This window comes from Aulonocara sp. 'chitande type north' Nkhata Bay, linkage group LG3 (genome assembly GCF_057382095.1).
Source record: "Aulonocara sp. 'chitande type north' Nkhata Bay isolate Kocher_YH1m ecotype deep benthic linkage group LG3, A_spYH_male_GT1.1, whole genome shotgun sequence".
Classification (NCBI taxonomy): domain Eukaryota; kingdom Metazoa; phylum Chordata; class Actinopteri; order Cichliformes; family Cichlidae; genus Aulonocara; species Aulonocara sp. 'chitande type north' Nkhata Bay.
Window position 1 is genome coordinate 69,393,535 of NC_141346.1, and position 72,089 is coordinate 69,465,623.

At 42.4% G+C, this 72,089-nt stretch overlaps 2 protein-coding genes across 2 annotated transcripts; one reads left to right on the plus strand and one right to left on the minus strand.

Annotated features, from left to right (window-relative positions):
- Positions 1 to 16,460: 16,460 nt before the first annotated feature.
- On the minus strand, positions 16,461 to 40,604 carry LOC147336851 (uncharacterized). Its single transcript, XM_086286231.1, has 4 exons — positions 40,561 to 40,604; positions 28,449 to 28,554; positions 16,794 to 17,719; positions 16,461 to 16,467 (listed from the first exon to the last, which is right to left on the minus strand). The coding sequence occupies exons 2-4, from the start codon at positions 28,464 to 28,466 to the stop codon at positions 16,461 to 16,463; spliced, it is 951 nt and encodes a 316-aa protein (XP_086142357.1). The 5' UTR covers positions 28,467 to 28,554; positions 40,561 to 40,604.
- Positions 40,605 to 50,519: 9,915 nt separating this feature from the next.
- LOC147336852 (uncharacterized) lies at positions 50,520 to 66,784 on the plus strand. Its single transcript, XM_086285660.1, has 4 exons — positions 50,520 to 50,660; positions 59,785 to 59,890; positions 64,543 to 65,139; positions 65,461 to 66,784. The coding sequence occupies exons 2-4, from the start codon at positions 59,873 to 59,875 to the stop codon at positions 66,091 to 66,093; spliced, it is 1,248 nt and encodes a 415-aa protein (XP_086141786.1). The 5' UTR covers positions 50,520 to 50,660; positions 59,785 to 59,872; the 3' UTR covers positions 66,094 to 66,784.
- Positions 66,785 to 72,089: the final 5,305 nt, after the last annotated feature.

A 72,089-nucleotide genomic window follows, 5' to 3' on the forward strand; every position in this document is an offset into this window, starting at 1 on the left:
CACTTCATTCTGAGTCAGTGCATGTAGATGTGTGTGTTTGTGTGGGTGTTTGTGTTCATCACTTTCCTGTTCTGGTGTTCTGGGTAAACCACGGCCTGAAGCATGCCCTGGGGTCCTGCCCCCCCTCCTTTTCAGTTTGTTTGCGACCATTGCTGCTGCTGCTGCTCAAAATTCAGTCCGTCCTGGTTCTGACCCCAATTGGGGCAGTCCTTTCTCCAGTGTCGATGTTCACCGCAGGTGAAACCTGCATCTTCTTCTGTGTTTTTGTCCATTCTGAGGTGCCTTCTGTCCTCAGTTACTCCTCTTGTCTCGGTCACGCCCTTTTTCGCCACCCGATCATCCGTGTTGGTCCATCACTGTCCTGCACAGTGTGAATGCAAAGTTATCAAGGTCAGCATTCTTTCGCTCGGCCTTACTTTTCATTCGGGCTTGGCGGGCGTCTCGTCACAGCTCTGTCAGCTGACGCAGTCTGGGAATTTTCCCCCGTGTAGTGAAACGGGCCTTAGGTTTAGTGCTCTCCGTCTCGGCTGCATGAGATCACATTCCTGCAGGTCTGTTGACATTCTCAGGTCGTTGTTGTGGGTCCAGCTGTTGCAGCATTTGGTCAGTGTCACGTATGGGGGAGAGCAGGAGTCCAGTCAGCCTCGGCTTTCAGGGCCGGCAAAGCAGCCTGTAATTAAATATGTATAGAAAAACAAAAACAAAACAAAAACAAACAAAAAACAAAAACAAACGAACAGGAAAATGTTGTTGTGTTGGCTGTGTTATTCAGAGGGGAGGCAATGGGGCCAGGCCCTGTGTCAGCCTTCTCTCCCCCTTTTTTTTTTGTTTTTTGTCTCCCGATATAATCAACTCCTAACCCACCAAGTTGACAGGACAACACCGGTATATGTTAAAATTCTTAAGATCATGTTTAAAAGCCCAAAAAAGGAATTTTCTTTCATTCAGTAATCACTTTTGTTAATCAATCAACAGAAAACATGTCACAATTTGAATCTTTTAACCACTAAATTTGTTGTGTCTTGCCTGGTTGGTTAGACCAGTGTTCCTTTTTTTTTTTTAGTTAAATTGTTGTCCTACAACCCAGAGGGTTTCTTTGTCAGTAATGTATAAACTTCATCATTTAAGTATGTTCATTTTTCTTTAACCTTGCTGGAAAATCTTTACGTGTTCATGAGTGTAAGCTGTTTCTTCATTGCGTGTATGTGCATTTGTATAAAAGCAGGTTAATTTTATTTTTTCTCAAACTAGGCGTTACCTTAAAAGGAGCCTTTCTTTCAGATTTCTCTGCTTGTGTGTGTTTTTGTTTCACCTTTTTGTTGTGATGCTCCGGACGCCTTCCCAACCTCCACAAGTCCGTTGGCCCCAATTTTATGTGTTAAAACTTCTCTTAATTTCTCCTCTAATTCTCTCCTCGCTGCTGTCTGTTTCACAGCTGCTGATTCGTGCTGGGTGTGGTTCCCATTACCTATAATTTTGCTTCGGCCGCTGTGCTTGTGGGGGCAGTTGGTCCAGGTCCGCAGCTTCCTGTATTAACACACTAAGAGATTTATTTTAATTTCATTTTCATCACTTTTAAACCGATAAGCAGGCAACACGCCTACCTTGACAGCGTAAACTGTACGCCAGTCTCCCAACACATTCCTCTCTCTACTCCTCTATAATTCTCCACTGCACACCTCTTACTATCTCTCCTTTTTATTTTTATTACACCACAGAGTAATACACCCAATTATGCCCGTCTATCTCTATGTGGCTCCAAATTCCCTCTTTATTTTAATTTCACACTCGTCAGGGGACAGGCACACAACAATTTCAACCACTGAAACGAGGAATTCAACCTTTTTATTTTTCTTTACTAATCTAGACTCAACGTTTGTTCGCAAAATGTGTCTTGTTCTAGTCCGGAAATAAATGTGAACCCGTGATTACACGGCCGTTCCAGTGTTATATCCGTAGCTATGCGGGGGCCCTCACCTCCCCAAGTCACCACCTCGGCACCCGGACAACGCCGGTCCTGGCCACACGTCCACGGACAGGAGGGTCGCCACTCCTAGGGCAAAGTTCCACAGGTACACTAGGCATCAACCTTTGATCCTAAAATGTGTATTTGCTCTAATGTCCTCCTAATCAAACACATCAACCGTCACTGTCACTGTGTTCACGCTTCACACTCCACACAAAAACACACTCAGAGCGCGCCTCACTCACACTCTCACTCAGTGCGCGCTTCACCCACCAGACAGCACCCAGAGCGCGCCTCGCAGCTTCACACACACTCTCTCACCCAGAGCGCGCTTTGACACTCACACACAACACTTTTCCTCAGCGGGAATTTTACACAGAAACCTCTGAGCTCAACTATTAGATCTTCTTAAAGCACACTGCACCATAGACCAAAATACCCCTTTCTCTGCGATTATGACCGCCACCACGGGGCAAAGTCGCATCATAAAAGTGATGCTTGCATCCCCGAAGTTATACCTGACATCATAAACCAGGTGTTGCTATGTACTTAAATTTTTACTTTGTATTATGACCGCAGCCCTTTATACTCGACTGACGCCACAAACCACCGTCAAAACCTCTATCAAATGTACTAAAACTAGCACCAACCACTACTGCACTTCACGGCCGCACCACCGGAACACGCCGTATCATAAACCAAACCTACGGACGTGTTTCGCTCTCGCGTTGCCAGCGTCCAACTGCACCGTGAAGCCAGCATCTGCTTGTCCTTAAATCAACTTCTATTTCATAGCCGGCAAAAGCCAGGACATCACTGACACCATAAACAAAATAAACAAACCTCGACTTCAATGTACTGAACTAATGGCCGCGTCTTCAGAATAAATTCTAATGTATTATTGCTACAGAAGCCAGTATTAGACAAAATTAAATGTGGAAGGTAAAGTGGCTGCAACTAGTCCAACGTAGTATGTTATTAGTATCTCGGTAGAAGCAGATTACTGCAACTAGACCAACGTAGTATGTTATTAGTATCTCGGTAGAAGCAGTTTATTTAACACACTGGAATTCAGCCTCAACTTATGTTGTTAGTATCTTGCGCCAAAAACCAGACACCGACAAATTTACTGTGAAAATACATGTGACTCAGCGAACAGATTAATTTGGAAAGCCCAATATGCACATTTGGTATTTATAATACAACAGGCTGTGCTTACCTTTTTATTTTTGGACCGGTCCTCTGTTCACCTTGCCTCACGATCTCACCAAAGGTCAAATCTACACCTCCTCAGCACACCAAAGATCCGGGTCACACGGCACCAAGTTGTTGAAAACACGCAGTTCTTTGAATCTTTGGGCTGAAGGAAGGACAATACTCGGTGTATCAATGCTCAATCAACAATCATTTATTTCCATACAATTCAACAGTCAGAGCATTACAACGTCCGGACGGGAGAGATGCTACCAGAGGGTCAGGCACATGTCTCAAAATGGTGACGGGTTGCTCAGCTTTTTATAGTCTCTAGTGGCCCCCAGCTAGTCGTAAAAGCCAAAACATCACATTTTTTCTCTGTTACAGCGCCTAAGTTATGACCTCGGCAGTTGTTTCTCTGCTTTCTGTAAGGTGGGGGTGTGGAATGTGGTCTGTCTATCTCCCCTGTCTTTAGACACAGAGTCTCCTGGTTACAACCTTCTTTTCATGATTCAACAATTAAGCATGTCAAGAAAACAGTGTAACACATTCCCAGCAGATCAAGGGTACAGAGTGATGCACATTTATCTAATGAACTAATATGTGAATATGTTCTGTTAACTCAAAAGTATAATGAGAACTAAACTACATACAGATCACACACTCTATTTTAAAGGGTATAATATGATCTACAGCAGTATTCTAATTCAACTACTTTGATTACATATATAAGGTAACATATAATAACAGAATAATATCACAATACTGAAGAGGAAGAAGTTTACAAGGAATCATTTAGAAGAGTTTCAAACATCAACTGATTGAATCCATGAATCTGAAAACGTGTTTGTGAGTGAAAGAGACAGACATGTACAGACTGAACTATCTGTTCAACAGTCAGAGTGTTTCTGTAACAGGAGACACTCTTTACACTCCACTCAGCACAGGGACACTGAGGCACCAGGAGACCAGAGTCTAAACCCAGGATAAAGAGTTTGAGTGAATGTGGTGTTGAAGGTGTGGAGGTGGATCAGAGTGTCAGAGGAGACTCTGTAGAAGGACAGAGTGCCAGCAGGACAGTCCACATACACTGCTGCTCTGTTAGAGACAGAGGAGGAGGAGGAGGAGGAGGAGATGGATGTTAGTCTGTTATTGTGCCAGACAGAATCAGGACCATCATCAGAGCAGATCAGACTCCAGGACTGATCATTGTTTCCAAACACACAGTCATCACTGCTTCCTTTCCTTCTGATGCTTCTGTAACTCACTGATATATAAACGCTTCCTCTCCACTCGACCTCCCAGTAACAGCGACCAGTCAGACCATTTCTACACAGCAGGTGAGGATAAAAACCATCAAATCTGTCTGGATGATCAGGATATGACTGAACCTCCTCCACACAATGTGCCTCAATGTTATTGATATTATTATTATCATTAATATATAATAATAAAACCTTTATAATAAAACCACTAAAAACCTTTTTTCTAGCGCAACTTGTAAGCGAACTTGACTTTCAAAATAAAAGCACAAAGCACCAAAACGTTGACTACAAAAAACAAACAGTAATGTACAGCTTAAACAATTTACAATCATGACATAGATCTTGACAAGATAAAGAAATAATCCAAATTATGTACAATGTCATCATGCCAACAGTTACAACATCGATGGAGGATCTGTGTAAGCGCTGAGGATCGTCCTGATGGACAGAACAGAAGGAGAGTGAGACAAGTGAAGATATACTAAACAACACTGTGACATGAACTGAGCCACACACAGTTTGATTCACAGGTGATTGACACATTATTTGACCACAAGTGTCTGTGAAGGTTCTCAGTCATCCAGGTCATCGTAGTCAAAGGAGCCTCTTTGCTGACTTTAAAGTTAGCAAAGAGGCACAGAAAAGAAGATCAGACACCAGCGAGGGAGGATAAGAAGGACAGACGCAACAACATTGCCATCCCCTATGTAGCCGGTGTATCAGAAAAACTCAGGAGAGTTTTCTCCAAGCATGACATCCCGGTGCATTTCAGACCCAGCAACACACTCAGACACAAACTGGTTCACCCGAAAGACAAAACACCAAAACACAGACTTAACAATGTGGTGTATGCTGTACAGTGCAGCGAGGAATGCCCAGACCTCTACATTGGAGAGACCAAACAGCCACTTCACAAGCGCATGGCACAACACAGAAGAGCCACCTCCACAGGACAAGACTCAGCAGTCCATCTGCATCTTAAGGATAAAGGACACTCTTTCGAGGATGCCAATGTTCACATTTTGGACAGAGAGGACAGATGGTTTGAAAGAGGAGTGAAAGAAGCATCTATGTCCACTGTGAGCAACCATCTTTGAACAGAGGCGGGGTTTACGACACCAACTCGCTGCCATCTATAATCCAGTTTTGAGATCCCTTCCCAGACGCCTTAATGCCCACTCACATCCTGGGCCATCTGACCTCAGGAATTCGCATGACAAGGTGGGGCCAGGTTTCACAATGAACTCACCCGAAACTCTGGCTGATTGGGACCCACACCCAGTTTCACACTTTGGCTCAGGCGATTAGAGGATCATCAGGGGGTCCTTTTGTCCCTCTGTGGGGGGTCACTCCACTAGGTTTATATCTGGGACTCTCCACCATTTGACCTTAGAACTGAAGAAGCTTCTCGGATGAGAGGTGAAACGTCTTCAAGTAACTTAAAGAAGTCCAGACGCTTTTCTTTGCAAGCTCCTTTGACATTTGACCACGAGCAATCTTTTCTGGTTTGACGCCGTCTTTGTAGCCAGAAACAAGCTCTCTCCTCGGCTTCCTCCACTAAACGCTTCCCCCACGCCAGTCTCCTCCGTCACTATAAAGGGGAGAGTCATGAGCTCCATCACCCTCACCTGTGCCGTCCAACGTCCCGCCACCAGCCTCCACTGCAGCAGGCCAGAGACCACACCCCTGCCACAATAAGTAAAAGTATATCCTTGCTGTACCCTTAATGCTAAATGTGCTAAATTAACCGCTGCCTTTGCCCCTTTGGGATTATTCTTATGTCACTGGGATGTTGACCTTTGACCTTCACATTAGAGAGATGGGCAGACATAATTAGTGTATGAATTTTAAAGTAACAGGTAATAAAGAGAGTGTAGCAAATGTAGTCAGGTTTATTACTCTGTATCACACATGAGTGCCCGAGGGAGGCGGGGCTGACTGGGGAGACACAGGAAACAGAGAGACAGGGCTGACTCGACATGAAACGATGAAACGTGGGACACGGGAACAGAAACTAAACACAGGCTGAAATGAACACTGAGGGAGGGAGAACTAAGATTACTGAGAGCCTGATAAATAAGAAGAACAAAAAGCAAGAAAAACAAGAGTCAAAGAAAACCAAAAACACAAAGCATTGGGCCAGGACCCACTGCTGTGACATTTATATGTGATAAAAACATTAAAAACTGCTCATATGTTGAAATCTTTCTACGTATACTTTAGGTTCAGCTCTCCAGCCTGGCATTTGGTTAAGCATGATTCAAACATTTGATTTTGTTTAACTGGTTTTAATTATAGTTACTTTTTGTGAACATTTGTTGCAGCATTTAAAAATACATCATTTATTTTCAAACTTTTATTTGATTTAGAGCATCATATTTGACCAACGTAAATGTTTTAATTTCATATAAAATAACTGAAATAGTGAACTAAATATCTGAAATCTTTCCTTCCTTAAAAGTTATAATCCTACTTAAGTTATAGTGCAAACGCTTAAGCAACAAATATACTTGATGCTAATTAATTAATATTTCCCTTTGATGTTGCAACTATGCGGTCACTTCTGTCTTTAAACAAAATAATATTTTCCAGTTACAGAAATCATAAAATCCAAACTACACTGAAAAAAATATGTTGTTGGATTTACTTAATTCAATGGTGGACATTTGTTGCACACAGATGTTTTGCTTTGGCAGCAACTTAAACAATTGAGTTAAATTAACACAATTTATTCATGTTCAATAAGCCTGTGCAATTTGTGTTGATAAAATGTGACTTAAACATGTTTTGATGAAGTAATTTGAGCTCTTGGAATATTTTAATCCTTCACAATTTTCTCACTTTATCCCAACACCATTCAATAACTTTTACCCAATACTACTTGGTCACTTAAATACTACATGTTATCTTCAAATTACATTTTGCTATTATATTCTAGTATCAAATACACAATTTTCAAATGGAGGCCTTATAACAGATTATATTGTTCTCTTCCAAGATGGTTGCTGGCATCCACCAGTAACCTTTCAAAACAAAATGTCTAATTTCACTGCATTGACAGTAGGTAAAGAATTAAACTGACATTACTCCTCCACTGAATCTACATAAATCAACAGTTAAATAATGTCAGTTCTTCCGTGTTCTCTGGAATCAATCACAGCAAAGAAATTAGACTGTTTCTTTTGAAAAATGTTGGGAAAGAACAAATCAAGATCAAAAATCAAGATTCAGTTAAACAACAATTATAACTAAACAATTTGAGATAATGTTAGTTTCCATTAACATTAAATTAGGTTACTGAATTGGCAAACACCTTCCTATTAACATTACCCATTTTACCCCAATAAGGGGTACAATAATTAAAGAAATTAGCACTTGCAGGTCAAAACCTTTATTCAAGAGACGCAAAAATAACATTGATACAGTGATATGTCAAAAATTACAGCACCGATCATACTGTGACATGTTGGTTCAAAACACCACACTTAGAAATATTCAACGTTCTTTACTTCAACTGAATGAAACTGAAAACACCATTTCACTCGACCCATATGGGATATTTAGACTGTATAACTGTTCACGCTACATCTCTTCACTAGTAAAAGAAAGAAAAAATACAAAGAGAAATTTAAAAATGCTGCCAAAATGCTGCACAGAGCAAAAGGAAAAACAAACAACAACAAAAAATGGCCCTGTCCTCATGGCAGTTGCAGTGTATATAAAAATGAACCCTGCGATCTGTTCCTGGAATTGAGCTTCAAAAATGCAGCAGAACAAGTGTGAGATTTAAATGTCTTCTCACCTAGAGCTGGTCACCTTGCATGCATAACAGTGAGCTTTCCTTGCAGGAGCAGTTTTGTCTTAGTTGTGAGCTTTTCTTGTACCAGACTCTGCGCCCCAATTTTAGTGTCAGACCACACCTTCAGAGTATTCCATCAGAACCAACCACGACGCAAGAGGAACACTGATGACGTGCAACCCCATGACCCAATCTGGGGCAGTGATGTACCAGCGGAGTTCAAGTTGTGGACCACCAGACAGAAGGTCCTGCACTCACTGTTCCCATGGGTCGGAACTGGAAAAAACACGTTAAGAATTGAGACTCTTGACTACCGATTTGGACTTTTCCTGAACAGCTCAACAAAGATAAATAAGGCTCAGAATGAGGAAATCGACGCGATCAGAATAGTGGTCATGCAACACAGGGTCGCCCTGGACATGATTCTCGCTGAGAGAGGAGGCCTCTGTGTCTTATTCAACACCACTTGTTGCACCTATATCCCGGACAACGTGCACTCCTTGACCATGACCACCGCCCTAGACAAGTTGCGACAACTGAGTAATGTGCAGCAACAAGACTATGTCACGAACAATGAGGACTGGCTGACCTGGCTGCTGAGTGGCAGCTGGAAGACCCTCGTGATAAAAGGACTCGTACTGATAGGAGTTCTGCTTCTATTATTGTGCTTGTTTTCTACATGTATCCTACCATGCATAAGATCCATGATTGACAAAATGGTACAGGCCACAGTAATTACCTATGTTGGACTGCCACTAGAAGATGAACCGGATGAAGAAGATTTAGTATAGAAACACACACACACATACTGAATGATGCTACAATTGAAAATGTTATAAGCAAGTGATTGTTGGCTGATAATAAAGTATGATTAAGTGAAAAATATTAACATCAGGAGGGGATGTTAAAGAAGAAACGCTTTAATGAGTTTTATGTTGCATTAAAGTATATGTTCATATTTTACTCTTAATAGGAAAAGAACAAAATGTACTACTCGCTCTGTTTATAGAAAGAGGAAGTTCACCCTATGACATTTATACGAACTTAGACACACACACACACACACACACACATATATGCAAAATTAGAGGAAACTGCTATGCTTGTTTCACCCTGCTATAAATAATAAACGACTACTGCAGCTCGGTGTGAGTCCTCTCTGAGCCCTCACCCGTGCAGCACGTTAACCGTCTCCAAGTGTCTCAGTGTTGTTTATTCACCTGTTTGATAACTGTAAATCTCTGACAACAGTTTATTTATACCATCTTCACGTGAACACATTCAAGAACATCACAGATGAAGAAACATTAAAAACTTCCACACTACATAAAGCAAGAAAAATAGTTTTTCTTTCAGGTGGTTTCAGAAAAACAGAAACATCAAACATCTCCAAGACTCTCTTTGAAAGAACTAAAAACCTTTGTTCTCATGGTCCAATCATGAGTGAACTCCCCGATGAAGCCTTGTGTGCTAAAACATGTCAGAGTTTTAAAGGTTAAACATGAGTTTCCAAAACGTTTTGCTGGAGAACAATGAACTATTTGACTGAGTTTCAATCATTTACAGACGAGCAAAACCAGGACAGAGAAAAAAGGACAAAACTGACTCAGTAAAACAACAGAAAAGAAGATCCCATGTAGATCTGTATTATGTAGAAGTTCAGCCCAGCAACCAGTTCAGTTCAACACAAGTTTAAATGATTCTATCTGAACTCTGTGGAGCCTGATCTCAAGCTTTTTGAGTCTGACACAGAAACCAGAGGATCTTTCTGTGTCTTCAGATTCACTGTGATCCAGTGATGGGAGTGATTTCAGCCCTGAGTGATCGCGCTGATGTTTGCACAGAGCAGACAATGAGGTGAATGTTTGGGCACATTGGTAACAGTGAAACAGTTTATTAGTAACGTGGGATCGTTTGTGTGCAGAGTATGATCTGAGATTCCGGAAGCTCTTGTCACACTGGTCACAGCTGTAGTTTCCTTCCATGTGTGCACGTTCATGAGTGTTACGACTACCTGACTGTGAGAAGCTTCTCTCACAGTGTCTGCACTTGTGTGGTTTCTCTCCTGTGTGGACTCCTTTGTGTGATTTAAGCTTCCATGCAGTGGTGAAGGATGACCCACACTGATCACAGAGGTGCTTTTTAACCCCACTGTGAATCAGTTCATGTTGTTTTAACTCACTTGATGTGGTGAAGCTTCTCCCACATTCTTTGCAGTATTTCAGTTTGTCTCCAGTGTGTCTACGTTGATGTACTTTTAGGGTCTTTTGCCGACTGAAAGTTTTTCCACAGAGGTCACAATGAAAGTCTTTCCCACCACCACAGTGATGACAGGGTTGAGAACTGGATCCATCTGTGTCGCTCTGCTTCTAAACAAAGACACAAAGACAGTGTAAGTCAGTCCTTCAACATTTGTATCCTGAACGTCGCCTGAAATAAAGAGCATCTCTGCAGACGTCCAACTACATTTGACTGTTTCAGTTAACACACTCAGTTTACTGGGCTGCAATAACTACAATACTACCACCATAATACTACAGTAATACTAAAATCATAACTGAAAGGAAAATCTGAATAATCACTGTCAGGGGTTAAGACATTTGTTCACAAGTAAGAGAAATAAGACACTGCAGACCGACTCAGAGAGTATTAAGACATGCGCATGGGTGTGTGCCTCTCAGCAAAATCACACACACTCAGCGCAGGCTGGTTGCTTTATTTATAAGGCAAAATGGGTTACATAGTACTTCCTCTTTTAACCGAAAGGGAAAAGGCCAGACATTACCTAAGCTTATCTGACCTCTGCACACAAACTAAGAATAAAAACATAGAAGTATATGACACTTATCTGACATCACACACACTGGGTTAAAGAATACATACTTGTCAAACATCTCAGACACTAAAGTAAGGAATGCATTATGTTCTCTTTAACAATAAACTTGGTTATGTGAAAATATATGAACACTCGATTATAAGGCACACTTGATTATACTTGATTTCATAAAAATCCTCTCACATTTCCCTCCTGTTGTTAATATATTTCACAGGTTTTAATCAATGCATAGTCACTTGTTAGTCACATTTTCAACTTGCATGTCATTCAGTGAAGTATTTAAACAACAGTTCTGTAAAGACTAGAATAGGGATTTTCCACTCTTTCCTCCATATTCAGCATATCATATTGGCGATAGGGATCCTCCATATTCCTCTGAACCAAGACATAGTTTCCTAACAAACGCTTGAACATGTTTGACATTATGCTTCTCAGACATGGGATAATACAAGCAGTGAAAAGGCAAAATAGTAACATCTCATTGAAAAGGGCCAACAGGCCTTTAATCAGTAAGGATTTCCAGGAGCCACTCAGCAACCAGTCCCACCAGCCTTGCTTAACGGCTACGTAGTCCTGCTGCTGAGCGTCTCTCAATTGTTTCAGAACATTCAAAGCATTTGTCATGTTTAATGAGTGTATGTTGTCAGGTATGTAGGTGCAACAGGTGGTGTTGAACAACACGCAGAGACCTCCTTTCTCTGCAAGAATAATGTCCAAAGCTACTCGATGTTGCATGACAGTGATGCGGATTGCATAAATTTCTTCATTCTGTGCTTTGTCAATGCGGGTGGAAGCATTCAAAAACAGTCCAAAACGATAGTCTAAAGTCTCTATTTGTAGTGCGTGCTTTCCTACTCCGATCCAGGGAAACAAAGCGTGCATTACCTTCTGGCCGTTGGTCCAGAGTTGTAACTTACAAGTACCTAAGCACAACAGCTTTGGGGCTGGGGCTGGTGCTGGTGCTGGGGCTGGTGCTTCTTCTGGATTCATCAGGTTGTTTTCCTCAGTCATCTTGTTGAGTTTTTATTCAGGCGTCCCTGGTGTTGTTATTGGTTCTTCTCTTTGGTGGGATAGGTCACTCTTTTACTATGTGTCTGTTCTTCAGGATGACCTGGTACACCTAAACTTCTGGTGAGTAGACTGCCAGCGAAGTGGAGTGGCGGGATATACCCAATCAGCCCTTCCTCCACCGGCAGATCACCTGGAAGCTAGGGGAACCGGCGTCTTATTGTGGTGCAAACACTTTCTTCACGTGGCTTTGATGGATCCACGAAGGTCGTTCGGCTATCTTACAAGCTGTCGGTGTAGTAAGCAATACCTGGAAGGGCCCCTCCCACCTCGGAGCACTCCAGTTTTTTCGCTGGAGGACTTTAATCAGAATCCAATCACCGGGGTTCAACCTGCAAGAGACTGGAGATAGTATCACTTCTTTATTCTCAAACAGTTTTGTCATCCATTCTGCCATCGTTGTTTCTGCAGGAAGCAGGGTGCTGGGGTTTAGCTGATTACACTTCTCTATAGTAATGTGTGAGTGTGAGAGCAGAATACCTACATAAGAGAGTTGTCTCCGAAAGCTTGAGTCAAAACTGCCTTCATGTACCCTGCTACTCCATCGACATGGAGAATAAAAGGTTTTTCATAGTCTGGTAATGCTAAGACGGTACATGTTTGCAATGCTATTTTTAAATCAGTGAAGGCTTTTTCTGCTTCTAGGGTCCACTGTATTTTGTCTTTTAATGCTAGGTCTTTTCCATAAATTAGGTTCTGTAGTGGCTGGGCCAGCAGTGCATACTCTGGGATCCAGCACCTACAGAAATTGCACAGACCTAAATAACTCATCATTTGTTGCTTAGTTATTTGGTTTTGGTGCATTTTGGACTGCTGTCTTTCTGCTCTCTAGTAAGGTGCGGCCTCGGCCTGTTAGTTGATGTCCTAAGTAGATGACTTTATCACTCCACAATGGTAACTTGTGTTGTGATACTTTGTGGCCTTGTTCTGCCAAATGTTGCAGAACCGTCATTGTGTTTTCTCTACAATCATCTTGTGTATGGCCTGTAATCAATATGTCATCTACATACAGCAGAAATTTTCCTGGAGCAGGAAGAGAGCAAAATGACATTGATTTCTTTAGAACTTCTGCATACAGTGTTGGGCTATTTTGAAATCCTTTGGTGTTACTTGGTTCAAGATGGTATGTGGATTAGCAACCACTGGAGGTATTTGCTCTGTTACCTCGTTTATTGCTCTTAGATCATGAACTAGGCGATATTTTCCAGTATTGGCCTTTTTTACTGGAAAAATTGGTGTATTACACGTGGCTTTATTAGTTTTCACGAGAATACCTGCTTTCTGCATGTCTGCTATTACTGGCCTAATTCCTTCCTTTGCTTCTGCACTCAAAGGTTATTGTGGTTTCACAGGCCTTCTGGCCCTGATGCTGACATAACTATCAGAGTGTCATTAGAGAATCTCATTTTCACTTGAGGCATTTTTAGATACCTTCTAGTTTTCCAAAGAATTCACACATCTTACATATTTCAAACTTTGAAGTTTTTTGTTTTGTGTATATATATATTTTTTCCTAAACTTTGCATTGTTCATAGCTCACAGTTCTAAAACTGGGTATTTGTAAATCATATGCATTTGTAAATCATATGCCTAATCACTATGTGTCACCGTAATCCACAAGTATTGGCACAAATTTGTTTCCAAACCAACAAAATAATCAAAAAAACAAAAACATACATGAGTCAGGATACAAAAAGACAAAGAAAAATGTTGCCAGAAACAAAGCAGAAGTGTGAGGGGAAACTGAGCTCACAGACAGCTGCATGTGTTCGCTTTTAATAGCATGCAGCCTCTGCTCTAAAAAAAACCAATAAATAAAAAATAAAAGAAAATGTGTAACATGCTCATCAACTTAGCGGTGTCCACACATTTAATTCAGCTTCATAATCCTGCAGGTTTAGTTATTATCTTACAGGGTTTGGCTTATTAGTTGTTATTATAGATGTGCTCTGTATCTCAGTAATATTTATCTAGGATAAATGACAGGTTTTCAAGCAGGTTAAGTGCCTCTATGCACCTAATTGGTTTAGATATTGCCTTTATTTTCTTCATCTCATATTTCATTATACTGAGTTTGAGCAAACCTTAAGCTTGATGCAGACTACTTCATAACAATTGTCCATCTCACATCATACTGGCTAGGATACTTCTTGTTATTATTAATATTATATTTTTATTAATTATTATCATCTTTTTCTGTCTATATAATAACAATAGTATATTACAATATTTTATTAGTGTATATCACTATACTACTACTGAGCCAACTTAATAGTTAGGATCATCTTACTCAGCAAACAGATAATTTATAGTTCATCCAATCTGTACAAAATTTGCTTTTTCTCTGAACAGGTTTGTGCCTAGTTTTAGACTGGTCTTCTGTTTGCCTCATCTCAGATCCAACCTTCAGATTATTATATTTTATTTTGTATCCATCAGGGACTGTGAGTGAGCTGCAGTCTCACCCACCCTCCAGGATGGAAACATTTATCTTTTCACACACTTTCCTTGGCTGAACAATGACACAGCCTTAATCTACCTTATGCATCTCTCTTTTTTTTATAGAAAAGGTCTTCATATGAATGATTTCCTTTTATTTATTTCATACAATCTGGGCATGATGGGTCATAAATGCACTGATTTTTGCAGCCACGGCCACTATCTCTATGTGACATAAAAGGGGATCGGTTAGATGCTGTTTTGTCACATGTCCTGAGGCTGATTTCACAATTATAGTGTTTTTTGAGAATGTTACATTTGGGACTTCTACAGTTAAAACAGTTTTACAAGCTCCTGTGTCCCAAAACATTTTTTAACGGCACACCTTTCACATATATTACAACTGTTGGCTTGTCTTCTGAACCTAACAGTAGTTGTTCTACATTGTAAACCTCTGCTTCATCTGTTTCACTTCCTTCCTCTCGTGCTAGTCATTCATCACTTTCCTGTTCCTGAATTACACTCCTGCAGTCTCGAGCAAAGTGCCCGTTTTTTTCCACAATTACAGCATTTAATCTCTCTTTTGTCCCTTCTTTGTCCTGCTTTTTACTTTTTTCCTCATATAGCTCTTTTTGCAAAGCGGCTTTTAAAGCATTTATTGAATCAGGGGTGCATTTGCCTTGCCAAGCTGGACAATATATTTTATGTGGATTTCTCCACCTTTTTGCACTGATTACTCCTGCATTTGAACAGTTGTTTTTTTTTTTTTTTAACCACTCTTCATCTGCTGTTAATTTTACTTTAGCTTTAGAATTACCCATTTTGAACTAATTACGTCAGAACTGTGACACCTTCTCTGGCACAAAGGAGGGGGCAGGTGATCAATAACAGGCTTCTACTCACCCACTAGTTGAGAGAGCGGTTATTGATTTTACGTGATGACGCACAACCTTAGATTCCCACTCCAACCAGTTCGTGAGCGTACACAGGAAAACAGCTTTGAGGAGTAGTTCGACCGCTTATTGGGTCGTAAATGACAACTTACTCCTCTTAGTTAACACAATTAGAGCGCGCTTTTATAATTTTTACTGAGATTTTCCGTATTTTCGTTGTGCAACCTTCTACCTGTTCCGTTGCAGCCACTCCCAGAGCGACCGGAACTCGTTCCGTTCAGCTGCTACCCAGAGCAACCGGAACTTTTAATAGCGATTTCTAGAATCTCGCTCTTGCCTGTCGTCTTTAAGTCCCTCTTGGACTAAGATCTGTCGGCGCTAACCAGGTTTACACACTATTTTAAAGGAAAATCTCAATATCAACGTATTTTAGCGCTTGATGGAATGCAGTGTTTCATATTCACCTTACTGTGGCGCTGCGTTTTGAATTCGGTTCATCTGGTCCTGGCGCCGTGGGGCCTGTATAAGACGCTGACCGGAGATCGAATGGTCCCGGTTTTTCTCCTTTACTGTGCACAGGTTTTTTCCAGCGCAGGCAACACGACGTCAGGATCCGATGAAAACCGTCTGTGGACAACTAGACGTTAAAAATAACAGTCAGTTCTCCGGCTCGGAGGACCAATTAAATGTCAGGGGTTAAGACATTTGTTCACAAGTAAGAGAAATAAGACACTGCAGACCGACTCAGAGAGTATTAAGACATGCGCATGGGTGTGTGCCTCTCAGCAAAATCACACACACTCAGCGCAGGCTGGTTGCTTTATTTATAAGGCAAAATGGGTTACATAGTACTTCCTCTTTTAACCGAAAGGGAAAAGGCCAGACATTACCTAAGCTTATCTGACCTCTGCACACAAACTAAGAATAAAAACATAGAAGTATATGACACTTATCTGACATCACACACACTGGGTTAAAGAATACATACTTGTCAAACATCTCAGACACTAAAGTAAGGAATGCATTATGTTCTCTTTAACAATAAACTTGGTTATGTGAAAATATATGAACACTCGATTATAAGGCACACTTGATTATACTTGATTTCATAAAAATCCTCTCACAATCACTCAGAGCTGCTTTTCCATGCAGTAGAATTGCTAACATGCTAACACAGTTTAATGAGCAGAGTTGTTCCAAACAGTCAGGCTAAAATGACAAGATAACAATATAAATACATACCTCACAGTAGCTGCACTTGTAGAGTCTCTTTCTGGTGTGGATCTGTTGGTGTTGTCTCAGGTGATGTGGAGTTTTAAAAGTCTTCTCACACAGGTCACATTGATAAGGTCTCTCCTCAGTGTGGGTAAACATGTGTCGTTGTAAGTCTGTGTGAGTTATAAACTCTTTGCCACACTGTTCACAGCAGTACACATCATGTCTGGTGTGAATGCGTAGGTGTGTATTTCGGTTCCCTCTCTGGCTGAAAGTTTTTCCACAGATGTCACAGCTGTATGCCTTAATTCCAGAGTGGGTAACTAGATGACTCTGTAAGCTGCTACTGCGAGTAAAAGCTCTGCCACACTGATCACAGCTGTACGCTTTAACTCCACTGTGGATGAGTTGGTGTCTTTTTAGAGAATCCTTCCAGGAAAAAGACTTTCCACACAAGTCACAGCTGAACGGTCTCTCTCCAGTGTGGATGACCTGATGCTGTTTTAGTGAAGCCTTCAGAGTAAACTCCATCCCACACTCGTCACAGCTGTATGGCTTAATTCCAGAGTGGGTAACTAGATGACTCTGTAAGTTGCTACTGCGAGTAAAAGCTCTGCCACACTGATCACAGCTGTACGCTTTAACTCCACTGTGGATGAGTTGGTGTTGTTTTAGGGAATGCATCCAGGAAAAAGACTTTCCACACAAGTCACAGCTGAACGGTCTCTCTCCAGTGTGGATGACCTGATGCTGTTTTAGTGAAGCCTTCAGAGTAAAACCCTTCCCACACTGATCACAGCTGTACGCTTTAACTCCACTGTGGATGAGTTGGTGTTGTTTTAGGGAATGCATCCAGGAAAAAGACTTTCCACACAAGTCACAGCTGAACGGTCTCTCTCCAGTGTGGATGACCTGATGCTGTTTTAGTGAAGCCCTCACAGTAAAACCCTTCCCACACTCGTCACAGGTGTGTTTTTTCTCTCCCTTTCTTCTGTGAGGTTTGTCGGCCTCCTGAGAGCGCTGACTTCTGGCTCCATGTTGGTCCTGCAGTGACAGAGATACAAACAGAGGCAGTGAGTGAAATGCAGTCGTGGAACAAACTCAACCTTCAAACTCCATTAACACTAGTTTTAAACCTGAAGGTGGAGCGTGGCACCAAACACCTTAAAGGTCTCTTATCCCCACCTGCTGGTAGTTCTAACACATTACATCCAACCTGCTGTTAAAGATAATTCATGACTGTTCAACACTAAAATCATGCCCATCCCTCCTGATTGTACACACACACACACACACACACACACACACACACACACACACACACACACACACACACTATTTTATAATTTAGATCATTTTGTTGTTTCCTATTACATATTTCTATAATTTGTATAGATTTATACAGAATTATTCAGTGATAATAAATCCTATGTTTGTTTATTCTAAAGGAACCCCGTTAGCTTCCACAACAGATTTTGCTCGTCTTCCGTCAAATACTCACATAAAATATTACACAATAAAGTGGATTCAAGATATCCACATAATTTCACTCTTACATACACAGTGAGGTTTCACAATTGTTCAAATATAAGCAATCAATAATAATAATAATAATATCAATAACATTGAGGCACATTACACAAATGTCAAAAACAAATCGTGTCTTACAATATTTACAACAACTAAAAGCTCTGTAAATCAGCTTTTAAGTGTTCATTGAAGTTTTGAATAATTCTCTAATTTTTTAAGGCAACTTATTCCACTTAAAAGTTGCTCTAAATGCAACAGTTTTACAAAACGTTACTTTTAACTCGAGCATTTACTAAATTGCAGCTTGTTGAAAACTGTGTAATATGATGATGTATTTCATCTGGATACTGCAGCTGAGCAGAATAAATGTGGTGTGTTTAACAGAATTGCTTTCTTTAGAACTACAAGTAAGCCATAGAATATTTTAGCCTGTACAGGAAGCCAAGAAAGGTTATTATGCATTTTATCAATATTAGTATAGTATGAACATCTTCACACTAATCTGGACGCCTTATTCTGGACTAACTGAAGTCTGTTAAGATCTGTCTTATTAGCTGCTGACCAAATGATTGAACAATACTCCAGATGAGACATTACTAGTGCATTAATGACATCTTTCATAATGAAGAAGTGATACACAAAGAGCATTTCATAGCCATAGCTATGCCTTGTCGGCAGAGTTATGTGACATTAGTGATGTTTGTACTTTCAGCGTTAACTTGGTTTTAAAGCCTTTAAAATATACGCCGTTCAATAGTCGACCTTAATCTGACAGAGAATGTGACGATTTTGTGGATAATTAAAGTCGGTCATATATCCACAAACACAACAAGCTGAAAGTCAGTGATGCTGCTCGGTTTGCAGTCCTGAACATCACGGCACAAGCAGGATTCACTGCACTGTTAATGTTAGCTGTGTTATATTGCTGCCTCTGTTCGGACAGACTGAGGGAGCCACTGCTGCACATCATCTGTGAGGCTTTGCAGCCCTGATGATCCACCAGGACAAACTCAGCAGTGTGTGAGGAAGAGGAGGAGGAAGAGCCAGCAGCAGCTGACAGATGGAGAGAATAGACAGACTGTTCCCTTTTTGTGAAGGACTGCTAGGAAAGTTTAACATAACTGTCTGTGCTGAATCAGTCTTATTAGGTAATGTTCAAATAATGTGATCATCCCAGTGTTTTCAGTGTGGGAGAAAGTACTCAGGGCCTTCAAGTTACACACTATGAAAGGCAGCAACAAGTTTAATGTTCAGAAACCTAAAGTCTGTATCAGCAGCAGAATGGAGCTAAAAATAAATGTTGGTTTCAGTTCTATGAAGCTTTGAGTATTTTGGATCAGCAGCTGCTGTGTTTGTTGCATCATATTGCTGTAACTGTTTATATGCTTTATATATTCTGAGCTAAGTTGATCTATAGTGTTAAATCATATTCTATAAGGATGTTATGTGTTTGTAGACTTTCTGCCCAGTTTGACCCATTTAGCAGAAGTCAGCCTGTTTAAGGCTCTGATATCTATTCTGTATGACTTAAAGCAGTTATGACATGGTCTGATTTTCTCACCCAATAAAGGAATATTTCATATATCAGTCTACTCTTCATTCTATCAGACACAGTTATCACAGCTCGTACATTTGATTTTTACACATATATGTAAGCACTGAGCCACATTTAGTACCAACATACTGAAGGAACAATATTTGTCTCTTATATATGATACATCTGTATACACACTGTCACAGATACTTGTCTGTGAGTGAAGTGATTAATATGATAACTATAATATTGGCCATATTATATTTACATTACCACAGTGAGATGACTTTAGTCTCATGAACAACATCAGCTAATTGTTATTTACAGCTAATCTTAAACGACTGTTCAGCACAGAAATGAAGCCCAACAATCATGTTTCACAGTCCTGTGGTCTCAGCCTCAGATACTCATCAAATCACACAGAGCTCATGTAGAAACAAATGAACTAAATATGTTCTCCTTCATTTCTGTCAAACAAAGCTGTATGAAACGTTTCCAGCTGTTTAGTATCATGGTTGCTAGGCAACCTGGGCAGCGCGACGGAGGCTAGACGTCCCATTTCACGAGCCTACGAGCCTCGCACTTCGGCCTTAGCGGTCTTTGATTACGCGGCCCTTGAGGACTTTAAAGCTGCAGAACCTGAATCGGGATACAGCCATGATGATCTCCAGCCTCGTGCTCGCCAACATTCTCACCTGAGTTAAGAAGACGATCACTGAAATGGTCTCAGCAGGTCCTTTGATGACAGCAATGAAATGCAGCGGTAAGGCTTTTTGGGGATTAAGTTCGTTTTCATGGCAAAGAAGGACGATGCAGTTCATCTGATCACTCCTCATAACATTCTGGAGTGCAGGCAAAATGCTATTATAAAAACTTAAGCAGCAACTTCTCCAGGTTCCAATATTTATGCAATTCTCAAACCTTTTGGCCACGACTGTATAACCTCTTCTGAAGTTTAGTGGATATTATACATGGTTATGCTCAGGATGTGTCGGCCAGTTTCCACTGGAAACGCCTTTTGGTTAAACTGTCAGCGAGGAATTTGCATTTGCACTGTTACATTTTTATATAACTTTAATGCACATAAACAACAGCTGCTTGTTTCAGTGAAAATACATTGATGGGTTTTTAATAAAGTTGTGCAGCTGTAAAGTATTTTGTCTGGTGTCAATTCTATCGTCAGCTACATCGTTATGGCAAATGTTCAAATGTATACAGGGAGTGCAGAATTATTAGGCAAATTAGTATTTTGTCCACATCATCCTCTTCATGCATGTTGTCTTACTCCAAGCTGTATAGGCTCGAAAGCCTACTACCAATTAAGCATATTAGGTGATGTGCATCTCTGTAATGAGAAGGGGTGTGGTCTAATGACATCAACACCCTATATCAGGTGTGCAGAATTATTAGGCAACGGGTCAAAAGAAGGACTTGACAGGCTCAGAAAAGTCAAAAATAGTGAGATATCTTGCAGAGGGATGCAGCAGTCTCAAAATTGCAAAGCTTCTGAAGCGTGATCATCGAACAATCAAGCGTTTCATTCAGAATAGTCAACAGGGTCGCAAGAAGCGTGTGGAAAAACCAAGGCGCAAAATAACTGCCCATGAACTGAGAAAAGTCAAGCGTGCAGCTGCCAAGATGCCACTTGCCACCAGTTTGGCCATATTTCAGAGCTGCAACATCACTGGAGTGCCCAAAAGCACAAGGTGTGCAATACTCAGAGCCAAGGTAAGAAAGGCTGAAAGACGACCACCACTGAACAAGACACACAAGATGACGGCGCGTGAACAACGCGAGGCTCAGTGTCTCTCCAGAATCTGCTATTTAGCGGTTTTTTATCTACTTTTAACCGGATTATTCGTCCAGAATTGCTGTGCATTGCTGACCTACAGCAGACAGGAGCTTCTGGACATCTGGACTCACAACTCCAACAGTTTTATCGCCGATCTCCGACTCATCCCAGAGATCTCCAGAACACCGGAGGCTGCCCACTCTCCCCGGCCGGGGAGAGTGGGCATATTCTGATAATTTATGATATTATAATTCTGATAATTTATCAGTACTGACTTCATCAGAATTGTGAGCATCACAGCAGATGCCTTTGTGTGAAAGTAACTGAGAATAAAACACAGAAAAACATGAAGGAGATTTTCCTGGTCTGGCTTTTTATAGCAGATAACCTTAAAAATATTCTACAATGTTCTGCATATAAAGTTTAAATTTCTTCAGTATTGAACAACAGAAAAAACAGGCTTTCTTGTTCGAGGTCATTTAAGTGAAAAAAAGAAAAGAAAAAGACAGCAACCACAGCGCTGTAAACAACGGTAGACTGGTAGGTAATAAGCGAATGAATAATACAGAAAACAGAGATTGGAGACGGGAAACTGTTCTTGAAGTACAGAGAGAGATAGAGAGAGCTAGCTGTGCATGAAGTGCGATTTTAATAGTCGTGGAAGCAAAACAGCAAAATTCAGCTCGGTGAATTTTGGTTGGAGAGACAAAACCTGCAGCTCAGAATCAGCGCAAAAAGACGTAAACACAGCGCGGACCGGACGCATCAGGATCGCTAAGCACCGACAGCGTGTCCGTCTACGGGCCGTCGGGTGAGAAAGCCGAGAAAGACAAAGTTAATTCTGATGCGTCGGGTCTGTGCTGTGTTTACGTCTTTGTGTGGAATCCGTGTACCTGCTCTCATTTGCTGTTTGGTTGTTGTTGAACTGGTTTTGTGAGCTTTAATCTGAGAATCTGGCGTTTCTGGCAAAACACAGTTATATTTAAAAGTCGATTCAGGATTTAATGAATCGATATCGCTTTATTCAAGCTACTCACCTCCCACTTCCACCTGCACTTTCAACTGGACCACAGCCAATCAGAGAGGTCCCGCCCCTGACTATCTCTGATTGGTTTAGTCCACGATAGGGGCAAAATGTGTGTCTGTTGTTGACCACAGGGAAGGTTGCAGATTTTTTTTTTTTTTTTTTTGCTACCCGAACAGTTGGTCGCACAGGTGCAACCAAATTTTTTTTTTTAGTCGCACCACTGAAAAATTGGTCGCACTCTAGAGCCCTGGAGCGTGTTCTGGGGAGCTTGCAGGAGTGCTCACAGACATATTCAACCTGTCCTTGGCCCACGCTGTGGTACCGGCCTGCTTCAAATCCACCTCCATTGTCCCGATACCCAAAAACTCCAACCCATCTTGCCTCAATGACTACCCCGCTTTCTCCATCGCACTGCACTCTGTCCTCTCACACCTGGACAACAACAACACCTACGCCAGAATGCTGTTTATAGACTTCAGTTCAGCATTCAATACAATCCACCCCTCACAACTCATCAGGAAACTGACAGACCTGGGCATCAGTTCCCTCATCTGCAAATGGTTACTGGACTTCCTGACCAATCGCCCCCAATATGTCCGGCTGGATAACCACTGCTCATCAACCATCACAATGAACACCGGTGTACCACAAGGCTGTGTGATGAGCCCTTTCCTCTACTCCCTCTTCACCCACGACTGCAGACCTGCTGATGGTTCCAACACCATCATTAAGTTTGCAGATGACACCACGGTGATTGGCCTCATCAGTGACAACGATGAGGCCGCCTACAGGGAGGAGGTGGATCGTCTGGCTGAGTGGTGCGACACAAACAACCTGCTGCTTAACACCGAGAAGACCAAGGAGCTCATCGTGGACTACAGGAGGAATGCTGACCCACATCCACCCATCCACATTAAGGGGATGGCTGTGGAGCGTGTGAGCAGCTTCAAGTTCCTGGGAGTCCACATCTCCGAGGATCTCACCTGGTCGACCAACTGCTCCAAGCTGGTCAAGAAGGCTCACCAGCGCCTCTTCTTCTTGAGGACTCTGAGGAAGAACCACCTGTCCTCAGACATCCTGGTGAACTTCTATCGTTGCACCATCGAGAGCATCCTGACCAACTGTATAACAGTCTGGTACGGGAACTGCTCTGCCTTGGACCGGAAGGCGTTGCAGAGGGTCGTGAAAACTGCCCAGCGCATCGCCGGAGCACCACTTCCTGCCATAAAAGACAGCTACAGGAAGCGTCTGAAAAGGGCTGGGAAAATCATCAAAGACCCCAGTCACCCATCACATGGACTCTTCACCCTCCTGCCCTCTGGGAGGCGCTGCAGGAGCCTCCGGACTAAGACCACCAGGTACCGGAACAGCTTCTTCCCCACAGCTGTCAGACTCCTGAACTCTGCCTCCTGACATCTGACCCACGTTAACTTATGGACTCAACATACACACACCCACAATGGACAACTGTACCCTATTACAATCACCTTGTTGTTGAATTGTGCTATACAAATACATTTGCCTTGCCTTGCCTTGCCTATTTCAGGAAGCCGGTTTAGAAAACTCAGAGTGAAAAATGATACTCAGGGTTGAGTAACCCCGAAATGTCCAACTCGGAATATTCGGTTTCAGAAAAGCTGATAACAAGTAGTTCAGTCAACGCGGAGTTGCTTTAACCCCAAGTTAAGCACACGCACGAGGATACATAAAGCCCTGATTAGTGGAGCACAGATTAAGCGAGTCACCATGGAGACGGAGGGAAAGAAGGTGCGGTCAATGTATTTTACAGCGCTTGAGGCCGAAATTCTGATGGCAGCATATGCCGATAACATGCAAATTTTGCAGAAAAAAAGTAACACAGCCTCAGCTGCAAAAGAAAGGGAGCATGCATGGCAAAACATAGCCGACAGAGTCAATGCGTGAGTGTTAATTTAAACATTGATCTAGGGATTTCCACCCATTTAACACATTATTTTATTATATTTCATTTTTTATTTTATACATTTTATTTTGTGACGTGATGTGAGCGCAGGTGCAACCCAACAGGCCCCAAACGTTCCTGGCAGCAAGTAAAAATCAAATATAAAAATATAGTCCAAACAGGTAAGGTGTAATTGTATTATGAGCCATAGTGCTTGGTCTGTTTGTCCCATGTAAATCAATTGCAGTTAGAGGCTACATTAATTTTCTTTCTGTAAGCACTTATTGAAATTATCTGAGCACATTACAAGTAAATATTTGCTTACTCTGTATGCTCAAATGTGACCCGTTATGGCCAACAGAAAAAAAGCGGAGGCCCGAAAAACAGGTGGGGGTCCTCCACCACCACCACTCACAGAACCTGGCCACTTGGCTTCCACATTTGTGATAATGTTGGCAGCATCACATATGATCTTCACAGTGCAGAGAACACAAATTAGCATCCATTACTATAATGAAATAATTTGTTAGTTTGAAATGCTACAGGGAACTATGTACCTGCACATTAATGCTGTGGAAAGACTTCCTGTTCACATAGTCTCCTTCATTTACTGAAGGAGCAATGATTGGAATGTGAGTGCCATCTGTACAGCCAATCACGCCTGGGAACCGTGAAAATAAATGTAAAATTTAAGTAGTACTCCAAGTATCACCACATCATAAATTAAGTTTTGTTCATCCTGCTACCTCCAATTTTGTGGAATCCCTCTTTGATGAATCTTGTGGGTCTGTGACCGGGGAACACCACAAACGAGTGCAGGAGACGTTTCAGTGCAACTGTAACATTCCTGACTGCCCGACAGACGGTAGCCTTGGAAACGTGCTCAGCGTCACCAATATTATACAGAAAGCTCCCGTTTGCAAAAAACCGAAGTGCAATACAAATAATATCAAAGTCAAAAGTCAAAGTCAACTTTATTTGTCGATTCTTCCACATGTACAGGACATACGGAGAATAGAAATTGCGTTACTCTTCAATCCCTAGATAAATAGCAAATGAACATTTAAATATATTTAAATATAAAAGTGATTTAAAAAATGCAAGTAAAATAATTAAAAAGTAAAAATTTAAATAAATACAATTTTACATATAACAAGAAAGCTATACAATATACAATATAATGGGTAAGTGACATTGAGTGTAAACCAGGCAGAGTAGTGCAAATAGGCAAATAGTGCAAATGGAGATTTAGTAGTGTACGGTAAGAGAAAGTGTAACAACAAAGTCTTATGAGGTAATGGCAGTCCAATGCTCCACAAAGTGACTGGTAACTGGTGCAGGCCAGTGAGTGAGTCAGAGAGTGTGTGTGTTTGTGTGTGTGTGACAGAGTTCAGTGAGACCGTGGAGGAGAGAGGGGAGAGGGGGCAGAATCGGGAGGGAGTTAAGCTTCCTGACAGCCTGATGGATGAAGCTGTCCTTCAGCCTGCTGGTCCTGGCCTGGAGACTCCGCAGTCTCCTCCCCGACGGCAGCAGCTTGAAGAAGCTTTGCATTGGGTGTGTGGGATCAGCCGCTATGCAAAGGGCTTTTTTAGTGAGACGGGTGCTGTAAATGTCCTGGAGGGAGGGGAGAGAGACACCAATGATCCTCTCTGCAGCTCTCACTATGCGTTGGAGGGTTCTATGACAGGACGCATTGCAGGCTCCAAACCACACAGTGATGCAGCTCGACAGGATGCTCTCGATGGTGCCTCTGTAGAAAGTGTACATGATGGGGGCTGGTGCTCCTGCTCTTCTTAGTTTGCGGAGAAAGAAGAGACGCTGCTGTGATTTCTTGGCCAGTGCTGTGGTGTTGTACGTCCAGGAGAGATCCTCTGTGATGTGCACACCCAAGAACTTGGTGCTGCTCACTCTCTCCACAGACGCTCCGTCAATGGTCAGAGGAGCATGTTGGGTGTGCATTCTCCTGAAGTCCACAACAATCTCCTTCGTCTTCTCCACATTCAGAGAGAGATTGTTGTCAGCACACCACGTGGCCAGGCGTCTCACCTCACTTCTGTAGTCGGTCTCATCCCTGTTGCTAATGAGACCCACCACCGTTGTGTCGTCCGCAAACTTGATGAAGAGGTTGGAGCTATATGATGGAGTGCAGTCATGGGTCAGCAGAGTGAAGAGGAGGGGGCTCAGCACACATCCCTGCGGGATGTGTGCAGAACTGAGAGAATGTCCGCGATGTGTCACATGAGCAATATTAGGCCTGAGGATGTTATTCAAATAAATTATAGATTGTGCTGAAAAACGGTAACGTTCACACAGAAAATCATCAGGAAATGATAAAATGTCCAAACGCGCTCTAATCATTCTCTCCGGGCGGAGAGCTCTGCGGAGAATTTGGGCATCAACATCTACTGGCTCTTCAAGGAAGGAGCACGCCATGTCTGACGCTTCCTACAGTCAGGTTTCCGACAAAGAGGCGGAGAAAGTCAGGGTTAGTTGAAGTAAACCTGCTAGGGAGCAGGTTAGCTTCACGGAGAGTGTCGTCATAGTAACTCACTCAGGCTTTATCTGAACTCGCTTTGTGAAACTGAAAACCCAGAGTTTTCGTTCACTCAGGGTATACTTACTCAGAGTTTGCACTAAACCAGCTTCCTGAAATAGGGCCCTGGACCCTCAAACACACAATAATAACATGGAGTGAACCACCACTCACAACCACTGGCACTTTATATAGCCTCTGTAGAAATTATCCACACCCTCACTTATCTTAACTGCACTACTGTATAGCACTGTGTAAATAATCATTCTGTACATTCGATAATCTTTAATCCTACAACTGTTTACAACTTGCATAGTTCCCATTTCTGTATAGTTTTTCATATTTATATCCTGTTCATAGCCTGTACATACTTAGTTATAGAATATTCACAACATACTTCATACCGTGTACATTATAACATACCATAATAGAGCCATTTCTGTAATATACTTACATATCTATACTATTGCTAATATATATTGTAATATATCTATATCACTAAAGCACTTCTGGATGGATGCAAACTGCATTTCGTTGCCCTCTACCTGTGCATGTGCAATGAATATAAAGTTGAATTCTAATTCTAATTCTAACAAGCTGAAACGTCAAGACTGGGCCAAGAAATATCTCAAGACTGGTTTTTCTAAGGTTTTATGGACTGATGAAATGAGAGTGAGTCTTGATGGGCCAGATGGATGGGCCCGTGGCTGGATTGGTAAAGGGCAGAGAGCTCCAGTCCCACTCAGACGCCAGCAAGGTGGAGGTGGAGTACTGGTTTGGGCTGGTATCATCAAAGATGAGCTTGTGGGGCCTTTTCGGGTTGAGGATGGAGTCAAGCTCAACTCCCAGTCCTACTGCCAGTTTCTGGAAGACACCTTCTTCAAGCAGTGGTACAGGAAGAAGTCTGCATCCTTCAAGAAAAACATGATTTTCATGCAGGACAATGCTCCATCACACGCGTCCAAGTACTCCACAGCGTGGCTGGCAAGAAAGGGTATAAAAGAAGAAAAACTAATGACATGGCCTCCTTGTTCACCTGATCTGAACCCCATTGAGAACCTGTGGTCCATCATCAAATGTGAGATTTACAAGGAGGGAAAACAGTGCACCTCACTGAACAGTGTCTGGGAGGCTGTGGTTGCTGCTGCACGCAATGTTGATGGTGAACAGATCAAAACACTGACAGAATCCATGGATGGCAGGCTTTTGAGTGTCCTTGCAAAGAAAGGTGGCTATATTGGTCGCTGATTTGTTTTTGTTTTTGAATGTCAGAAATGTATATTTGTGAATGTGGAGATGTTATATTGGTTTCACTGGTAAAAATAAATCATTGAAATGGGTATATATTTGTTTTTTGTTAAGTTGCCTAATAATTATGCACTCCCAGTATATGGTGATAAATATCTTTGGTCATATGGTCCTGCTCTGTCTGTCACCTTCTGTGTTGAGCTCATTGTTTCCTCTGTAGTGGCTGAGCTGAGTCCAAGTAGCTGAAAATGTTCCTCTGCTGCTCCGTCAGACTCTCCTCCTCCTGCTGATCAGCTGGGACACAAAACAGATCTTTGTTAGGCTCCACACTGCACTGAAGAGTCAAAGTGTCTCATATGTTCATCTGACAAGTAAAAGAACACATTTTTGTTTCCCGAGGTGGGCAACTTGTTGGAAACAAACACAAAAGGTTTGAGCACTGATACCTGCCATTGCTGGCATTGAAAGATGCAACGCCAGCAATGTGGATTGGTTTGAGTCTTGACAATCCACATTGCTGGCATCTTTCAATATGTTTGAATGCACCAGTGTAAGTGCAGCCACTCAGACTCAATGTGTTCATAGAAACAGGTGCAGATGTGTCACGAGTTCATCCAGCAGTAGCTATGGCACTTGGCCACAGGTGGCAGCAGTGGACTGACCTCCATTTGAGACTGCTCCAGCTGCTCTGTGACAGTCAGTAGATCTGCTACAAATTGCAGATCATATGCAAGTTTTGGAAATGACACTTCACCCGTTGCCTACTGGTGGTGGTCAGAGGGCCCGGTGGCGCCAGTGTCCGGCAGCCTCGCCTCTGTCAGTGCGCCCCAGGGTGGCTGTGGCTACAATGTAGCTTGCCATCACCAGTGTGTGAATGTGTGTGTGAATGGGTGGATGACTGGATATGTAAAGCGCTTTGGGGTCCTTAGGGACTAGTAAAAAGCGCTATATAAATACAGGCCATTTACCATTATAAATATTCCTAACTTAGCCACGGCAGCCATGTTGATGTATTACCTATATTGGCTGAAAATGTTCATTTGCAGAGAAAAGACACAGGCAGACTGTGCTTACAGGACAACAACAACAACAATCTTTATTTATAGAGCACATTTAAAAACCAACGGCATGCCAAAGTGCTTAACATAGAACAAATTAACACAAGTATAATCAGAGTCATAAAAATAAAAGTGTAGAATTATGTTCACAGGAAAAAGCCACCAATAGAAAAAATATAACTATAGCACATAGCTATAGCACAATATAACTGTGCCATCAACACACAATGGGGATAAGACATACACAGCGCAAATAAAAAGCAAGATAGGAAAATTAGTAAAATAAATCACTGCAGACAAGGCCAGCATTTAACTGGTAGAAAACGCAAGATTAAACAAATACGTTTTAAGCCGTGATTTAAAAGATTGAATAGAGTCAGACGCCCGAATGCCAATGGGAAGGTTGTTCCACAACTCTGGTGCGGCCAGGGCAAACGCTCGATCACCTCTAGACTTCAGCCGAGATCTAGGCTGCACCAACAGTAACTGTGAGGATGATCTTAAAGCCCTAGCAGGAACATATAAGCTTAAGAGTTCCTTAAGATAGCTCGGTGCTGTGTTATTAGTGATTTTAAAAGTAAACAGCAGAATTTTAAATTGGATACGGTATTTCACAGGCAACCAGTGCAAATCAGCTAGGACGGGAGTAATGTGGGCAAACTTCTTAGTTTTGGTTAGAATGCGTGCAGCAGCATTTTGGACTGTCTGTAATCTATGGAGGAGGGAGAGTGGAGTCCAAAATAGAGTGAATTGCAGTAATCCAGCCTCGAAGTTACAAAGACATGGATGAGTTTTTCCAGGTCTTTATGCGAGATATACTGCCTGGCCTTAGAAATAAGGCGGAGTTGGTATAAACTGGATCTAACAACAGCAGACACTTGTCTATCAAGTTTAAATGAGCTGTCAAGTAACACGCCCAAATTCCTAACAGTGTCGTAAAAGGAGCTAGTGAGAAAACCAAAAGCATCACGAAGTTTGGCACGAAGGACGTCACTGCCAAAGACCACAATTTCAGTTTTCTTATCATAAAGGATAAGAGTATTTGCCAGGAGCCATTGCCTGACCTCACACATGCACCCTCGAAAACTATTCAAGGACAAAGCTAGGTCATCATTTAACTCAAAGTAGATCTGAATGTCATCAGCATAATAATGAAAAGCGATGTGATATTTCTCAAAGATAGCGCTTAATGGAAGCATGTACAATGAGAACAGAGTAGGGCCTAACACAGATCCCTGAGGGACACCACAACAGACAGGTACAGCGGAGGAAGAGGAAGTGGCCAAGTGAACCGAGGAGAGCCGATTGGACAAGTATGATTTAAACCAATCCAAGGCAACACCCTTGATGCCTACAGTGTGCTCAAGTCTCGCCAATAGGATTTTATGATCAACCATATCGAAAGCCGACGATAAATCCAATAGCACTAGGACCGAGGAGCGTCCATTGTCAGCTTTTAGTAGAACGTCATTGAGAACTCGGAGCAGCGCTGACTCAGTGCTATGATGTGGTTTGAAGGCCGATTGGAATTTATCATTAATGCTATTCTCATCCAGGTAGGCCTGGAGATGAAGCAACACTATCTTCTCAAGAATTTTGGCCAAGAACGGAAGCTTGGAAATCGGCCTATAGTTCGCATAATCATTATAATCGAGGTTCCTTTTTTTAAGAACAGGCTGAATTATAGCATGTTTAAAGGCTGATGGTACGCAACCAGAGAGCAAAGAAGAGTTCAAAAGGGACAATATACTAGGTCCAATTGCACTAAAACAGTCCTTAATGTAACGCGGTTAAAGGACCAGGGCGCCTGACTGCAGCCTCATAGACAATGAGCAATCAGAATAAGATTCGACTATGGAGCCTGAGGGTGTGAATAAAACACAGGAAACAAAAGTAGAGCTCAAATATATATATATTATGTTTGTTATGAGAAGTGTATAGACGGATGTACAAAAGAAATAAAAACATATGCATATATATCACAAACAAAAATAATGTTGACAATACAACACAGCTTAGTAGGTTCCAAAAGGAGGTGGGATGAGGTGTAGTCCAGTATGTGATTTAGTTTAGTTCCATGGACCTGTGATAGGTCATTGTCAACAATTTGTGATTCAGTCCATAGGTTCACAATTCCTACCGCAACGTAGCGGTGGTCGGGTGGCTCGCCATCTCGCGCTGATCAGGGCTGATCGCGGGAGAACAAAAAAAAACCTGACCGTTGAGTCGAGTGTGAGGTAGTATAAAGATGAATGAATCGGCCGGGTTATTGCACGCTGTCAACTGGCCTGTAGTGCAAAATTTGTCGTGATCTGACAAGTACGCCAACCACAGGGACAACAGCAGCCAGAGGAGCAGGGACATGCAGCTGATTGACCCGGAACTTATACAGGATTCATTCCCGCCACAATAAAGGGACTGGCGGAAGTGGGGTCAGAAGTTACTGTGGTTACACTCTCCCCCCCTAATCTCATGGACGTCCTCGTACATGGACTAGGCTGGCAGCGAATGACTGGTTGGCTGAGGTGTGAAGGCATCGTCTCCTCTTCTTCATCGTCTTGAAGAGCGAAGGAGAAGACAGAACTTAACCCATGCAGGAAGGTCTGAACGCTCTTTAACAGAGGCTTACCAGGCTTGATGTATTGCAGCCGATCAGGAGGATTCCTGGTGCGGGTTGAATGCCTCAAAGGTGGTTCTGCCTCAGGACTGAGAGGCTCTGATTCAGTAGGTGAGTGTTGTGACAAGTTACTTCTGGATCCTTCCGAATCAGAAGACAGACTTTCTTCATCGTGAGAAGTTTCGACAAGATCAACTGGCTCAAAGCCAGCTTCCACGGTTCCGCTAGCAATAACTTGTTCCTCTTCAGCAGGTACAGGTTCCTCTGAGAGGATAGCATTCTCTTCCTCTGTAGCCAATACTACAGGGACATCGGGCTGGTTGATAAGCGGCACAGGTTGCGGAGTATTGGGTAAGTCGATGGTTGTTGTGAAGGTGACAGGTTCAGCAGAGAAGGGAACAGGTAGGTATGAGATTAGTTCCTCTTCGTCATTGTTATCAGCATCATCAGCACGTACAGGAGACACGGGTAAGACAGGCATTTTCCTCTTCTGCTTAGTAAGCATTTCCTTTTCAGGTGGTAAATACCCACAGGGCAGTAGGAGGTCCCGATGTAAAGTTCTCAGGGGCTTGTCTTGGCCTTCGGGTCGAACTGTATACACAGGAAGAGTGCCGGCTTTCTTCACTACAATGTACACAGATGACTCCCATTTATCTGCAAGCTTGTGTTTGCCTCTTAGCCGCACGTTCCTCACAAGAACTCTGTCTCCAACATTCAGCTGTGATGCAGTGACATTTTTATCAAATCTGTTTTTGTTACGTTTCATCACCTTTTCTGAGTTTTCGATGGCCAGCTTGTAACTTTCTTCTAGGTGGGACTTTAGTTTGTCCACATATTGTGTGTGGGATGTTGATCCTTCTTTGGCAAGGGGTAGTCCAAAGGCCAAGTCCACCGGTAAGCGAGGTTGGCGGCCAAACATAAGCTCATATGGTGAAAAACCTGTAACATCGTTTCTTGTGCAATTGTATGCATGCACCAGGGGTTTTACAAAATCTTTCCAATGGGATTTCTGTTGAGCTGTGAGTGTTCCTAGCATATCCAGTAATGTTCGGTTAAACCGTTCAACAGGATTGCCTCTTGGATGGTATGGAGTGGTTCTTATTTTGTGGATCCCAGCCATTTCACAAAGCTCTCGGATGATTCTGGATTCAAAGTCAGGGCCTTGGTCACTGTGCAAACGTTCTGGGATACCATAATGCACAAGAAAGTTGTCCCATAAACATTTGGCAACAGTCCTGGCTTTCTGGTTTGGTGTTGGCACAGCAATGGCATATTTTGTGAAATGGTCAGTTATGACAAGTATGTCTTTGACTCCACGATCTGGTTCCACAGAGAGAAAATCCATGCACACCAGTTCCATGGGATGAGAGGTTTTGATATTGACCAGAGGTGCGGCTCGTTCAGATGGGGATTTGCGTCTCACGCATCTTTCGCACTGTCTTATTTTATTGACCACATCACGTGTCATCTTAGGCCAATAAAACCGGGAACGGACCAAGTCCAGCGTTCTGTCAATTCCCATGTGACCCATTTGATCATGTAGGTGGTTAAGTACAACTGGCCGATATTCCTCAGGTAGCACTAGCTGGTATGCGAAGTCACTTCCCACTTGTCTCTTCCTGACGAGAAGGGTGTTATGGAGCTCCAGTTTATTTACTTCTCGCAGTAATAGAGGTAGATCGGGAAGTTCTTCCCTCAGGAATGGCGGTGGTGACTCGCCTCGTTCAACCTGAGCTATGACATGCCGGATGACAGGGTCAAGGCGTTGTTTGGCTGCAAGGTCAGCTGTTGAGATTTGGGGGAGTACCATGGAGGTGAACTGGATGTCGTCCGTGAAACTGTCAGGCAGACTGTCGACATTGACAGACATGGATAACACCAGAGCAAGATCAGGATCCGTGCTTGAACTGTACATCAGATGACGGTCACAAACTGCTTTGATGGTATGCTGGTCAATAGAGACATAATCTGGTTCATTGAGATGTTGCCATGCAAATCTCCAGATTCGCTCACGTTCTTTCTGTGACAGAGGATCATCAGACAGTTCACCATGAGGTCGGCGAGACAAACCATCAGCATCCGAGTTCTGCTTTCCTGCTCTGTAGATTAATTTGAAGGTGAAAGTGGACAAAGCTGAAAGCCATCTGTAACCGGTAGCGTCAAGTTTTGCTGATGATAAGAGGTATGTTAATGGGTTGCTGTCTGTCACAACTGTAAACTGAGCACCATAAAGGTAGTCGTGGAATTTTTCAGTCACCGCCCACTTCAAAGCAAGAAACTCCAATTTGTGGGCGGGATACTTTGACTCACTCCGGGAAAGACCTCTGCTGGCATATGCTACAGCTCTGTTTTTTCCATCCTGCTCTTGATACAGCACCGCACCAAGACCTGTGGCACTGGCATCAGTGTGGAGTGTGTATGGTTTCTGGGGATCAGCAAATGCCAGAACTGGGGCAGAAGTGAGTTTGTCAATAATGGACTCAAAAGCTTGTTGACACATTTGCGTCCATCGTCCTCCAAATGGCTCTTTGGGGTTAAGGTAATTCTCTGGCTTTACAGTTCGTCTCAGTTTCCTCTGAGAAGGTGGATAACCAGCAGTGAGTTCATGTAACGGCTTGACAATGGCCGAATATCCCTGGACAAAACGTCTGTAGTACCCAGCAAAACCAAGGAAAGATCTTAATTCCTTCAAGTTTTTTGGCACTGGCCAAGAAGTGAGTGTGGAAATCTTGTCCAGATCAGTTTCAACACCAGCCTGGGACACTACATGGCCCAGATACTTCACCGATGTCTGGAAGAACATGCATTTCTCAAGTGAGAGCTTCAAGCCAAAATCTTTGAGTCTGGTGAGAACTTTCATCAGGCGAGCTTCATGTTCCTCAAGAGTTGGTGCAAAGACAATGAGATCGTCAATGAAAACCAAGACTTCTTTTAGATTTAATTCTCCCATGCATTTTTCCATCAGCCGTTGGAAAGTGCTTGGTGCGTTGGTAATCCCTTGTGGCATCCGATTAAATTCCCAAAATCCTACTGGGCCGACAAAGGCAGTCTTTGCCTTATCCTTCTCCTCCATTTCGATTTGGTAGTAACCCGACTTGAGGTCTAGCACCGTGAACCACTTTGATCCTGCAAGTGCGGAGAAGGTGTCTTCCAGTTTAGGCAGAGCATAAGCATCTTTGATTGTTTGCAGATTGAGTTTGCGGTAGTCAATACAAAGACGTATACTGCCGTTCTTTTTGCGTGCAACCACAATTGGAGAGGCAAATGGTGAGTCAGATTCTCTGATAACGCCAGAGTCAAGAAGTTCTTGCAGGTGCTTCCTGACAGCATCAAGATCTTGAGGGTGAATTGGTCGTGGTCTTTGCTTGAAAGGAGTTGGATCGGACAATTTGATTTGGTGTTTAACTTTGTTGGTCCTGCCGAAATCCAGATCGTGTTTGGCAAATACTTCAGGAATAGTGTTGAGTTTTTGAACAATGCGTTCTTTCCAGTCTGGAGTTAAGGGGGAATCTCCAAAGTTGTATGGTGGTTGAGATGGAGGTAACGACTCTATAGACTGGTCTGAATACTGGGTGGGTTGCTCTTTGGAAATGACCTCTTGGAAGGCGCTGATTTCTGCAATAATAGCTCGAGCTGGAATGTGGATTTCATGGTCGGACTCATTACTCACTACAACAGGCAGAGAATATGGCCGACGTTTAGGTAAGTCCACAAGGCAGGTTTTTACTAGGAGTCCACCAGGCAGAGAACTGGAGGTGGGGTGTTCCAGAATAACTGCTTTCTCACCTTGGAATAGCCTTGTGACCAGGCATCCCTCAAGGACAGTGGTTTGGCCGGCAGTAATCGTATGCGGTTGGTCTGACTTTAAGATTACAGGAGCATACTGGTCATTTGAATTCTGGATGTGGCGACACTGGAGGATTTTATAAACTGCAATGTAACCGGAACCAGATGGCAGGAATGACTGCTCAGAGAGGGTATCACAGTGTTTGCTGTACGCAACGTCAAGAGTGTTGGTACCAACAAGTATCATTGGGGGTGATTGCTGGACGTCAGGCACGACAAGCGCAAGTGTATCAACATTAATGGATGAACCAAGAAAATTAGCTGGGAACGTCATGTTAATCTCAATGTATCCCAGGTAAGGTACGGCTTGTCCATTTGCTCCTTCTACTTCCAACAGATCATCCAGTGGTTTGATTGGATGGTCTGAAAGGTAAGTATTATAGCAGGAAAAAGGAATCGTAGTAACCTGAGAGCCAGAATCAAGAAGACAGTTGAAATGGTTGCCTTTGATTTGAATTTGGCCTGTGCTTTTAGTCCCCACAAGCCCTTTTGGCAACAATGGAAATTTGTTGTGGTTTCTGGGACTGTTCGTGCACGCAGCTCCTGTGTGTCCCACCACAGAAACTCCTTCTAGTTTAAAGATGAAGTATTTCTAGCGTCCCACTCTTGCTGTTTTTTTCTTAATTGGCTCTTTTTCTGTTCAACAAGACTGGAGTTTGCTCTGTTGTTGCAGGTGGAAGAAACATGGCCATCTTCTCCACAGTTAAAACAGTACCATGGCTTGGGTTTGGTATTTGACTGAGGTGACGAATGACTGGATTTGGTTTGTCGTGGCTTAAACTTTGACTCGGTTGGACGTTTTTGGGACAAAAGTTGGGACATTTGCTGTTGGAGGGTTTGGAGTTGTTTTTTCATTTCTTTTAGCTCTTCATTGGCTGTAGAGTGCCCACAAGAACAAGTACTTTGGGATTGGATGTTAGCTTTTTGTTTTGATGAACCGATGTATTTCTTCATAAGTGACTCCTTAGCAATTTGTCTGTCTTCTTCTGTCCGTAACGACAACAACAAGTCAGAGAAAGGTGGTGGGTTGTCCTTTTGCTGTTCTAATTGTAGTTTGGTTAGTATAGTGTTATCCCAACACCCACGACAAAACTGCTTCAGCAGATGCTTATTCATGTCAGCAGCTGCAAGTCCTCCTTGCTTTACAACAGTGCTGAGGGTTAGCTGCAATCTTTGGAGGTAAGCGGATGGTCGTTCACCTGGATTTTGAAGAATATTTAAGTATTGAGCATACAATTCTTCACCATCTTGAACTGTTCCAAAAGCGGAGTCAAGTACACTTAGTATGACTGAAGGCAATGTGTTGGGACTTAGACCTTTAACCAAATCAGCAGCAGGTGACAACAGGCTCTCTATAATACGCCTGGCGACGTATAGAGCTGACAAACTGGGGTCGGCAAGCAGTAGATCAATTTGGGAACGCCATGATTCAAAATCTGCTTCACTACTTGGCTTAGGAATCCTTCCTGAAAAAGCACGGAGACGTAGTGAAGTTGTGGTGCTTATGTCTGGGTTTCGGACCACATGCTCAACAAAAACCCTTTGTATTTGTGGTGGGTTGAGATCAGGGGCTGTGAGTGATACTCTTGGAGTTGGTCCAGTCTGGCTTTGACGAGGTCGTGCCCCCTGCTGGTCAGTGGGAACCTGTCTGGCAGGAGGTGAAGACAATTGCTGCTGCTCCAGTTCCCTTTCTTCTTCCTCTACACCAATGTCCTCATCTACTCCATTTTCCTCATCATATTCAACTTTTCCATCATCACCTGCTCCTGCTTCATGCAAATGTTGACCAATCTGCCTCATTACTGTCTTCAAGACATCTTCAAACCGGTGCCCGCTGCGATCAGCAATATGCTTGAGCTCTTTGAGGTAATTGGGAGGGGGACTGCTGCTGTCCTCCGTGGCGGCGTACTCACAGGCCAAAGCTGTGACGCGAAAAACAAGGTCGGCAACACTTTTAGAACAGTGGGTGTATGGCAGAAACGGCTCTAGAGTTGTAAAAGCAGTGGTATCTACAAACTCAGCGATCAGGTTTTTGAAGAAAGTACTTGCGGGATCATTTACGTAAAAATGACGGTTAAGATTCCCATAAGTACGCAAGTAGTCAAGAATTTCATTATCAGATTTTGTGTTAGACACACCGGAGATCATCACAGACCGTGATATATTTATGCCAGAAAGTGCAACTGAATCCATTTTTGATGTTATGTTCAGCAAAAGCGAAGTAAATAAGTAAAGAAAATCGTACGTAAGACCCCAAAATATTCACACACAAAGGCTCCTGGCTGGCTCGCCACTTGTAACGCGGTTAAAGGACCAGGGCGCCTGACTGCAGCCTCATAGACAATGAGCAATCAGAATAAGATTCGACTATGGAGCCTGAGGGTGTGAATAAAACACAGGAAACAAAAGTAGAGCTCAAATATATATATATTATGTTTGTTATGAGAAGTGTATAGACGGATGTACAAAAGAAATAAAAACATATGCATATATATCACAAACAAAAATAATGTTGACAATACAACACAGCTTAGTAGGTTCCAAAAGGAGGTGGGATGAGGTGTAGTCCAGTATGTGATTTAGTTTAGTTCCATGGACCTGTGATAGGTCATTGTCAACAATTTGTGATTCAGTCCATAGGTTCACAATTCCTACCGCAACAGCGGTGGTCGGGTGGCTCGCCATCTCGCGCTGATCAGGGCTGATCGCGGGAGAACAAAAAAAACCTGACCGTTGAGTCGAGTGTGAGGTAGTATAAAGATGAATGAATCGGCCGGGTTATTGCACGCTGTCAACTGGCCTGTAGTGCAAAATTTGTCGTGATCTGACAAGTACGCCAACCACAGGGACAACAGCAGCCAGAGGAGCAGGGACATGCAGCTGATTGACCCGGAACTTATACAGGATTCATTCCCGCCACAATAAAGGGACTGGCGGAAGTGGGGTCAGAAGTTACTGTGGTTACATTAACTATACGAGATGGAAGAACATCATATACGAGATTAGTATTGTTCAGTTGTTCAACCAGACGCTTAAGAGTAGGGAGTGAAACGGGTTCAAACTGATAGAAGGAAGAGGAACAGTCAGGGGTAAACGCAGAGCCTGTCATTAAAGGAAGAGCAGATTTAAGAGATGAGACTTTATCTAAAAAATAATTTAAAAATTGTTCGCAAAGAACCGTGGAGCACGGCAGCGGCATAGTGGGGCAGGGGTTGACCACAGAGTTAAAAATTTTAAATAAAATTCGAGGATTGTTACCATTGGTAGAGATAATTTTTGAAAGAAAAGCTGCTTTAGCCATTTTGGCAGCAGTTTGAAACTTCAAGCGACTAGTACGTAGGATGTCGTAAGATGCCTGGAGTTTATCTTTCCTCCACCTTCTCTCATCCCGCCGACACGCACGTCGTAGAGCGCGAACAGAGTCACTTAACCAACATTGTGAGTAAGTTCTGGGGCGCTTCATTTTAATAGGTGCCACAGTGTCGAGGATGGAGGAACATGTAGTTAACAGGGTATTGGCAAAATTCTCAACCATATGAGGGGTAAGACAATCTGACGTAATAGATGCAGAATACACAAAAGAAGCAGAGAATTTCACCACAGTATCAGCATTAACAGTACGCACATCACATAATAACGTTACATGTTATTATGTGATGTTACTGAAATCATCATGAATAACAGGAGTGGTGATTCCTGTAACTTTGTGTATATAATTTGGCATTTCTTACTGATGTAGGCCAAAAATAAATACATAAACTGAGCACCTGATGGCTTTGAACTTTTGTTGTCCATCTTCCATTGGTTTGAATTTTGCGCTCCAGTACAAACACAAATCCCCCAACCCGAGGATCAGCACAATTAACCTAACAGACCTACACCTTAGTTCACAGATTCACTTTGTCTAAGGTTGATTTCTGGGATGTCACACAACCCAGGATTCAGATCGTGAATCCATGATGGGCTTGGATTTACATCATTATAAATGAAATGTGCTCTACTTGGAAGCAGCCGGCCCCGCCCCTTTTGACGGGTTGTGTGAGACTTTAAATCATCAAACTGTAAATTATAAATTTAAATTGTTATTGATCCTTTACCCCGAGTCCTAAAGTGTAGATTTATTTTCTTACTCTTCTTATATTTATTGTTTGTTTACTTGCACCGCTGTAACTGCAGCCTCGTCGTCTCGTCTCTCTATATGCTGGACTGTCTGTAGCGGAGATGACAATAAAGTTTACTTTGACTTCAGCAGTGCGCAGGCGCACCGAGGGCTCTCGCGCTCACTTTATAGAATTTAGAAAAAACATCGGTGCAGATTATAAGTCTGTATCATAATATCTGTTTATTGTGTTGTTTTTATTTTGTTTTGCGAGTTGGTTATTAGATGCCGCTCCAGCCAGCCAGAGACTCCCCGCCGCCCCGCCCTCTCCTCCCTGTGCCGCCAGCAGCAGGCGCACCTCGCAAACGGAGGGCGCCCTTACTCCCAGCAAATGGCTGATAGAAAACCGATCGGTGCCTACGAATTTCCCAATATGCGCTGGCATGACGTCGGGGAAGCATGGGTACGACCGATTATTTTCTTTTTTTCTTGCCAATGCCCGTGATGCCCCCCCCCCACCACGACGATGCATTCTATTGGTTTGCACACTTACACACACCCAGCTGTGGTTTCCTGTTTTGCTGGACTCTGGAGAGCCCCGCCTTTAACGCTCTTCTCTCACAGAGAGCAACAGAAAACTTGGAAAAACTCCAGATTGACTGAACTCAGTTCAAAGTTACCTTGACACCTTTAGATGTGAGACGTAGTGATGGTCCGCTTGAAGCTGACGCTCCGGTGCGTGTGTCAGAAAGATCAAGATAAGATAAGATAAGATAAGATAACCTTTATTAGTCCCACACATGGGAAATTTGTTTTGTCACAGCAGGAAGTGGACAGTGCAAAAGTTATGACGCAAAAATTAGAATACAATAAGAATAAATACAGTACACAGCTGTACAGAATAGAATAAAATAATATACTATATACAGTAGAATAAAATAGAATAAAAATATACAATAAGATAAAAATAGAATACGAATGCTATATACAACTGAGTAAAAATACAACGCGCTGCTTCAGAAGCACCGTGTCGAGGCTTGATTCGTTTGGCCAGAGTCACGTGATCAGTGACGTCTGAAGCTTCGTTTAGAACGTACCTTTTTTTAAAATCGAACTTTATTGAAACACAATGAGTATACAACATACAAACAGATGAAGTTTACAAAAGAACAGAACATGAACATACAGAACCAGGAGTAAAAAAATGATGATATGAGTAGGCGAAAAAAATCAACATATAAATGTTGTTCTGAGAGGCTTTTTGTTGGTTGAGTCTGAAATTGATTGTATGTACAATTCATATCCTTATAAAAAGGCAGAAATATGGTGTTTTATTAATAAACTTACATTTATGGATATAAAATAGCTAAAAGTATTAACAAATTTTTTATAAAAAAACATTTATCATTCTTCCTGGGGAACTTAAAGAAACAGAATAAAACATTTCCCATCGTAAAGAAAACTCCCTTAAAATATGGACAATAACAAAACAGCTAAATTCTTCCAGAATCTCTGTGTAGAGGAACCAAAAGAGATGTGCCACAGTTTCTGGATGATCCCCACAGAAAGTTCAATTAGTATTTATGTCTCTTTTAAATGTTACCATATAGTGACTGGCTGGGTAACATTTATGAAGAATTTTATATGAGATTTCCTTCACCTTGTTCACAATTAGATATTTATGGGATCATCCAGACTCTCTTCCAGGTGATATCTGGAACATGTCGGTTCCAGTAAGATATTCTATATATGGGAGAGACATGATATCTTCTTGGAATAAACTACGTATTCTCTTATTGCTGTTACCAAGTTCCTGTGAAAAGCAGATTTTTCCCACTGCTGACTCAGCTGGATCAGGGAGAGTGACTGAGGCAGATATTGAGCTGTCAGTGTTTTTATATAACATTAAAGTCCCTGAGGGTATGGCACCAAGCACCATTGAGAATTCCCCAACACTGACGGGAAAATTATATAGTGTAAGGAATTCATTGTAAGTAAGTAGTACTCCCTCGTTAAATTTTAAAACTTAGTAGCGGCCGCCATTGTTGGCAGCTGAAATTTGGCTGGGCCGCGCTATGAATTCTGGGATATGGTGGGCATCGGGACAGGCGACGAAGGGACAGCCTTCGTCGCCTGGCTGTGACGTCATCGGCCTTCAAATGCGGCCTCCGGAGGATGCAGCCGACGTTTTGGGACACAGCTTGTGTGTCTTTGTTGGTCATGTGACCTCCCAGGGACTACACATGGAAACGAGCAGTTTAGCTCAAATCTGGCAGGTTTCCATCGTCTGTTTTTGTCCTGATGTCCATGAACATGAACACTGTCCCTGTCAAACACGTCCAGATAATCTGATCCAGTGTTGTTCTTCTTCTGTGGTGTTTGTGATGGAGCAGCAGCTGCTGATCCTGATGTCCTCCACCAAGGGGGCAGCAAATTCAGCTGACTGTCATCATTTATTAAAAAGATGTAACAATGTGACATAATGCAATATAATAGTGTCAGTTACACATTGTGGGTTGCACTGTGGCCAGAATGGACATTACCTCCTGCCTAATGGAAGCTGTCAGCCATCCTGCAACCATGAATTAGATAAGCAGAAGTGAAGGGATTGTTAACAACAATTTAATAATAAAATGTAATGTGATAGTTGCACTTTATTAGCTCCCCACAATCGTATGAATAATAACCATGAATGCACTGCATGCTCATAGCAAGTTCTTTAGGTTTAAAGTGAGATCCTGCTTTAAAGGGCGCTTCATCTGCTGGGAATGACATGTTTCTTCTAGTATGTAAGGCTCAGCCCATCTTACTGGGACTTACTTTTGTAGATCCACATGCTCTAAACCTGCTGCTCCATGATTGGTGCAGAAGCTTTAAGCTCCTATTAACAAATAATGACCATGGACTTAGTTGTTACTACAATAACTTATCATTGAGCAACTTGTATATTTAATTTTACTTGTAAAACTATGCAAGTAGAATTGAATGGGGCACAGTGAGCTGAGCACAGGCCCACTCTGTGACACTCAGAGGTTTGTGGATATCATACTGAGAGTATTGGACACAGTGCAGCCAGCTTGCAGCCACTTTCCCACCACTTTAGCACAATGTTTACATGAGACTCAGCCACACTAATGTTCCTGGGCAGACATGTGGTGCAGCATGGCTGATGGCACTGTACATGCAGCTGTCATGGACAAGAACCACTCAATACCTCACCCAAGCCAAGCCTGTGCTGATGTTGTGATCTGAGACCGAGACACTAACCCAGGATCATGATATGATGTTGTGAGAGTTTCACTAAGAATTAGCTCTGATTACAAGATTTCAATCTATCGTAACTCTAATTTGTATTTACTTCAGTTTGTTCATCTTGGAGCTGTGTGCAGCTGAGGACAGTCTTATTATTACCAGGTGAGGATATGTAACAGCCACAGTCTGTAGAGATGATGTCACCATGGAGTGGTGATGTCACTGGAGCTGCCAATATGTGCTCCAGCCAAAGCTACACCAGAGGGTTGTGCTGTGTAACAGGTTGGTGCAGGTGGTGTTATCTACATTTGAACATTAGGCAACAGTCTCATGAAGACACTTTCTATTGTTCACTAAAGACCAACAATAACAGAGACAAAGGGAGAGCAGCAGAACTAGTGCTAACAATTAGCACTGCTAGCCTGCCCACCAACACCAGCTAATGTTCTAAAAACGATGATCAATGATTTTGCTGTAACGGCTCCAGCTGTCTGTGTCAGGGACACGTTGGAGATGAAGTGAGTGATCCAGTGACAAAGGTTTGGAAAGCTGCAGTCAGCTGAGACTAAAGGAGTCACCTGACCGAGAGACCAAATGTTTCACTGAGAACGTCCAGATGAACAGAATCAACCTTTGGGATAATCTGTTCCACACATCCATGTTTCACTTACTGCATTATATTTCCTCATTGCTGTGCACACAGGCCTGTGGCTTATAACCAACTCCAAGTTCAGACTCAGAGGCTGCTGAAGCTGTTTTCTGGAACAGAGACGTGTTGGATATAAAACCAACTCTTCTTTATGTGTCAGCACTGAGGAAAGGAGCAGCTTCGTTTCTAAGTGTATGAAGGACTGTAGCAGTGTGTGTGTGAGCTTTATTTCACAGACAGAACCATGTCAAAAACACAACTTCAGGTAAAAACAATACAAAATCAAAGAGTCTGATCAGAAGGATTAAACAGAGGAGTGTGGGACTGTTTTTAACAGACAGCAGGTTAAGCCAGGCTGGAGGAGTAAACTGAGCCTCGGTGTGAGCAGCAGTGTGTTTGACAGGAAGCTGAGATAAACAGTCTGGAGCCCATTTAGTGCTTCATATGAAAGTGTGAGGATTTGAAAGCAAATCTAAAATCAAGCAGGAGTCAGTGTGAGAATGATTTGTGCTTTTCCTCAGTCAGATGCTGGGAGTTTCAGTTCATCCATGTTCAGCGTGCTGTGCTTTGTGTAACAGGAGAATATGACAGTATAAATCAAGTCTTCATGTCACTGAAAGCCTCCACAGTCTGCTATGGAGGTGCATCAGTTTGGATTTACAAGAAGAACATTTCTTAAACCTGCCACAAGATGGCGCTCCAACAGAAGGGATGTCCACAGTGTAACACAGACACACACATACTGTGTGAATGTGTGAGTGAATGGGCTTTCAACACAAGGCTTCTGCTGCTACCTTTAATTACATAATTAGCTAACAAGAACAAACTGTTAATTACCACCAAAGAACGGCTCCAGATTTTAGCTGCTGACCATTTTGTGAAACGTTGATTACATCAGCTTATTGTTGATTTTTCAACCTTAATATCAGCTGCTTTAAAGGAGCCTCGTTCTCTCGCAGTAACACTTTTCTTCACTAGATGCAGTGCAGGCACAGTCTGTGTTTCTAAACTACACACTAATGTTCATTGTTGTGCAGCTAAATCCTCCCTCTGGATGGGAAGAATCCCTGTCAGGCTTCAAACACCTGGCTTGGTGTTCTGGAGCTAATGTGTCACCTGTGAGGACTCTGAGATGAACACACAGCAGACACTTCAGTTCTCCGTCTGTGTGTCCTCAGTTTCCCAGCATGCCTTGGCTGTGGTGGTGGAGGTGAATGAGGGGGAACATGCTGCTCTGTCAGCACTCAGGTTTCATACCTGGTGATCTCAGAGGACAAAGCGGCGTTACAGCAGCGCACGTTGATGAGACCTGATGCTCTGAACAGTTCAGACTTCAGCCTCACTCTGAGAAAACAAACGACTGACTGTCAGCAGCAACTACACCTGCTCCATCAGTGACGGAGAGAAGAACTGAGACTGAGAGACATACAGCTGCAGGTCAAAGGTCAGAAACGCCCGCTCTTTGTACGGGTCAGGAGTTAGTACTGCAGAGGTCAGAGGTCAGCTTGCTGACAAACCATTTGAAACAGTTTGGAGCTAAAAGCACAACAGCAGAGGAAAGAAGAGACACTGCAGAGATGATGCAAAATATTGTGTTTTGTTCTCAGCTGTCAAAAAGTGTAACACACGTGTTCCAGCACAGCCTTTGTGTACTTTCACTTCTCCATACTGTCCATTGGAAATCCTGTTTGTTACTTTTTGATTTCAGTCCATGTGTCCAAAGCAAACTTCTGTCCCACACTTTCTCTGCTGACTCTTCACCGATGCTCAGATGATCTCAGATGATTTCACCAGAACTCATCAAAATTCGGGCTCCACAGAAACCCAGACGTCACTAAACAAGCGTAACAAGCAAAGTGAAAACTGGTCGTTCAGCTTTATTGACCAAAGATAAGCTCACATGTCACCTCATGACACAGACACTTATTTCCACAGCATGCACGAGGACTGACAATAAGTGTCTATAAAGCCACTTCTATCTGCCACACCTGTGCTTCTGTCATGGTTGCTCTCCTCTCACTCTGTCATTTATCCACAGTCTGCCTCCCTCTGCTCCGTCAGCTGACGTCCTCTCTACACCACCTGCTGTGTTTTATCCTGCAAAAACACATTTAAGAAGCGTTGCACCGAGTAACGGGAGGAACTGCTATAAAATACATTTAAAGGAGGTGGTGCTGAGTGCTGTGACTGGGGTCCCACCACTGACATCACGGGTGGAGGACATGTTGGAAAACTGCTACAAAGTGCTGTGCAGCCAGCAGAGCTTACAGTCTGTCCTGTGTGTCATACAGGCTCTCACACTTAGTGTTTCTGTGACACATTGAAGAGAAGTTTGTGTTGTTCACAGTTGTGCTTGTACTGAGTGACAGCTGACATGACCTAACAGGAATAATGTGTCTGTGCTGAATGAGAAGTAACACACAATGAAGTCTTGATGCATCTCAATCATCCAGGAAAGTGAGTCTGTTGCTTCTGTTCATCTGGACGCAGCGTTTTGTGGGAGAAACGTGTCATCATCATCAGACGTCTTCAGTCTCAGCTGCAGGTTTCAGTCTTACAAACAGGACATTTGCATAAAGACTGAAAGCAGCTGCAGGAACGATGGGCTGGGAGCTCCGTTCCTTCATCTTAATTATGCAGATTCTCAGGACCATTGATCAACAACCACTGATCCATGTCCATGAGTCCCATTCACAGAGATGTGGGAATGGCTGCAGTCACAGCATGTAAGATGGAAATAAATGAGAAGTATTTAGCTGAAGTGGATTTGATTTATGTTACTTCTTTTTTAACTTGTAGTTCTACATTGGAAGATTATTGTGATATTGGAATATAAAAATACATTTATATTCTATTATTTTCTCAAAATAAGCGTCACACTCGTGGAAGCCGGTGTAGCCGCCGAAACGCCTGCATTTATGGAGACTTTCAGCCCCAGGTAGGCCAGTTATGGATCTTCGGATCCACATTATGTCAGCAGCTGTTCTCCACCGTGAACTGTGTTCAAACAAACACGCTCACGCCTCACAGACGACAGCTTACAGTCTGTAGAGATAAAGTGACTTCGTACAGCCCCGACCTGCAGACGCTGTGCGCAGAGGTTCAGGAGCAGAAGTCCCGTTGTAAACATATCAAGGCAGACCCGACGATGTTTGCATGAACGCGCTTTTCAGCATCTCTTTATTGACCACTTTACACACACGGTTGCTGTGCGCACACAGCCGGCTGTAGCTTTGCAGCTCACAGCCCGACACACACCAACAACAGCAGAGAGAGCACAGACGTTAAGGCGTGATTGCGGGTGCCGCTCAGGTGCGTCCGCCTCCCCTGCAGTGGCGCTGCAGACCACGCCCACCACACGCAGTAACCAGGTAAAATACATACTTAGGCAGAATTTTGCAAATATCTATTTTTCATTTTGTAGCAGCATAGAGCTTTTTTCCAATTATTTTTTAAAAGTCAGGTCAAGGCTCCAAAAGCCCAAAGGCGATATAACAGTTTGTGTTTGCTACATGGATCATTGTAGTTCAGCTTTCCTTTGTTATATTTCTTTAAGAGCTCAAAATGTGTTCATTACATAAATCAAATGTAATTTTCTCTGTAGCACTTCATGGATTTCATAAGCAACACACTGTAGTTGTTCACACAAAGCATAAAGGTAAAAACAATATACACAGTGTTATCTTCATTTTAGATGTCACAAAGTATTTGCAGCTCCCAGTGTTTTCCCGAACCCTGACCCTTTGCGTGGAAACCGGGTCCAAAAGGCTCTTTGGGTGTTAAAGGTTGCTGACCCCTGCACTAGGCCCAACTGACACATATATTTGATTCCAAATACAAAAAATAATGTGTAACCTGCTGGAAGAATGTAGGAGGTTGAGACAGGATCTCAACACTTGGTGTCTGCAACAAAAGACAACAATATGTGGGCCGATCGTGGCTCAAGAGTTGGCAGCTCGTCTTGTAATCGGAAGGTTGCCGGTTCGAGCCCCGGCTTGGACATGTTGTGTCCTTGGGCAAAAAAGCACTTTGGGGTCCTTAGGGACGAGTAAAGCGCTCTACAAATTCAGGCCATGTAATGGCAGAAACATTCTCTAGTGTAAATCCTGACTAGTTCATTAACTACAGATCAGTTTCAGTGAACATTATTCACAGAGGGATCTGAGTTCCTTATACCAGACTCTACAGAAACTGTAACACTGTACAGCTCTGCGACTCAACAATATGACAACAATGTAACACACACTAGAATCATCAAATAAAGCCCCACTAACCACTAGAACTAGAACTAACTAACTAGCACTGGACACTTGCATATTAGAGATTTCTACCACCATAGGAGGCGAGATATCATCCTTGAACCAGAGCATCCAGCCCTCAATTTCGGACATAAAAAGCGACGTGGCCAGGCATGATAACACTTTGACTGAACTGCAGGACTGTGCCTCGAACCACTCTGACACCATCGCCACTCTCCAGGCCACTGTGGAGCGTTTGTCTGCGGAGGTAAAGAAGTTAGATGAGAGATGTGGAGCTCTTGAGGCACTCCAGGAGGAATAATTTAAGAACTGCAGGAATACCAGAAGGCACAGAGGGACCCAAGATGACTGAGTTGGTTCACACCTGTTGGCGGAGGCGCTATCTCTCGAGGAGAAGCCACTCATCGATCGAGCACATAGAGTGAATCGCCAGCGTCCCAAACAAAGTCATCTTCCTCGGCCCATCATCTTGAGATTGCACTACTACCACATTGGTGAGGAAATTCTGCTGAAAGCTGCAGAGAACAAGAACCTGATGTATAAGGGTTTTTAAAATAAACATCCTCCCAGATTTCCCTCCCTCTGTTGGAAACGCAGAGCCGCATTTGCAAATATGAGAGGAAGACTACGTGGGATGACCGGCGTCAGGTACAGACTGCTATACCCTGCAAAGCTGTTAGTGACCCATGGTGATGTGAGGAAAAGCTTTACCGATCCCAAAGAGACCGTAGACTACGCGGAGAAGCACCTCTCCCACCCACCTTCAAATGTATTAAAAGCAAGGATATATCTATATGTCTAACGCTGACACAGCACTGTGTTTCTTCTTTTCCCTTTATATTCCATGTAAAGGTGAATATGGAGCGTTTATGGAGCTCGTTTATTGACCAGCTGTCAGTTAGAAGGTAAGAGTTACTAGGTTAACAGAGGTTAGCAGTAACAGTACGGGGAAGTATATTGTGTTGTTCTTTTGTTGTTTTTTATTTTATCCTACTTTACTTTGTTATTTTGATTTTACCTGTTGTGAGTGCTTCCCGTAATTCTCCTTTTTCTTGCGCCGCTGCGGCCAGAGTTCACAACATTACATATTTTTGTATCTATAAACAGGAAGCTGACACTCTCCAGACTTTATCAAAGGTGTGAGCGTCACAGCAGAGGCCTTTGTGTCAACGTAGCTGAAGACAAAACACAGAAACACATGAAGGAGATTTTCCTGGCCTGGATTTTATACAAATATTCTGCAGTACATCAAAAATGAAAGAAAACCATTAGTCAACATATGAACATCACCTCTGAAGTTACAGAGCTTTGACTGGAGACACAGCTGAGCGTTTTGCATTTTGCATAATTAATTACACAATTAATTATGTAACCATAATTAAATGGTTACATCATCTTTAAAGTCCCCAGAGATCAGGAAAAGGGCCTGAGGGTGCTGTGTTTGGAGTCTGCTGGTTACAGTGTGCAGGACCTCACAGGCTGCTGCAGCGTTAGCAGAGGGCGGGACATACACAGCTATCATAATCACGTGTGTAAACTCTCGTGGTAGATAGTACGGTCTCATGCTAACCGCTAGCAGCTCAATGTCCTTACAGCATAGCGTCTCTTTGATAGAGAAATGCCCAGAGTTACACCATCTATCGTTCACAAACACAGCCAGACCCCCTCCTCCCTTCTTACCACTCTCCGCTGTTCTGTCATAAGAGGCTCAGCAGCTAAAGCAGCACACCTGGGTCTCCCAGCCTATTAAAAGCAGCCCTTTGCTTCACCTGCTTCACTAAACATTATTATTTTAAGCAGAGTGGTGTGATTTATGTAGGCATTGCTGTGTGACAGGATGACTTTTCTTGCACACCCACCAAATGAGGGCGCACATGCTTCCACGCCCACTGGTGACTGCACACATCCTTTCAAGGAAGCATTTCATTCATCCCTAACAAATGGAACAAAACACTGTGCAGCGTGTTCAGGTTTGAACGTGGCCCTGGCCTCTCTCTGCATCCACCTGGCACATGCAACACACATCCACTCCCTGCTGAACTGCTTGTATTTGATGTGTTGAAGTTTTGGTAAAGTTTGAATAAATTCCACTTTATTTATAGGAACATTTCATCTGTGGACTCCTGCTTCCCCTCTCCTTGAGCCAGTTTGTGACGGGAACATGACATAAGAAAAGTAATTTATCCCTTTTTGATTCTGTGTATCTGGCGCTCATCCAGTGAGTTCACACTTGGCAGAAACAGACTGAATTTGTCTGGAGAACTTTGGCTTCAGCCAAGTTAGATAAACACACTGTGTCTCTGTCAAAACAGCAGTGTAGTTGTGGCACCCCTGTGAGGGAATGACCACATGAATATTATTTTGTGTAAAACACTCATGTAACGGGACATTTTTCATTGCTATATGTATTTATTTTCAGTTTCTTTAAGAGGATAGAAAATCCATGTAACAGGGATTCATTTTATGTTAGAAAGCAGTGAGGGCGGAACTTTGGTGCTTGCTCCGGGGTTTCGGGGAGCAGTAAGTGGAGCCCACCTTCCGCTGCTTCCTCAGACACGTTCTGGAGGAAAGCAGAGACGCATCGTGTCTTCCTTACTCTGCTCTTCACCTGCTTTTACAGGTAACATATTTGTCATCGAGGTCTTCATCCTTCGGACCCGTAACATAGTAACTTCTTCATTGTTATACTTCTATAGTTTTCCCATTTTGTGAGCTGTGGATGTGGAAAGTGTCTCAGTGACACATCCACATGAAAACGGCGTTACCTTCGTTCATTTGCACGTCAAATGAACGAGCTGTTTGGACTTTAACGTCACAGCTGATGCTTCGATACTCGAACTCAAGAGTTCAGCTTCCACTCAGAGGTACAAGTACACACAGCAAAGATAAACGTGTACACAAGGTTGAACCCACAAGTGCACAGCTCCAACCAGAGATGGGCAGTAATCCGATTACTTTTTTCAAGAAACGAGTAAAGTGAGGGATTACTATTGCAAAAAAGGTAATTAGATTACTGTTACTTTCCCGTAAGCACGCTGCGTTACTGCGTTACTAAAACCGCAGCTGTGTGCAGATGAACAATGGATAATCTATCGAGTGTGGAGAGAGTGTGAGCGTGCAGCGTTTAAAGCGTGGAAGCACTGACCTTACTTTGAGTTTGACTCTGTAAAAAGTGACAAAAACATTAGCATCCGCTGTTCACTGCGTGGGACGACAACATGCTCACTCACTATGTGTTAATGGGCATGCTTATTTATAACTTTGATAAAATGTCATAAAAATAATTCCATGCCAGCTCACCATTGGTGATCAGGTAGTTTCTGTTCCAGTTCCAGTCCCATAAATCATGAAGCTTGCTGCCAGAAAAGCTTCAAATCTCCTTTGAAAGCTGTTTGTGGTCTTGATTGTGGGAGCTTCAGTTGTCTGACTCCAGCTGCCACACAGTGCTCACTGATATCATTTGCAAAAACCCCAGTGTGACAATATTTATCAGTGAAGCAGAAATCAGGAAGTGACGACTTTTCTTTGAACATTTGCTCAGGCTAAGCTGTGCTTTCTACCACAGTTGGGAATTTCCTGGTTTACAACAAATTATTGTGTCAACACCGCATAAGATTTCAAACTACAGGAAAATCACTGGAGTTATAAGAGGCAGACAACGACACACACACCACATGCATGCTGTTGCTATTTATTGTGGATTAACCTGTCAAGGGCAAGAACAAAATAATTCTGCCTCAAATACAGGAAATCATAGCTTTCCTGTATTTCCTCCATTGTTGGCATGCTGGTTAGTGCTGTTGCTCCACAGTAAGAAGGTCCTGGGCTAAATTATCCATGAATGTAAACGGCTGTGTGTTTCTATCTGATAGACTGGTGAGCTGTCCAGGGTGTACCCTGCCTGGTAACCTATCACTTCAGGGTTATTTCCCAGCCCTGCTGCAACCAGGATAGAGATAGGAGGATGGTAGTTGTTGTAGACCCATTCAATTTCAATTGAAGGATTAAAATGTTCCAGGAGCTCAACTTACTCCATCTGAACATGTTTCAATCGTGTTTTATGAACACAACATGCAGGTTTACTGAATATGAAAAGGTTGTGTTGATTTAACTCAGTTGTTTAAGTTTCTGCCAAAGCAAAACCTTTGTGTGCAACCAGTGTCCACTATTGAATCAAGTAAATCCAACATGTTTTTGTCAGTGCAAAAGGAGTTACGGTGCCTGTATTCCTGCACAATATTGTCCCGGGAGGGAGGAAAACTTTCTGGTGAAGTTTTGGTTGATTTTTGGGTTTTGCTTGACACTAGGTTGATTTTATCAGTGAGGTTTGGATTGTTTTCTTTCTCTAAGAGAGAGAAAGATGGTTTTATGCTTGGACATGTTTGCAATGGGCCCCAGTATTTGTTACTTTATTAGTATTTTATTGGTTGCGTTTGTTTGTGCTTTTGTTACAGTGCACTGAGATAAGAACATCTGAGAGGTGTGATCCACCGGTGGTGATATTTTGGTATTTTGTGAGTTCCCGATTTAACAAATCAGCTCTTTAATCCAGACCTGAGAGGTTGAACTTTAAAGCGCTATAAAATATTCTTACTGGAAACAGTGGCAAAGTGTTTTTCTCCATGATTATAATGGGCTTGGGAGAAATTCACTTATATGTGACATTGATCACATGAGAAGTCCTGAGCCTAAAAGGATTGCAGCGAGTCAATCCAGTCCAAAAACAAGGAGCTGTTTTCCTTTAAAATGATGACGTCATCTTGCTGGTGATGGAGGCTCGAATAGGCTGCGCGTGAGACTCCATTATCAGCAATATCTGGTATGAATGTGTGTGGATGTATGCATGTGACTGGACTGTGATGGACTGACGACTAAAAGTTTAACTGACTTGATACTGAGACAAAAACGGTGCCGACTTTAGGATTAGTGAATGTCCACAACAATTCACCCAGCCTGTAGAAGAAGGGTGGAGGTTTTGTCTTGCTTTGTTTTGTTGTTGCAGGAGCAGAAGGATGACAGAGACTAAAGGGGGAGGCTGTAGCTTCACATGAGTGTGAGCTGCAGACTTAACCCTTTGGTTGCTAATGTTGAGTCACTGATGTTTGCATTAAGAAAATTGTGTTTTAATTAAGGTATCACATTATATTGTTGGGAATGTTAAATGCTAAAGTGAAGAAAAGCTTTGATTTCACTCATGACTGAACATGTTGTTATTAACCATAGCAGGCCACTGTAAAGAGTCAATTAGCTTTTATAGAGGAAAAAAAGGCCAAAAACTCTGTTAATACCTATGAATAACAGGCAATGATAGACTTGTCACATTCAAAATAGAGATATGTAATAACAAACACGGGTCCGTGTCATTTAGGTTCTCCATTGAAATAGTCAATCATTTAGAAAAGTAGAATATATATATATATATGTCTCAACGCTGTTTCTCAATAATATTAAAAACCTAAAAACTATTGTTGTGGAAGATAGAAGTCACTGTGACAGCCCTCTGACTGTGGAGGACGTTTGTAATCCTATTTCTGCACTTAAGGCCAACAAATCTCCCGGCACAGATGGTTTAACTGCAGAGTTTTATGAATCATTTTCTAATCTCCTGGCTCCGTCTTACTGCAGCTTTTCATAGGAAGTGTAGAGAATAACATCCTCCCTCCTACTCTTACTCAGGGTCTCATAACACTTATTCCAAAGCCAAACAAAGACTTACTTCTTATTGATAATTGGAGACCCATCTGTCTGCTCAATGATGACTATGAGATTATGGCTTTAGTACTTGCTAACAGAATGAAAGAGTTCTTGGACACAATTATCGATGAGACACAATCAGGCTTTATGAGAAACAGACACCTTTCTAAGAACATGAGATTGGTTTTAGATCTACTTGATTACTCTGATTTGGTATCTGACTATAGCTTCATTCTCTTCCTGGATTTTTAAAAGGCTTTTGATACAATTGAACATCAATTTATTTTCCACTCTTTGGAAAAATTTGGCATTTTTCTGTAAAGCTATCAAAACCTTGTACACGAATGGCAATAGCTCAATTAAAATGATTAAGACTCCACCCCGAGATTTGACCTGTTATACAAGGAATCACCACAGCTGATAAGGAGCTCATCATCAGCCAGCTAGCTGATGACACCACACTCTTCTTGAAGAATGCAAATCAAATCCGTCCAGCCCTTAGTGTTATTAGTGATTTCTCTGAGGCATCTGCTTTATGTCGAAATCTAAAAAAAATGTGAATTACTAGCAATTAAAGGCTGCACTGCAAATGCTCTCTGTAACATTTCTGTTAAACAAGAAGTCACATATCCAGGACTGTTAATATAAAGACCAAAAGTCAAGATGCTCGTCAAACTTGTCAAACAGTGTTGGGGAATTCTCAATGGTGCTTGGTGCCATACCCTCAGGGACTTTAATGTTATATAAAAACACCGACAGCTCAATATCTGCCTCAGTCACTCTCCCTGATCCAGCTGAGTCAGCAGTGGGAAAAATCTGCTTTTCACAGGAACTTGGTAACAGCAATAAGAGAATACGTAGTTTATTCCAAGAAGATATCATGTCTCTCCCATATATAGAATATCTTACTGGAATCGACATGTTCCAGATATCACCTGGAAGACAGTCTGGATGATCCCATAAATATCTAATTGTGAACAAGGTGAAGGAAATCTCATATAAAATTCTTCATAAATGTTACCCAGCCAGTCACTATATGGTAACATTTAAAAGAGACATAAATACTAATTGAACTTTCTGTGGGGATCATCCAGAAACTTTGGCACATCTCTTTTGGTTCCTCTACACAGAGATTCTGGAAGAATTTAGCAGTTTTGTTATTGTCTATAGTTTAAGGGAGTTTTCTTTACGATGGGAAAATGTTTTATTCTTTTTCTTTAAGTTCCCCAGGAAGAATGATAAATGTTTTTTTATAAAAAAATTGTTAATACTTTTAGCTATTTTATATCCATAAATGTAAGTTTATTAATAAAACACCATATTTCTGCCTTTTTATAAGGATATGAATTGTACATACAATCAATTTCAGACTCAACCAACAAAAAGCCTCTCAGAACAATATTTATATTGTAACAGTTGCTATTGTAATGCAGTGTATCACCACATGGCGGCGCCTCCTGTCTCACGACTGGTGTCACCCCCTTTTTGTTCTTCTTTGCACTCCTCCTGTAATGGATGCTCCCGTGTGTACGCAGACTAGTGTGCTCTTTAGTAATGTGTGGTAGAGGTAGCACTTTTATTTTTGATATTGTAAATAAATGAGTACTTTTTGGAAAGTCAGAAGCTGTTGCTCATTCGCTATCCACCTGCACACCTCCGCGGCTGGCTTCATCTCCACTGCACGTTACAATATGTTGATTTTTTTCGCCTACTCATATCATAATTTTTTTACTCCTGGTTCTGTATGTTCATGTTCTGTTCTTTTGTAAACTTCATCTGTTTGTATGTTGTATACTCATTGTGTTTCAATAAAGTTCGATTTAAAAAAAGGTACGTTCTAAACGAAGCTTCAGACGTCACTGATCACGTGACTCTGGCCAAACGAATCAAGCCTCGACACGGTGCTTCTGAAGCAGCGCGTTGATCTTTCTGACACACGCACCGGAGCGTCAGCTTCAAGCTGGCCATCACTACGTCTCACATCTAAAGGTGTCAAGGTAACTTTGAACTGAGTTCAGTCAATCTGGAGTTTTTCCAAGTTTTCTGTTGCTCTCTGTGAGAGAAGAGCGTTAAAGGCGGGGCTCTCCAGAGTCCAGCAAAACAGGAAACCACAGCTGGGTGTGTGTAAGTGTGCAAACCAATAGAATGCATCGTGGTGGGGGGGGCATCACGGGCATTGGCAAGAAAAAAATAAAATAATCGGTCGTACCCATGCTTCCCCGACGTCATGCCAGCGCATATTGGGAAATTCGTAGGCACCGATCGGTTTTCTATCAGCCATTTGCTGGGAGTAAGGGCGCCCTCCGTTTGCGAGGTGCGCCTGCTGCTGGCGGCACAGGGAGGAGAGGGCGGGGCGGCGGGGAGTCTCTGGCTGGCTGGAGCGGCATCTAATAACCAACTCGCAAAACAAAATAAAAACAACAAACAGATATTATGATACAGACTTATAATCTGCACCGATGTTTTTTCTAAATTCTATAAAGTGAGCGCGAGAGCCCTCGGTGCGCCTGCGCGCTGCTGAAGTCAAAGTAAACTTTATTGTCATCTCCGCTACAGACAGTCCAGCATATAGAGAGACGAGACGACGAGGCTGCAGTTACAGCAGTGCAAGTAAACAAACAATAAATATAAGAAGAGTAAGAAAATAAATCTACACTTTAGGACTCGGGGTAAAGGATCAATAAAAATTAAAATTTATAATTTACAGTTTGATGATTTAAAGTCTCACACAAGCCGTCAAAAGGGGCGGGGCCGGCTGCTTCCAAGTAGAGCACATTTCATTTATAATGATGTAAATCCAAGCCCATCATGGATTCACGATCTGAATCCTGGGTTGTGTGAAATCCCAGAAATCAACCTTAGACAAAGTGAATCTGTGAACTAAGGTGTAGGTCTGTTAGGTTAATTGTGCTGATCCTCGGGTTGGGGGATTTGTGTTTGTACTGGAGCGCAAAATTCAAACCAATGGAAGATGGACAACAAAAGTTCAAAGCCATCAGGTGCTCAGGTTATGTATTTATTTTTGGCCTACATCAGTAAGAAATGCCAAATTATATACACAAAGTTACAGGAATCACCACTCCTGTTATTCATGATGATTTCAGTAACATCACATAATAACATGTAACGTTATTATGTGATGTGCGTACTGTTAATGCTGATACTGTGGTGAAATTCTCTGCTTCTTTTGTGTATTCTGCATCTATTACGTCAGATTGTCTTACCCCTCATATGGTTGAGAATTTTGCCAATACCCTGTTAACTACATGTTCCTCCATCCTCGACACTGTGGCACCTATTAAAATGAAGCGCCCCAGAACTTACTCACAATGTTGGTTAAGTGACTCTGTTCGCGCTCTACGACGTGCGTGTCGGCGGGATGAGAGAAGGTGGAGGAAAGATAAACTCCAGGCATCTTACGACATCCTACGTACTAGTCGCTTGAAGTTTCAAACTGCTGCCAAAATGGCTAAAGCAGCTTTTCTTTCAAAAGTTATCTCTACCAATGGTAACAATCCTCGAATTTTATTTAAAATTTTTAACTCTGTGGTCAACCCCTGCCCCACTATGCCGCTGCCGTGCTCCACGGTTCTTTGCGAACAATTTTTAAATTATTTTTTAGATAAAGTCTCATCTCTTAAATCTGCTCTTCCTTTAATGACAGGCCCTGCGTTTACCCCTGACTGTTCCTCTTCCTTCTATCAGTTTGAATCCGTTTCACTCCCTACTCTTAAGCGTCTGGTTGAACAACTGAACAATACTAATCTCGTATATGATGTTCTTCCATCTCGTATAGTTAAGGACTGTTTTAGTGCAATTGGACCTAGTATATTGTCCCTTTTGAACTCTTCTTTGCTCTCTGGTTGCGTACCATCAGCCTTTAAACATGCTATAATTCAGCCTGTTCTTAAAAAAAGGAACCTCGATTATAATGATTATGCGAACTATAGGCCGATTTCCAAGCTTCCGTTCTTGGCCAAAATTCTTGAGAAGATAGTGTTGCTTCAACTCCAGGCCTACCTGGATGAGAATAGCATTAATGATAAATTCCAATCGGCCTTCAAACCACATCATAGCACTGAGTCAGCGCTGCTCCGAGTTCTCAATGACCTTCTACTAATGGCTGACAATGGACGCTCCTCGGTCCTAGTGCTATTGGATTTATCGTCGGCTTTCGATATGGTTGATCATAAAATCCTATTGGCGAGACTTGAGCACACTGTAGGCATCAAGGGTGTTGCCTTGGATTGGTTTAAATCATACTTGTCCAATCGGCTCTCCTCGGTTCACTTGGCCACTTCCTCTTCCTCCGCTGTACCTGTCTGTTGTGGTGTCCCTCAGGGATCTGTGTTAGGCCCTACTCTGTTCTCATTGTACATGCTTCCATTAAGCGCTATCTTTGAGAAATATCACATCGCTTTTCATTATTATGCTGATGACATTCAGATCTACTTTGAGTTAAATGATGACCTAGCTTTGTCCTTGAATAGTTTTCGAGGGTGCATGTGTGAGGTCAGGCAATGGCTCCTGGCAAATACTCTTATCCTTAATGATAAGAAAACTGAAATTGTGGTCTTTGGCAGTGATGTCCTTCGTGCCAAACTTCGTGATGCTTTTGGTTTTCTCACTAGCTCCTTTTACGACACTGTTAGGAATTTGGGCGTGTTACTTGACAGCTCATTTAAACTTGATAGACAAGTGTCTGCTGTTGTTAGATCCAGTTTATACCAACTCCGCCTTATTTCTAAGGCCAGGCAGTATATCCCGCATAAAGACCTGGAAAAACTCATCCATGCCTTTGTAACTTCGAGGCTGGATTACTGCAATTCACTCTATTTTGGACTCCACTCTGCCCTCCTCCATAGATTACAGACAGTCCAAAATGCTGCTGCACGCATTCTAACCAAAACTAAGAAGTTTGCCCACATTACTCCCGTCCTAGCTGATTTGCACTGGTTGCCTGTGAAATACCGTATCCAATTTAAAATTCTGCTGTTTACTTTTAAAATCACTAATAACACAGCACCGAGCTATCTTAAGGAACTCTTAAGCTTATATGTTCCTGCTAGGGCTTTAAGATCATCCTCACAGTTACTGTTGGTGCAGCCTAGATCTCGGCTGAAGTCTAGAGGTGATCGAGCGTTTGCCCTGGCCGCACCAGAGTTGTGGAACAACCTTCCCATTTGCATTCGGGCGTCTGACTCTATTCAATCTTTTAAATCACGGCTTAAAACGTATTTGTTTAATCTTGCGTTTTCTACCGGTTAAATGCTGGCCTTGTCTGCAGTGATTTATCTTACTAATTTTCCTATCTTGCTTTTTATTTGCGCTGTGTATGTCTTATCCCCATTGTGTGTTGATGGCACAGTTATATTGTGCTATAGCTATGTGCTATAGTTATTGTTGAAAGATTTTATTATGTTTATGTATAGAAGTACATTTCATTTGAGGTTCTCTAGATGTGTTTGCTCTTTGTACTAGAGAAGTTACACTGTGCAAGCTCAGCACGAAGTCTCTACTGTTGTATGTTATCTCTTCCACTCATGTATCTGTGATGAAGTCTCTACTGTTGTATGTTATCTCTTCCACTCATGTATCTGTGATGAAGTATCTACTGTTGTATGTTATCTCTTCCTGCATGTGTCTGTGACGCAAACATGTTTGAGTATAAATAAAGGGTGGCAACTGCTGCGGCGTGTGAGTCTTCGTTTGAACTCTCACCCGTGTGCACGTTAAACCTGCAAACCTGTCTGAGTGTCATTTATTCTGACCTGAGTTGCATTACAGGAAAACTCCTGACAGTTATATTTTTTCTATTGGTGGCTTTTTCCTGTGAACATAATTCTACACTTTTATTTTTATGACTCTGATTATACTTGTGTTAATTTGTTCAGGCAGGTATCAGTGCTCAAACCTTTTGTGTTTGTTTCCAACAAGTTGCCCACCTCGGGAAACAAAAATGTGTTCTTTTACTTGTCAGATGAACATATGAGACACTTTGACTCTTCAGTGCAGTGTGGAGCCTAACAAAGATCTGTTTTGTGTCCCAGCTGATCAGCAGGAGGAGGAGAGTCTGACGGAGCAGCAGAGGAACATTTTCAGCTACTTGGACTCAGCTCAGCCACTACAGAGGAAACAATGAGCTCAACACAGAAGGTGACAGACAGAGCAGGACCATATGACCAAAGATATTTATCACCATATACATTTGAACATTTGCCATAACGATGTAGCTGACGATAGAATTGACACCAGACAAAATACTTTACAGCTGCACAACTTTATTAAAATCCCATCAATGTATTTTCACTGAAACAAGCAGCTGTTGTTTATGTGTTTATGTACTAACAGCTGGAAACGTTTCATACAGCTGTGTTTGACAGAAATGAAGGAGAACATATTTAGTTCATTTGTTTCTACATGAGCTCTGTGTGATTTGATGAGTATCTGAGGCTGAGACCACAGGACTGTGAAACATGATTGTTGGGCTTCATTTCTGTGCTGAACAGTCGTTTAAGATTAGCTGTAAATAACAATTAGCTGATGTTGTTCATGAGACTAAAGTCATCTCACTGTGGTAATGTAAATATAATATAGTTATTATATTGTTGGCATTACTAAATTTGGCTCAATGCTTACATATATGCGTAAAAAGCAAATGTAGGAGCTGTGATAACTGTTTCTGATAAAATGAAGAGTAGACTGATATATGAAATATTCCTTTATTGGGTGAGAAAATCAGACCATGTCATAACTGCTTTAAGTCACACAGAATAGATATCAGAGCCTTAAACAGGCTGACTTCTGCTAAATGGGTCAAACTGGGCAGAAAGTCTACAAACACATAACATCCTTATAGAATATGATGTAACACTATAGATCAACTTAGCTCAGAATATATAAAGCATATAAACAGTTACAGCAACATGATGCAACAAACACAGCAGCTACTGATCCAAAATACTCAAAGCTTCATAGTCAAAGGAGCTTGCAAAGAAAAGCGTCTGGACTTCTTTAAGTTACTTGAAGACGTTTCACCTCTCATCCGAGAAGCTTCTTCAGTTCTAAGGTCAAATGGTGGAGAGTCCCAGATATAAACCTAGTGGGAGTGACCCCCCACAGAGGGACAAAAGGACCCCCTGATGATCCTCTAATCGCCTGAGCCAAGGTGTGAAACTGGGTGTGGGTCCCAATCAGCCAGAGTTTCGGGTGAGTTCATTGTGAAACCTGGCCCCACCTTATCATGCGAATTCCTGAGATCAGATGGCCCAGGATGTGAGTGGGCGTTAAGGCGTCTGGGAAGGGATCTCAAAACTGGATTATAGATGGCAGAGAGTTGGTGTTGTAAACCACCGCCTCTGTTCAAAGATGGTCGCTCACAGTGGACATAGATGGCTTCCTTCACTCCTCTTTCAAACCATCTGTCCTCTCTGTCCAAAATGTGAACATTGGCATCCTCGAAAGAGTGTCCTTTATCCTTAAGATGCAGATGGACTGCTGAGTCTTGTCCTGTGGAGGTGGCTCTTCTGTGTTGTGCCATGCGCTTGTGAAGTGGCTGTTTGGTCTCTCCAATGTAGAGGTCTGGGCATTCCTCGCTGCACTGTACAGCATACACCACATTGTTAAGTTTGTGTTTTGGCGTTTTATCTTTCGGGTGAACCAGTTTCTGTCTGAGCGTGTTGCTGGGTCTGAAATGCACCGGGATGTCATGCTTGGAGAAAACTCTCCTGAGTTTTTCTGATACACCGGCTACATAGGGGATGACAATGTTGTTGCGTCTGTCCTTCTTATCCTCCCTCGCTGGTGTCTGGTCTTCTTTTCTGTGCCTCTTTGCTGACTTTAAAAACGCCCATTTAGGATAGCCGCACGTTTTGAGTGCTTCCTTTACATGTGTGTGTGTTCCTTCTTTTTTCCTTCAGGTTGAGAGGGAACATGTTCTGCTCGGTGGTGTAGGGTCCTAATTACTCCAAGTTTGTGTTCCAGAGGGTGATGGGAGTCAAAGAGGAGGTACTGGTCCGTGTGTGTGGGCTTCCGGTAAACTTCGATGTTGAGGTTGCCGTTCTCTTCAATGTGCACAGCGCAGTCCAGGAAAGGCAAACAGTCATCCTTTGTGTCTTCCCTGGTGAACTTGATGTTTTTATCCACAGCGTTAATGTGCGCAGTGAAGGATTCCACTTCTTGTGTCTTGATTTTGACCCAGGTGTCGTCCACATATCTGTACCAGTGGCTGGGTACTCTTCCTTTGAAAGAGACAAGAGCCTTCCTTTCCACTTCCTCCATGTAAAGGTTGGCTACAATAGGTGACACGGGGGAGCCCATGGCACAGCCATGTTTTTGTCTGTAAAAGCCTTCGTTGTATTTGAAATATGTAGTGGTGAGGCAGAGGTCTAACAGTGTGCAAATCTGATCGGCTGTGAAGTTGGTCCTGTCCTCCAAGGAGCTGTCTTCTTGTAGTCGTTTTCTGACCGTCTCCACGGCCTCCGTGGTGGGTATGCAAGTGAAGAGAGAGAACTGAAGAAGCTTCTCGGATGAGAGGTGAAACGTCTTCAAGTAACTTAAAGAAGTCCAGACGCTTTTCTTTGCAAGCTCCTTTGACTACGATGACCTGGATGACTGAGAACCTTCACAGACTCAAAGCTTCATAGAACTGAAACCAACATTTATTTTTAGCTCCATCCTGCTGCTGATACAGACTTTAGGTTTCTGAACATTAAACTTGTTGCTGTCTTTCATAGTGTGTAACTTGAAGGCCCTGAGTACTTTCTCCCACACTGGAAACACTGGGATGATCACATTATTTGAACATTACCTAATAAGACGGATTCAGCACAGACAGTTGTGTTAAACTTTCCTAGCAGTCCTTCACAAACAGGGAACAGTCTGTCTATTCTCTCCATCTGTCAGCTGCTGCTGGCTCTTCCTCCTCCTCTTCCTCACACACTGCTGAGTTTGTCCTGGTGGATCATCAGGGCTGCAAAGCCTCACAGATGATGTGCAGCAGTGGCTCCCTCAGTCTGTCCTCACTCTGGACACTTGCAGTCGTCACACATGGAAATCAAATGTGTGATAAGCTGCAGGATTCAGACACAAGTGTAACTTATAAACACATGTTCATACTTTTATTCCACAATCAGAGAGAAAGAAACAGAGAGAGAGTGCAGGACAGACAGACAGGTGACAGTCTCAGGTGTACACACTGCTACACAACAGCACCAGAGAAGCAGGATTTAGTGTTTGTGTTATTACGAGTGTAAACAAGAAGAGTTCCAGATGGTGCAGTGGACACATGTGTGACTGCTGTGATTAAAGCATCTTTCTTTCAGCTTAACGAGTGAACCGTCAGCTCGTTCAAACACACGTTAAAGTGCGTTTGGCTCGACACCAGCGAACAGAGGCAGCAATATAACATAGCTAACATTAACAGTGCAGTGAATCCTGCTTGTGCCGTGATGTTCAGGACTGCAAACCGAGCAGCATCACTGACTTTCAGCTTGTTGTGTTTGTGGATATATGACTGACTTTAATTATCCACAAAATCATCACATTCTCTGTCAGATTAAGGTCGACTATTGAACGGCGTATATTTTAAAGGCTTTAAAACCAAGTTAACGCTGAAAGTACAAACATCACTAATGTCACATAACTCTGCCGACAAGGCATAGCTATGGCTATGAAATGCTCTTTGTGTATCACTTCTTCATTATGAAAGATGTCATTAATGCACTAGTAATGTCTCATCTGGAGTATTGTTCAATCATTTGGTCAGCAGCTAATAAGACAGATCTTAACAGACTTCAGTTAGTCCAGAATAAGGCGTCCAGATTAGTGTGAAGATGTTCATACTATACTAATATTGATAAAATGCATAATAACCTTTCTTGGCTTCCTGTACAGGCTAAAATATTCTATGGCTTACTTGTAGTTCTAAAGAAAGCAATTCTGTTAAACACACCACATTTATTCTGCTCAGCTGCAGTATCCAGATGAAATACATCATCATATTACACAGTTTTCAACAAGCTGCAATTTAGTAAATGCTCGAGTTAAAAGTAACGTTTTGTAAAACTGTTACATTTAGAGCAACTTTTAAGTGGAATAAGTTGCCTTAAAAAATTAGAGAATTATTCAAAACTTCAATGAACACTTAAAAGCCGATTTACAGAGCTTTTAGTTGTTGTAAATATTGTAAGACACGATTTGTTTTTGAAATTTGTGTAATGTGCCTCAATGTTATTAATATTATTATTATTATTATTGATTGCTTATATTTGAACAATTGTGAAACCTCACTGTGGATGTAAGAGTGAAATTATGTGGATATCTTGAATCCACTTTATTGTGTAATATTTTATGTGAGTATTTGACGGAAGACGAGCAACATCTGTTGTGGAAGCTAACGGGGTTCCTTTAGAATAAACAAACATAGGATTTATTATCACTGAATAATTCTGTATAAATCTATACAAATTATAGAAATATGTAATAGGAAACAACAAAATAATCTAAATTATAAAATAATGTGTGTGTGTGTGTGTGTGTGTGTGTGTGTGTGTGTGTGTGTGTGTGTGTGTGTACAATCAGGAGGGATGGGCATGATTTTAGTGTTTGAACAGTCATGAATTATCTTTAACAGCAGGTTGGATGTAATGTGTTAGAACTACCAGCAGGTGGGGATAAGAGACCTTTAAGGTGTTTGGTGCCACGCTCCACCTTCAGGTTTAAAACTAGTGTTAATGGAGTTTGAAGGTTGAGTTTGTTCCACGACTGCATTTCACTCACTGCCTCTGTTTGTATCTCTGTCACTGCAGGACCAACATGGAGCCAGAAGTCAGCGCTCTCAGGAGGCCGACAAACCTCACAGAAGAAAGGGAGAGAAAAAACACACCTGTGACGAGTGTGGGAAGGGTTTTACTGTGAGGGCTAAACTAAAACGGCATCAGGTCATCCACACTGGAGAGAGACCGTTCAGCTGTGACTTGTGTGGAAAGTCTTTTTCCTTGAAGGGTTCCCTAAAAACACACCAACTCATCCACAGTGGAGTTAAAGCGTACAGCTGTGATCAGTGTGGCAGAGCTTTTACTCACAGTAGCAACTTACAGAGGCATCTAGTTACCCACTCTGGAATTAAGCCATACAGCTGTGACATCTGTGGAAAAACTTTCAGCCAGAGAGGGAACCGAAATACACACCTACGCATTCACACCAGACATGATGTGTACTGCTGTGAACAGTGTGGCAAACAGTTTATAACTCACACAGACTTACAACGACACATGTTTACCCACACTGAGGAGAGACCTTATCAATGTGACCTGTGTGAGAAGACTTTTAAATCTCCACGTCACCTGAGACAACACCAACAGATCCACACCAGAAAGAGACTCTACAAGTGCAGCTTGAGGTATGTATTTATATTGTTATCTTGTCATTTTAGCCTGACTGTTTGGAACAACTCTGCTCATTAAACTGTGTTAGCATGTTAGCAATTCTACTGCATGGAAAAGCAGCTCTGAGTGATTATTCAGATTTTCCTTTCAGTTATGATTTTAGTATTACTGTAGTATTATGGTGGTAGTATTGTAGTTATTGCAGCCCAGTAAACTGAGTGTGTTAACTGAAACAGTCAAATGTAGTTGGACGTCTGCAGAGATGCTCTTTATTTCAGGCGACGTTCAGGATACAAATGTTGAAGGACTGACTTACACTGTCTTTGTGTCTTTGTTTAGAAGCAGAGCGACACAGATGGATCCAGTTCTCAACCCTGTCATCACTGTGGTGGTGGGAAAGACTTTCATTGTGACCTCTGTGGAAAAACTTTCAGTTGGCAAAAGACCCTAAAAGTACATCAACGTAGACACACTGGAGACAAACTGAAATACTGCAAAGAATGTGGGAGAAGCTTCACCACACCAAGTGAGTTAAAACGACATGAACTGATTCACAGTGGGGTTAAAAAGCACCTCTGTGATCAGTGTGGGTCATCCTTCACCACTGCATGGAAGCTTAAAACACACAAAGGAGTCCACACAGGAGAGAAACCACACAAGTGCAGACACTGTGAGAGAAGCTTCTCACAGTCAGGTAGTCGTAACATTCATGAACGTGCACACATGGAAGGAAACTACAGCTGTGACCAGTGTGACAAGAGCTTCAGGAATCTCAGATCATACTCTGCACACAAACGATCCCACGTTACTAATAAACTGTTTCACTGTTACCAATGTGCCCAAACATTCACCTCATTGTCTGCTCTGTGCAAACATCAGCGCGATCACTCGGGGCTGAAATCACTCCCATCACTGGATCACAGTGAATCTGAAGACACAGAAAGATCCTCTGGTCAGACTCAAAAAGCTTGAGATCAGGCTCCACAGAGTTCAGATAGAATCATTTAAACTTGTGTTGAACTGAACTGGTTGCTGGGATGAACTTCTACATAATACAGATCTACATGGGATCTTCTTTTCTGTTGTTTTACTGAGTCAGTTTTGTCCTTTATTCTCTGTCCTGGTTTTGCTCGTCTGTAAATGATTGAAACTCAGTCAAATAGTTCATTGTTCTCCAGCAAAACGTTTTGGAAACTCATGTTTAACCTTTAAAACTCTGACATGTTTTAGCACACAAGGCTTCATCGGGGAGTTCACTCATGATTGGACCATGAGAACAAAGGTTTTTAGTTCTTTCAAAGAGAGTCTTGGAGATGTTTGATGTTTCTGTTTTTCTGAAACCACCTGAAAGAAAAACTATTTTTCTTGCTTTATGTAGTGTGGAAGTTTTTAATGTTTCTTCATCTGTGATGTTCTTGAATGTGTTCGCGTGAAGATGGTACAAATAAACTGTCCTTTCAGCTTTAGCTCCTAATTTATTCATTATTTATGGATGTAGCACAGCAGCCGTCTCTTGATTAACACATGGAGGGCTCGGGATCTGATGGTGTCGTCTCCCTAATTTGCCCACTCAGTAAATCTCACTCATGGCCAAGAAATTGAAATAAACCTTGTTTCCCTGCTGGATAGTGATCCACTGTAACTCTGCTCCTCCTTCCTGTTTAGGATTTCTGTGGCTGAAGTAAAATTCCCTCCATCCATCACTTATCCCAGCTAACCCAAAGTGAAATAAAGTTTTGCTCGTCTTAAAAAAGCGTTACAATAATGGGCATTACCAATGCAAACTGAATGATACAGAAGATGAAAGAAGAGACTTTGATCAGTTAATAAAGGTCATGATCTGGATTCATTGTGGCTGCTACACAGATACTTCTGGGTCACTTCTCTCAGTTAAGATAAGATAACCTTTATTAGTCCCACACGTGGGAAATTTGTTTTGTCACAGCAGGAAGTGGACAGTGCAAAAGTTATGAGGCAAAAATTAGAATACAATAAGAATAAATACAGTACACAACTGTACAGAATAGAATAAAATAAAATACTATATACAGAAGAATAAAATAAAATAAATATACAATAAGATAAAAATAGAATACAAATACAAATACTATATACAACTGAGTAAAAATACAACGATGACAGAAAGGATTATTGCACTTAGTACTATTGCATATGTATGGATGTGTGTGCTTGATCAGTTAAAGTCTTTATTATGGAGTCTGACAGCAGTGGGGAGGAAAGACCTGCGAAATCTCTCCGTCCCACACCGTGGGTGCCGCAGTCTCCCACTGAAGGAGCTGCTCAGTGCTGTCACAGTCTCCTGCATGGGGTGGGAGATGTTGTCCAACAGGGATGACAGCTTAGCCACCATTCTCCTGTCACTCACCACCTCCACTGGGTCCAGAGGGCATCCTAGAACAGAGCTGGCCCTTCGGATCACCCTGTTCAGTCTCTTCCTGTCCCCAGCAGAGATGCTGCCGCCCCAGCAGACCACACCATAGAAGATAGCAGAAGCCACAACAGAGTCATAGAAGGTCTTCAGCAGTGGGCCCTCCACTCCAAACGACCTGAGTCTCCGCAGCAGGTACAGCCTGCTCTGCCCTTTCCTGTAGAGGGCGTCTGAGTTATGAGTCCAGTCCAGTCTATTCAGATGAACACCAAGGTACCTGTAGGTGTCCACAGCCTCAATGTCCATACCTTGGATGTTCAGTGGTTGCAGTGGAGAATGCTTGTGCCTGCGGAAGTCTACCACCAGCTCCTTGGTTTTACTGGCGTTGATCTGGAGGTAGTTCAGCTGGCACCAGTCCACAAAGTCTTGGGTCAGACCTCTGTACTCCTTGTTGTCCCCATCAGTGATGAGGCCGACTATTGCAGAGTCATCAGAGAACTTCTGCAGGAAGCACTGGGTGGAATTGTGGGAGAAGTCTGCAGTGTAGATGGTGAAGAGGAACGGAGCCAGAACCGTTCCCTGTGGGGCCCCCGTACTGCAGACGACCCTGTCCGACACACAGCCCTGAGTCCTCACATACTGTGGTCGGTCGGTGAGGTAGTCCAGGATCCAGGTAGTGAGGTGATGGTCCACTCCAGAGTTCACCAGCTTATCCTTTAGAACCGAGGGAAGAATGGTGTTGAAGGCACTGGAGAAATCAAAGAACATGATTCTCACAGTGCTTCCAGCGGTCTCCAGGTGAGCGAGGGAACGATGTAGTTAGGAACCTTCCTCACCAAACTGACTGTTGGACCACACCCCTGGTTTCATGAGAAATTGTTTCAGCCATGATTTCTCTTCCTGTATTTCAGAGTAAAGACTGAAGTGACAAATGGAAGCATGTTTAAAAAACACAATGTGAGAGAGACGTTGAGGTCCTTAGAAGTTACCCTGGGTTTTTCTGTCACCCTGCTAGATGTTACACACCTTGTTATTGGACTGATTTCTACTGCTGGACTACTCCTGCGGAGAGTAACAATACTCTTACTAATTAGCTCCCTTTCACACCTTTGGGGATATTTATTTTTGTGTTTGCAGCGCTGTGAGCCAGAACAGCGAGAGAAAAATCTGCAACAGCGACGAGCCGAATGCTTACGTGAATCGCAGCAGCTGCACATGTGCTACGCTGAATTAGAGGATATCTTTGCTCTGGATTTCTATTTCTACTTTTTCGTTTCTATATGATTCTTCTTGCATCTAAACAAAGATGATTCAATTTGCTTAATGTTGATGGCTCTTCACGCTCAGGTGTAAATGAGACGTAATATTTGCTCTTGGTTTGGTTCTCCTGTACAGAACCTTGCAGTACAACAGAAACCTAAAAACATTATTTGTAGTTGTTATTCTTAGTTGTTCTGCTGCCTAAATACCACAGGGTCTGATTATGAAGTTATTGAGCTGCACATACGTTACGACCTGCTTAAGTTCGAGGTCACAGCGTCTGTAGAGCAGCTGGAACATAATGAAGTCTACAAGGTTAAAGTTTTCTCTTCAGTTATTGTTCTTTCTGCTGCTTGGTTTGATGGATCTGAGAGCTTTTGTTTTTATTATTGTTATTATAATTATCATGAATATTTTACTCTCTAGAAGCTTTAAAATAGTGTTTGTGTTTGAAAAAATTGATTTAAGAATTGAACAGAAACATCTGTCCTTCTGAAAATCGCCCAAAGGCACGGAGACAAAGTCAAAGGATGCAACCTGTAACTTTCTCTTCCTTCATGTCAGGACCATCATCCATGATTTATATAAAATGCATATAGCAACAGTAGCACTTTAGTTTGGACTTCATGATTTCTGTAACTGGAAAATATTATTTTGTTTAAAGACAGAAGTGACCGCATAGTTGCAACATCAAAGGGAAATATTAATTAATTAGCATCAAGTATATTTGTTGCTTAAGCGTTTGCACTATAACTTAAGTAGGATTATAACTTTTAAGGAAGGAAAGATTTCAGATATTTAGTTCACTGTTTCAGTTATTTTATATGAAATTAAAACATTTACGTTGGTCAAACATGATGCTCTAAATCAAACAAAAGTTTGAAAATAAATGATGTATTTTTAAATGCTGCAACAAATGTTCACAAAAAGTAACTATAATTAAAACCAGTTAAACAAAATCAAATGTTTGAATCATGCTTAACCAAATGCCAGGCTGGAGAGCTGAACCTAAAGTATACGTAGAAAGATTTCAACATCTGAGCAGTTTTTAATGTTTTTATCACATATAAATGTCACAGCAGTGGGTCCTGGCCCAATGCTTTGTGTTTTTGGTTTTCTTTGACTCTTGTTTTTCTTGGTTTTTGTTCTTCTTATTTATCAGGCTCTCAGTAATCTTAGTTCTCCCTCCCTCAGTGTTCATTTCAGCCTGTGTTTAGTTTCTGTTCCCGTGTCCCACGTTTCATCGTTTCATGTCGAGTCAGCCCTGTCTCTCTGTTTCCTGTGTCTCCCCAGTCAGCCCCGCCTCCCTCGGGCACTCATGTGTGATACAGAGTAATAAACCTGACTACATTTGCTACACTCTCTTTATTACCTGTTACTTTAAAATTCATACACTAATTATGTCTGCCCATCTCTCTAATGTGAAGGTCAAAGGTCAACATCCCAGTGACATAAGAATAATCCCAAATCAGAATCAGAATCAGAATACTTTATTGATCCCTGGGGGAAATTATTTTTTGTTACAGTGCTCCATTTTAAACCAACATTAAGACAAGACAGACAATACACTAACTAAGAATAGTACAATATATACATATACATACATACATACATACATACATACATACATACATAAGTCACTCATAAATAAATAGTTGGAAAAGAAACATGTGTAGTTGTAGCAGCAAACAGTGTGTTAAGTGGATGCGTTGTACAGGGAGATGGCCACAGGCAGGAAAGATTTCCTGTGTCGTTCAGTGGTGCTTTTCGGTAATCTCAGTCTCTCACTGAACGTGCTCCTGTGACTGACCAGCATGTCATGGAGTGGGTGGGAGGTGTTATCCAACATTGTCTTTATCTTGGACAGCATCCGCCTCTCCGACACCACCTTGAGGGTGTCCAGCACCATCCCCACAACATTGCTGGCCTTACGGATTAGTTTATTAAGTCTGTTGGCATCTGCGACCCTCAGCCTGCTCCCCCAGCATGCAACAGCATAGAGGATCGCACTGGCCACAACAGACTCATAGAAAATCCTCAGCATTTTCTGGCAGATGTTGAAGGACCTCAGTCGCCTCAAAAAATAGAGACGACTCTGGCCCTTCCTGTAAAGTGCTGTGGTGTTTTTAGCCCAGTCCAGTTTATTGTCAATGTGTACTCCAAGGTATTTATAGTCCTCCACAATGTCAACACTGACCCCCTGAATTGAAACAGGGGTCAAGTGTTTCCTGGTCTTCCTGAAGTCCACGATCAGTTCCTTGGTCTTTGCCACGTTGAGCTGCAGATGATTCTGCTCACACCACGTGACAAAGGAGTCGATCACAGCCCGGTACTCTGTCTCATCATCCCTGCTGATGCATCCAACCACCGCAGAGTCATCAGAAAACTTCTGAAGATGGCAGGTCTCTGTGCAGTGGCTGAAGTCTGTGGTGTAGAGGGTGAAGAGGAAGGGGGAGAGGACAGTCCCCTGTGGTGCCCCTGTGTTGCTGATCACCTTGTCAGACACACACTGTGGGAGACGTACAGTGGGGCAAAAAAGTATTTAGTCAGCCACCGATTGTGCAAGTTCCCCCACTTAAAATGATGACAGAGGTCAGTAATTTGCACCAGAGGTACACTTCAACTGTGAGAGACAGAATGTGAAAAAAAAAATCCATGAATTCACATGGTAGGATTTGTAAAGAATTTATTCGTAAATTAGGGTGGAAAATAAGTATTTGGTCACCTCAAACAAGGAAAATCTCTGGCTCTCACAGACCTGTAACGTCTTCTGTAAGAAGCTTTTCTGTCCCCCACTCGTTACCTGTATGAATGGCACCTGTTTGAACTCATCATCTGTATAAAAGACACCTGTCCACAGCCTCAAACAGTCAGACTCCAAACTCCGCCATGGCCAAGACCAAAGAGCTTTCGAAGGACACCAGGAAAAGTATTGTAGACCTGCACCAGACTGGGAAGAGTGAATCTACAATAGGCAAGCAGCTTGGTGTGAAAAAATCAACTGTGGGAGCAATCATCAGAAAATGGAAGACATACAAGACCACTGATAATCTCCCTCGATCTGGGGCTCCACGCAAGATCTCATCCCGTGGGGTCAAAATGATCATGAGAACGGTGAGCAAAGATCCCAGAACCACACGGGGGGACCTGGTGAATGACCTGCAGAGAGCTGGGACCAAAGTAACAAAGGTCACCATCAGTAACACACTACAACGGCAGGGAATCAAATCCCGCACTGTCAGACGTGTTCCGCTGCTGAAGCCAGTGCATGTCCAGGCCCGTCTGAAGTTTGCCAGAGAGCACATGGATGATACAGCAG

What these genes read in the sequence shown, in the direction of transcription:
- LOC147336852 (XM_086285660.1), top strand. An exon ending in ACAAGTGCAGCTTGAGGTAT is followed by an intron (nt 65,140 to 65,460) that starts GTATTTATATTG and finishes GTCTTTGTTTAG; the next exon opens with AAGCAGAGCGACACAGATGG.